Source organism: Triticum urartu, chromosome 4A, assembly GCF_056163025.1.
Source record: "Triticum urartu cultivar PI428250 chromosome 4A, HENAU_Tu73, whole genome shotgun sequence".
Lineage (NCBI taxonomy): Eukaryota > Viridiplantae > Streptophyta > Magnoliopsida > Poales > Poaceae > Triticum > Triticum urartu.
Genome location: NC_141876.1, coordinates 509,904,994 through 509,977,082, shown reverse-complemented (window position 1 = coordinate 509,977,082; position 72,089 = coordinate 509,904,994). Strand labels below are relative to the sequence as shown.

General features: G+C 46.5%; 3 protein-coding genes and 1 long non-coding RNA gene across 4 annotated transcripts; all 4 read left to right on the top strand.

Annotated features, from left to right (window-relative positions):
• Positions 1–32,991: 32,991 nt before the first annotated feature.
• On the top strand, positions 32,992–37,012 carry LOC125552444 (uncharacterized). The gene is made up of 9 exons (XM_048715997.2): positions 32,992–33,147; positions 33,252–33,323; positions 33,424–33,498; positions 34,213–34,305; positions 35,185–35,254; positions 35,349–35,440; positions 36,200–36,241; positions 36,379–36,459; positions 36,565–37,012. The coding sequence occupies exons 1-9, from the start codon at positions 33,124–33,126 to the stop codon at positions 36,643–36,645; spliced, it is 630 nt and encodes a 209-aa protein (XP_048571954.1). The 5' UTR covers positions 32,992–33,123; the 3' UTR covers positions 36,646–37,012.
• Positions 37,013–37,162: 150 nt separating this feature from the next.
• LOC125552443 (uncharacterized) lies at positions 37,163–41,323 on the top strand. Its single transcript, XM_087518715.1, has 4 exons — positions 37,163–37,905; positions 37,994–38,142; positions 40,055–40,398; positions 40,480–41,323. Exons 3-4 carry the CDS (start codon positions 40,057–40,059, stop codon positions 41,113–41,115), a joined length of 978 nt encoding a protein of 325 aa, XP_087374841.1. The 5' UTR covers positions 37,163–37,905; positions 37,994–38,142; positions 40,055–40,056; the 3' UTR covers positions 41,116–41,323.
• A 328-nt stretch (positions 41,324–41,651) lies between these two features.
• Positions 41,652–45,894, top strand: LOC125552442 (uncharacterized). The gene is made up of 2 exons (XR_007303592.2): positions 41,652–42,300; positions 45,442–45,894. It is a non-coding gene; the product is annotated as an uncharacterized LOC125552442 (long non-coding RNA).
• Positions 45,895–54,155: 8,261 nt separating this feature from the next.
• Positions 54,156–57,065, top strand: LOC125552441 (protein DETOXIFICATION 48). The gene is made up of 2 exons (XM_048715995.2): positions 54,156–54,642; positions 54,963–57,065. Exons 1-2 carry the CDS (start codon positions 54,493–54,495, stop codon positions 56,727–56,729), a joined length of 1,917 nt encoding a protein of 638 aa, XP_048571952.2. The 5' UTR covers positions 54,156–54,492; the 3' UTR covers positions 56,730–57,065.
• Positions 57,066–72,089: the final 15,024 nt, after the last annotated feature.

Genomic DNA, 72,089 nt, shown 5'->3' with positions numbered 1-72,089 from the left:
CGGCGAGCCATTGAGATTAAATGGATTTTCAAGAGGAAGATGGACGCTGATAGTAGTGTTACTATCTACTCCCTCCGTAAACTAATATAAGAGCGTTTGGAATACTAAAGTAGTGATCTAAACGCTCTTATATTAGTTTACAGAGGGGGTACAAAGCTAGAATTGTCGCAAAAAGGTTTTCGACAAGTTCAAGGTGTTGACTACGATGAGAGTTTCTCACTCGTATCTATGCTTAAGTCTGTCCGAATCATGTTAGCAATTGCCGCATTTTATGAAATCTGGCAAATGGATAAACAAAACTGCATTCCTTAATGGATTTATTAAAGAAGAGTTGTATATGATGCAACCAGAAGGTTTTGTCAATCCTAAAGGTACTAACAAAATATGCAAGCTCCAGCGATCCATCTATGGACTGGTGCAAGCATCTCGGAGTTGGAATATACGCTTTGATAATTTGATCAAAGCATATAGTTTTATACAGACTTGCGGTCAAGCCTGTATTTACAAGAAAGTGAGTGGGAGCATTACAGCATTTCTGATAAGTATATGTGAATGACATATTGTTGATCAGAGATAATGTAGAATTATTCTACAAAGCATAAAGGAATGTTTGAAAGGAATTTTTCAAAGAAAGACCTCGATGAAGCTGCTTACATATTGAGCATCAAGATCTATAGAGATAGATCAAAGACGCTTGATAAGTTTTTCAATGAGTACATACCTTGACAAGATTTTGAAGTAGTTCAAAATGGAACAGTCAAAAAGGAGTTCTTGCCTGTGTTACAAGGTGTGAAGTTGAGTAAGACTCAAAACCTGACCACGGCAGAAGATAGAGAGAGAATGAAAGTCATTCCCTATGCCTCGGCCATAGGTTCTATAAAGTATGCCATGATGTGTACCAGACCTATTGTATGCACTGCCCTGAGTTTGGCAAAGGGAGTACAATAGTGATCTAAGAGTAGATCACTGGACATTGGTCAAAATTATCCTTAGTGGAATAAGGATATGTTTCTCGATTATGGAGGTGACAAAAGGTTCGTCGTAAAAGGTTACGTCGATGCAAGTTTTGACACTCATCCAGATGACTCAAAGTCTCAATCTGGATACATATTGAAAGTGGGAGCAATTAGCTAGAGTAGCTTAGTGCAGAGCATTGTTGACATAGAAATTTGCAAAATACTTACGGATCTGAATGTGGCAGACCCGTTGACTAAACTTCTCTCACAAGCAAAACATGATCACACCTTAGTATTCTTTGGGCGTTAATCACATAGCGATGTGAACTAGATTATTGAATCTAGTAAACCCTTTGGGTGTTGGTCACATGACGATGTGAACTATGGGTGTTAATCACGTGGTGATGTGAACTATTGATGTTAAATCACATGGCGATGTGAACTAGATTATTGACTCTAGTGCAAGTGGGAGACTGAAGGAAATATGCCCTAGAGGCAATAATAAAGTTATTATTTATTTCCTTATATCATGATAAATGTTTATTATTCATGCTAGAATTGTATTAACCGGAAACATAATACATGTGTGAATACATAGACAAACAGAGTGTCACTAGTATGCCTCTACTTGACTAGCTCGTTGATCAAAGATGGTTATGTTTCCTAACCATAGACATGAGTTGTCATTTGATTAACGAGATCACATCATTAGGAGAATGATGTGATTGACTTGACCCATTCCATTAGCTTATCACTTGATCGTTTAGTTTGTTGTTATTGCTTTCTTCATGACTTATACATGTTCCTATGACTATGAGATTATGCAACTCCCGTTTATCGGAGGAACACTTTGTGTGCTACCAAATGTCACAACGTAACTAGGTGATTATAAAGGTGCTCTATAGGTGTCTCCGAAGGTACTTGTTGAGTTGGCGTATTTCGAGATTAGGATTTGTCACTCCGATTGTCGGAGAGGTATCTCTGGGCCCTCTCGGTAATGCACATCACTTAAGCCTTGCAAGCATTGCAACTAATGAGTTAGTTGCGGGATGATGTATTACGGAATGAGTAAAGAGACTTGCCAGTAACGAGATTTAACTAGGTATTGAGATACCGATGATCGAATCTCGGGCAAGTAACATACCGATGACAAAGGGAACAACGTATGTTGTTATGCGGTCTGACCGATAAAGATCTTCGTAGAATATGTGGGAGCCAATATGAGCATCCAGGTTCCGCTATTGGTTATTGACCGGAGACATGTCTCGGTCATGTCTACATAGTTCTCGAACTCGTAGGGTCCGCATGCTTAAAGTTTCGGTGACGATTGTATTATGAGTTTATGTGATTTGATGTACCGAAGGTAGTTCGGAGTCCCGGATGAGATCGGGGACATGACGAGGAGTCTCGAAATGGTCGAGACGTAAATATCGATATATTGGACGACTATATTCGGACATCGGAAAGGTTCCGAGTGATTCGGGTATTTTCGGGGGTACCGGGGAGTTACGGGAATACAAGGAAGAAGTAATGGGCCTCATGGTCCAAGTGGTGGAAGAGAGGAGGCAGGGTGCACGGCCCACCTAGCCCAAACCGAATTAGACTAGGCGGCCGGCCCCCCTTTCCTCCTTTTCCTCCTTCTCCTTCCTTCTCCTTCTCCTCCTTCCTTAGTCCTACTCCTACTAGGAGGAGGACTCCTCCTCCTGGCACGCCCATAGAGGCTCGGGGGGCACCTCTAGATACACAAGTTGATCAGTTGATCTCTCCCAGCCGTGTGCGGTGCCCCCCTCCACCATATTCCACCTCGGTCATATCGTAGCGGTGCTTAGGCGAAGCCCTGCGTCGGTAGCAACATCATCACCGTCACCACGCCGTCGTGCTGACGAAACTCTCCCATGAAGCTCTGCTGGATCGGAGTTCGCGGGACGTCATCGAGTTGAACGTGTGCTGAACTCGGAGGTGTCGTGCGTTCAGTACTTGGATCGGTCGGATCGTGAAGACGTACGACTACATCAACTGCGTTGTGCTAACGCTTCCGCTTTCGGTCTACGAGGGTACGTGGACAACACTCTCCCCTCTCGTTGCTATGCATCACCATGATCTTGCGTGTGCGTAGGAAATTTTTTGAAATTACTACGTTACCCAACAAAAACATCATAGGATCCAACTATAATAGCAAAGCTCGTGATACATCAAGATCGTATCACCTCAAGAACACGAGAGAGAGAGAGAGAGAGAGAGATAGAGATCAAACACATAGCTACGGGTACATACCCTCAGCCCCGAGGGAGAACTACTCCCTCCTCGTCATGGAGAGCACCGGGATGATGAAGATGACCACCGGAGAAGGATTTCCCCCTCCGGCAGGGTGCCGGAATGGGTCTAGATTGGTTTTCGGTGGCTACGGAGGCTTCTGGCGGCGGAACTCCCGATCTATTGTTCGTTCTGGAAGTTTTAGGATACGTATGTATATATGGGTGAAAGAAGTGCGTCGGTGGACCGAAGGGGGCCATGAGGCAAGGGGCGCGCCCTAGAGGGGTGGGCTCGCCCCCCACCCTCGTGGGCACCTCCCTTCTTTCCCGACGTGCACTCCAAGCTTTTCCAGTAGCTTTCCTTCCAAAAATAACTTCTCCAGTTGATTTCGTTCTGTTTCGACTCCATTTGATATTCCTTTTCTTCGAAACACTGAAATAGGCAAAAAAACAACAAATCTGGGTTGGGCCTCCGGTTAATAGGTTAGTCCCAAAAATAATATAGAAGTGGATAATAAAGCCCAATATTGCCCAAAACAGTAGATAACATAGCATGGAGCAATCAAAAATTATAGATACGTTGGAGACGTATCACTACATCAACCGCGTTGAATAAATGCTCCCGCTTACAGTCTATGAGGGTACATAGACACACTCTCCCCCTCGTTGCTATGCATCTCCATGGATAGATCATTGCTTGTGCGTAGAAATTTTTTGTTTTCCATGCTACGTTTCCCAACAGTGGTATCCGAGCCAGGTCTATGCGTAGATGATATGCACGAGTAGAACACAAAGAGTTGTGGGCAGTGAGAGTCATGCTGCTTACCACCAACGTCTTATTTTGATTCAGCGGTATTGTGGGATGAAGCGGCCTGGACCAACCTTACATGTCCACGCACATGAGACCGGTCCCACCGACTGATATGCAACTAGTTTTGCATAAAGGTGGTTGGCGGGTGTCTGTTTCTCCTACTTTAGTTGAATCAAATTTGACTGTGGCCGGTCCTTGAAGAAGGTTAAAACAACAAACTTGATGAATCACTGTTGTCATTTTATGTGTAGGTAAGAACAGTTCTTGCTAGAAGCCCGTAGCAGCCACGTAAAACTTGCAACAACAAAGTAGAGGATGCCTAACTTGTTTTTGCAGGGCATGTTGTGATGTGATATGGTCAAGATATGATGTGATATATGTTGATGTATGAGATGATCATGTTTTATAATATCGACAAGCAGCAGGAGCCTTAGGGTTGTCTCTTTACTGTATGAAGTGCAAGCGCCATGTAATTGCTTTACTTTATCACTATGTGTTAACGATAGTTGTAGAAGAAATAGTTGGCATGACAACCTCGGCGCAATGATGCTACGATGGAGATCAAGGTGTTGAGCCGGTGACGATGGAGATCATGATGATGCTTTGGAGATGGAGATCAAAAGCACAAGATGATGATGGCCATATCATGTCACATATTTTGATTGCATGTGATGTTTATCCTTTATGCATCTTATTCTGCTTAGAACGGTGGTAGCATTATGAGATGATCCCTTCACTTAATTTCAAGATAAAAGTTTTCTCCCTAAGTATGCACCGTTGCTACAGTTCGTCGTTTCGAGACACCACATGATGATCGGGTGTGATAGACTCTATGTTCACATACAACGGGTGTAAGACAGTTTTACACATGCATAATACTTGGGTTAAACTTGACGAGCGTAGCATGTACAGACACGACTTCAGAACACTGGAGACCGAAAGGTCGAACGTGAATCATATAGTAGATATGATCAACATAGAGATGTTCACCATTGATGGCTACCCCATCTCACGCGATGATCAGACATGGGTTAGTTGATTTCGATCTCGTGTCACTTAGATGACTTGAGGGATGTCTATTTAAGAGGGAGTTCTTAAGTAATTTGATTAATTGAACTTAATTTATCATGAACTTAGTCTTGATAGTTTTGCATATCTATGTTGTAGATCAATAGCTCGCGATTTAGCTCCTATATTTTTTTGATATGTTCCTAGAGAAAACTAAGTTGAAAGATGATAGTAGCAGTGATGCGGACTGGGTCCGTGATCTGAGGATTATCCTCATTGTTGTACATAAGAATTATGTCCTTGATGCACCACTAGGTGACAAACTTGTTGCAAGAGCAGATGCACACATTATGAACATTTTGCAAGCTCGACATGATGACTACTTGATAGTTTAGTGCGCCATGCTTTACGGCTTAGAACCGGGACTTCAAAAATGTTTTGAACGCCACGGAGCATATGAGATTTTCCAAGAGCTGAAAATTGGTATTTCAAATTCATGTCGTGTCGAGAGGTATGAGACCTCTGTCAAGTACTTTGCCTACAAGATGGAGGAGAATAGCTCAGCCAGTGAGCATGAACTCAGAATGTCTGGGCACTACAATCACTTGAATCAAGTGGGAGTTAAACTGCCAGATAAGATAGTGATTGACAGAGTTCTCTAGTCACCATCACCAAGCTACTAGAACTTCGTGATGAACTATAATATGCAAGGGGTGACAAAAACGATTCCCAAGCTCTTCACAATGCTGAAATCAGCGAAGGTAGAAATCAAGATAGAGCATCAAATGTTGATGGTTAACAAGACCACTAGTTTCAAGACAAAGGGCAAGGGAAAGAAAGGGAACTTCAAGAAGAATGGCAAGCAAGTTTCCACTCCCATGAAGAAGTCCAAAGCTAGACCCAAGCCTGAAACTGAGTGCTTCTACTGCAAAGGGAATGGTCACTAGAAGCGGAACTGCCCCAAATACTTGGCGGATAAGAAGGATGGCAAAGTGAACAAAGGTATATTTGATATACATGTTATTGATGTGTACCTTACTAGCATTCATAGTAGCCCCTTGGTATTTGATACTGGTTCAGTTGCTAAGATTAGTAACTCGAAACAGAAGTTGTAGAATCAACAAAGACTAGTTAAGGGCGAGGTGACGATGTGTGTTGGAAATGATTCCAAGATTGAGATGATCACCATCACACACTCCCTCTACCTTCGGGATTAGTGTTGAACCTAAATAAATGTTATTCCAAAGTTGAGCATGAATATGATTTGATCATGTTTATTTCAATACGGTTATTCATTTAAGTCAGAGAATAATTATTGTTCTGTTTACATGAATAAAACCTTCTATGGTCATACACCCAATATAAATGGTTTATTGAATCTCGATCCTAGTGATACACATATTCATAATAGTGATGCCAAAAGATACAAAGTTGATAATGATAATGCAACATACTTGTGGCACTGCCTTTTAGGTCATATTGGTGTAAAGCGCATGAAGAAACTCCATGCAGATGGACTTTTGGAATCACTTGATTATGGATCATTTGATACTTGTGAACCATGCCTTATGAGCAAGATGACTAAAACTCCGTTCTCCAGAACAATGGAGCGAGCTAATGAGTTATTGGAAATAACACATACCGATGTATGCGGTCCGATGAGTGTTGAAGCTCGCAGTGGGTATCGTTATTTTCTCACCTTCACAGACATTTAAGTAGGTATGGGTATATCTACTTGATGAAACAGAAGTCTGAAACATTTTGAAAAGTTTAAAGAATTTAAGTAGGTATGGTGCATCCGAACTTCATAACCATACTTTATTGGATATGGTGCGTTCTATGATGTCTCTTACCGATGTGCTACTATCGTTTTGGGGTTATGCATTAGAGGCAGCCGCATTCACGTTAAATAGGGCACCATCTAAATCCGTTAAGACAACACCGTATGAACTATGGTTTGGCAAGAAACCTAAGCTGTCATTTCTTAAAGTTTGGGGTTGCGACACTTTTGTCAAAAGGCTTCAGCCTGATAAGCTCGAACCCAAATCGAAGAAGTGCATCTTCATTGGATACCCTAAGGAAACAATTGGGTACACCTTCTACCACAGATCCAAAGGCAAGGTCTTTGTTGCCAAGAATGGAACATTTCTAGAGAAGGAGTCTCTCTCGAAAGAAGTGAGTGGGAGGAAAGTAGAACTTGGTGAGGTAATTGTACCTTCTCTCAATTTGGAAAGTAGCACATCAGAGAAATCCATTCCCGTGATGCCTACACCAACTAGAGAGGAAGCTAATGATGATGATCATGAAACTTCAGATCAATTTACTACTGGACCTCGTAGGTCAAACAGAGCATGTTCCACACCAGAGTGGTACGGTAATACTGTCATGGAGGTCATGTTACTAGACCATGGCGAACCTACGAACTATGAAGAAGCTATGATGAGCCAAGATTCTAATAGATGGCTTGAGGCCATGAAATCTGAGATAGGATCCATGTATGAGAACAAAGTGTGGACTTTGGTGGACTTGCCCGATGATCGGCAAGCCATTGAGAATAAATGGATCTTCAAGAAGAAGACAGACGCTGATGGTGATGTCACCATCTACAAAAGCTCGACTTGTCGCGAAAGGTTTTCAACAAGTTCAAGGGGTTGACTACGATGAGACCTTCTCACCCGTAGCGATGCTTAAAGTCAGTTCAAATCATGTTAGCAATTGCCGCATTTTATAATTATGAAATTTGGCAAATGGACGTCAAAACTGCATTCCTTAATGGGTTTCTGAAGGAAGAGTTGTATATGATGCAACCAGAAGGTTTTGCCGATCCTAATGGTGCTAACAAAGTGTGGAAGCTCCAGCGATTCATCTATGGACTGGTGCAAGCATCTCGAAGTTGGAATATACGCTTTGATGAGGTGATCAAAGCATATGGTTTTATGCAGACTTATGATGAAGCTTGTATTTACAAGAAAGTGATGGGAGCTCTGTAGCATTTTTGATATTATATGTGGATGACATATTGTTGATTGGAAATGATATAGAATTTCTGGATAGCATAAAAGAATACTTGAATAAGAATTTTTCAATGAAAGACCTCGGTGAAGCTACTTACATATTGAGCATCAAGATCTATAGGGATAGATCAAGACGCTTAATAGAACTTTCACAAAACACATACCTTGATAAGATTTCAAGAAGTTCAAAATGGTTCAGTCCAAGAAGGGGTTATTGCCTCTATTACAGGGTGTGAAGTTGAGTAAGACTCAAAAGCCGACCACGGCAGAAGATAGAGAAAGAATGAAAATCATTCCCTATGCCTCAGCCATAGGTTCTATAAAGTATGCCATGTTGTGTACCAGACCTATTGTGTACCTTGCCATGAGTTTGGCAAGGGGGTACAATTGTGATCCAGGAGTAGATCACTGGACAACGGTCAAATTATCCTTAGTTACCTAAGAGGACTAAGGAAATATTTCTCGGTTATGGAGGTGATAAAGAGTTCGTCGTAAAGAGTTACATCGATGCAAGCTTTGACACTGATCTACATGACTCTAAGTCTCAATCTGGATACGTATTGAACATGGGAGCAATTAGCTAGAGTAGCTCCATGCAGAGCATTGTAGACATAAAAAATTGCAAAATACATATGGATCTGAATGTAGCAGACCCGTTGACTAAACCTCTCTCACCAGCAAAACATGATCACACCTTAGTGCTCTTTTGAGTGTTAATCACATGTTGATGTGAACTAGATTATTGACTCTACTAAACTCTTCGGGTGTTAGTCACATGTCGATGTGAACTATGGGTGTTAAACACATGATGATGTGAACTAGATTATTGACTCTAGTGCAAGTGGGAGACTGAAGGAAATATGCCCTAGAGGCGATAATAAAGTTGTTGTTTTATATTTCCTTATTCATGATAAAGGTTTATTATTCATGCTAGAATTGTATTGATCGGAAACTTAAAATACATGTGTGAATACATAAACAAATATCGTGTCCCTAGTGAGCCTCTACTAGACTAGCTCGTTGATCAAAGATGGTTAAGGTTTCCTAACCATGGACATGTGTTGTCATTTGATAACAGGATCACATCATTAGGAGAATGATGTGATGGATAAGACCCAGACGTTAGCTTAGCATAATCATCGTTCAGTTTTAATGCTATTGCTTTCTTCATGTCAAATACATATTCCTTCAACTCTGAGATTATGCAACTCCCGGATACCGGGGAATACCTTGTGTGTTATATATCAAATGTCACAACGTAACTGGGTGATCATAAAGATGATCTACATGTATCTTCAAAGGTGTTTGTTGAGTTGGCATGGATCAAGATTAGGATTTGTCACTCCGAGTATCAGAGAGGTATCTTTGGGCCCTCTCGGTAATAGACATCATAAGCTTGCAAGAAAACGACTAAGGAGTTAGTCACGAGGTGATGTATTACGGAACGAGTAAAGAGACTTGCCGGTAACGAGATTGAACTAGGTATGAAGATACCGACGATCGAATCTCGGGCACGTAACATACCTATAGACAAAGGGAATTACGTATGTTGTCATAACGGTTCAGCCGATAAAGATCTTCGTAGAATATGTAGGAGCCAATATGGGTATCCAGGTTCCGCTATTGGTTATTGACCGGAGAGGTGTCTCGGTCATGTCTACATTGTTCTCGAACCCGTAGGGTCCGCATGCTTAACGTTCGATGTCGATTTGGTATTATATGAGCCATGTCGTTTGGTGACTGAATATTGTTCGGAGTCCCGGTGTGGCACCCCGGCTCAGAGAAAACGGAACGCCCCGTATTCCAGCCCAGAGATCGAGGAGAAGTCTCTGGAATACGGCACTGCTTGACATAGAATAAATCAGCTCTTATTACAAGAATAATAATACAAGGGTCTGATGTTACAAAGAAACAGATCAGCATGGCAACACTACGCCTGCGATACTGCACTTGCTCTATGCTAGCAGCGAAACAACTCGTAACAGCGGAATACGTCTAGCAGCGGAACAACGACGAAGGTGGTGAACTCCACTCCGCAGGGACTCTGGATGGGACACGATTTAGCTCGCACGCACGGCAACCATCGAAAAGCAATCATGGCATCATGGCATCACCTGCAATCTGGCATGACACGCCAGGTCAGTACATTGAACGTACTTGCAAGCTTACAACAACCATAAACATCAAGGCAAGACAATAACATAGCATTTAACAGGTTAATTAAATTAACAACTATTATTATGAAGCAACTACTAAGCATGGTATGAAACTAATGCAATACTGATAAATCACCATCTCAGATCTCCGTAACCATATCTCTCTTGGCTAACCGGCCAAGCAGTATACCATCTCGATCACCTCGTGATCAAAACCAAACGGTGATCATTCCGGCAATCACAACCATGACCAACACTTGGTCTCAAACGGTGCCGAACACTACCACGACCAACACTGGGTCTCCAACATCATCATCATCCTGCCAATTTGTACTGCTCAACATATCAACATATAAATCACCTATAAATCATTCCGTCATGTGAGTGTTGATCGAACGGTGTGACCTAGTACGAACCCATGCCCATGACTGAGGATGCGGCTATCGACAGATTTAAATACACACTCTCTACAGAGGTAGCGCACTTTACCGACACCATGGAACCCATGGCCTCGCACTCCCATTCGGGTGGACCAACGGGGTTCCGACAAAATCGATCTAATGCCATGACACTCTCCTGGCCACTCCGACCCACTCCCAACTGGGCTAGTCCTGGGTGCCCCGTGTCTACCAAAAACACAATGACCACCATCGTGGCCAAAACGTCCCTCACGAGGACCGTCCCTCATAGGGACCGTCCCTCACAGGGACCGTGCACATAACAACAACAACAACAACAACAACAACAACAACAACGGGCACACAAGGTTATGTCTGCTTACCGGGCTAGGGTACCGCACGCCCGTAACCTTCCCACGTTGGAGGCACCGGCGAGAGGCACGACAATAGACCGCATTAGGGCCTTCCCATAAAGGCAAATGTGGTTGCACTGGAAAAGCCCGGTTCGGTGGCACCTGACCAACTTAATGGCGGAATTTATCCCCAAAATATAATAGTAATGACTGATACTCCGATATCATCTATCAACCTATAATCCAAGTCATGGCACTATCCAACAATTAATCCAAAGCTTAATATCGTCATATCAACATACTCCGAGGACAGTCTAACATTACTATCATGATGAATCCAAGAATGATAAGACTACTACTCAAATCAAGAACTAACTATCCAACTATGATCCACATGCAAGCATCATCTCCAACATCATACTCCAAAACATAATATCATCTAGCATCATGATGAAAATAACACTAGCCACTAATAATCCAAAGGCAACATGATATCCAAAGTAATGCTCCAAGGTAATAACAGATACCATCATGACAATAATCATACTAGCCACTAGGAATCCAAAGGCAACATGTCATATACAAAATCATCAAAATATAAGTCCTAGAACTCCAAGCAATATCATTGCAACATCAACATCAAAACAATACTCCTAGAAATGCCATGAACAGATCATACATAGCTAATGCACTATTTTAAACAAGTTCAAATAAATAAACCATGTCACTGCATTGCAATCATGCAAATGGAGGGTGTGGCTTGCCTGGGGTGGAAGAAATCATCGAGAAGAAGTGCGGTGAAGCCGCGGAAAGAATCGCCGGAAAACGTTCTCTCTCGGAGGGGCTGAATAAGGGCAGGGGCAAAATGGTCATTTTCAGAATGGAAAAACATGGTGAGAAGGTGACCAACATAACGGGCTCGATGAAACGAAGACGTGGGCTTTGGATTCACCTCAACCGGAGTTGCGAGCGAAAAGTTATAGCCCGACGAAGTTCAGGGACCAATTTATAAAAATAACTCTACAAACAGGCCCCTGAGCTGAAAAATAGAAAACGCATTCTCAGAAAAATACGCTTTCATAGCAGAGAAAACATATTTCTAGCCGTAGTTAAATGAGAATACGCTTTCTCATAAAGAAAACGTATTTGCCACCGAACTAAGACAGAAATACGCTTTCACTAAATGGAAACGTATTTAGACGAACCGCGTTTCCACTTATCTGATGTGGATGGCGGGGCCGGGCTTGAGGCGCTGACAGGTGGGGTCCGCGGGGAGGGTCCCATCGGCCTGACAATCTTCAACCTCCCGCTCGTGGAGCTCCTGGCCGTGGGGAGAGGCACGCCCCGACGGCGATTGTCGGTGCTACAGGGCATCTCCGACGAGGCTCCGGCTATGGATGGATTCAGCGCTCAACGGCACATCCAAAGATCCTATCCACGGCCGGTGGGAGGACCCGAGACGACGATGAGCTTGGCGCCGGCGGACAGGGGCTTCGGCCATTGGAGAACTCCTGGCAAGAGGCCACCAGAGGAGGACTGGGAGTGCTGGGGTGGATCTAGGGTGTGGATGGGGGCCTCTAGAGGTGGAAGAAGGTGGGGAGGAGCCCGGGGCTGCTGGGATTCAAGCGGAGCCCGACAGTGGCTGCGGTGGCCATGGGAGACGAGGAGAGGCTCCGGGAGCGATTGGAGTGGTCAGGGAGGTTGCTGGGAGTGAGGGAGAGGCGATGGAGTGCTCGGGAAGCCGTGGGGTGGTCTATATATAGGCAGGGGAGGGGTGTGCCGCGCTGTCGTCGCCGCGGACGCGTGCCCACGCGCATGAGCTCGGAGGCAGGCGACGAGGGAGGCACAGTGGAGGTTCTCACAGGGCAGAGGCGACCAAGGGAGCACGGGGGAATGACGATGGCGACGAACAGAGCCAAACCACCATTGTGCTCTCATGGGCGTTCGGCGGCGAGAGTCGGTGAGCGTCGGTGAGGGGTTTTATTGAGAGGGAGAGAGGTCCAGGAGGACGGCGACGACACGGTAAATCTATTAGACATGCTCGTGCTCGCTGAGACGCCGAGCAGAGGAGGGGCCCAAGCAAGAATCCACCCTGGGCGCGGCCAACGGCAGCAGAGCGCGCACACATGCTTGCCATTAACATGGTCACCGCGTGCACTGGCTTGTGGTGGGGGAGAGGGGCTTGGACATGTTGTCTAGTGCGTAGTTCATCCATGGTAGGTCTCAACTACGGTGGTAGTTTGGTTGATCCTGGAGGTGTTGGGGCATAATGGAGCTCAAACTAATATAGTTGCTTTGTAACTGCACATTATGGGTCCAGAATCAAGATTTGGATGATGCACTTACATGGAGTAACCACTTGAGGTAAAACTTGGCAGGGCTTAGTGATTTGGCCTGATAAAGGTGCTGTTAAAATTTCATACCAATTGGATTCACCAAAATGGTACTTGCTTCACAAACATCCTTGCTGACCAGAAACTTGCAAGAATTCTAAAGAAATATTGGCTAGGTGAAATGGTGCCAAATTTGGTGGAGAGAAGTTATTTGGGTAGGAGAATGCTTTGGTAAATGTTCAAGCAAAATGAACCAACATAAAATATACTTGCTTCACAACCTGAAAATGTTGACAGAATCAAAGATTTGATGTTGTGCTCACATAGATCAAGGGATGGAGCTGAAATTTTTAGGTGTAGGATAATATGAGCACATGAAGGAGTTTGCAAAATTTCAACTCATTTGGAAAACCCTAGCTAGCACTTCCTTCACAAAGGCTTCCCTCAGACAGGAACTTTTGAAAAAACACTGAGGAAGTTTGGCTAGGCAAATAAAGTTGAATTTTGGCACAGGGCAATTATTTGGATGATATATCATGCCCAAAAAGTTTGGGGGCAAATGGGAAAAGATAAATAGCACTTGCTTCACAATGTGCCATTTAGGACAAAATAAGAAATGAATTTATTGAGCATGATGGAAAATATGGCCAATGAATTATTTTGCCGTATTTGAGGAACATATGACCCAAAAAATTTATAAGAATTATTTGGGGATTTTTGGATGGACATAAATATAGGTTGCTTCACAACCTAGGGCGGATAGGGTTATTCCTTTAATAGAAAAAGGAATTTTCTCTAGAGAAAATTAGGGTTTGTTCAAGCAGTGAAGTGACATGGTCTTGGCAAGGTTTTTAGGATGATGAGCCACTTGGGAGGGGAAATGAAGATGATTTCCAGGTGACAAGGCCACGGAACCACTCCAAAAAGAAAAACAGAGCAAAACCCAATAAATCAAAAAGAAAAAGGAAAGGGCCAAAATTCAGGCTGTTACAACTCTTACCCCCTTAAAGAAATCTCATCCTCGAGATTTAGTTGCTCAGGGGACAAGTATGTCTTGAGGACACCGTTTCCAACTCGGGTATCCTTTTTCCTTTATTTATTGTTTCCCCCAAGAATTTTAGATGATTTCATTATCTTTGATCGGGGTGGTTTGCTTCACCTTTCCCCAAATCCTGACAGGTCTTTGCTCATATACCAAATCCTTTTGCTGACGTTGATTCTTTTATACATGCGGTGATATCCAATGGGCCTGAGCATAAATTTTCCTTCGGTCATGAAAACCTTTTCACTTCTGTCATGGGTTTGCTTCAAGTAAATGCAAGCCTTCTGGTTTCAATAAATGCTGAGAATTGATCATGGCAAACTTCTGTCAGGATCTGACTACTCATAGGTGGTATTGATTTTGATTTATTTCTTTGGCTCGAGCATGAGATATGTACCAAATATCTGACTGCCTGTTGTCAGGAGCAATATACCGGTGTATGGAGTTATAGATATATCATACCTCAAATATTTTCATCTTGAGACCTTGCCCGACAGGGGGCTGACGGCCAAATGATTTTCCTGACTGACTGACCATGTACTTGATTTCATCGGCGAGTATACCGTGTCTGAGATGATTGTTCGGCTTTTGACTTTCTCATTTTGTTGGTATACTCATTTGGATTTTCCACACTAACCATTCCAAGCGGGTCAGCGGGATATGAAATTCTTGTAACACAAAGTAGGCCTCTGAGGGTATATCTTTGTGGATCCATATGGAATTATGGCCTCCAACTGACTTGGGGTATCCGGACCCTGATGGTCGTGCAAAATAATCATACCTTTGTTGTTGGTCTCGCCTTTTAACAGTCATGATTTTCTTTGTCAGGATACCTTACTGAAATATCTTGGCCATACATGTCCTTGATTCTTCGTATGACCATGGACGTGATTAGTGCTATATTGTTGGCATTATTCCTTTTGCTTATTTTCTGACTTGGGTCCACACACATATGACATATGTTCGGAGCTTGTAGCTGTACAGAGCTCATTGTTGAGTCCAATCATACAAGAAGGTGACAAGGTTTCATGATATCACCTTGTTTGGTGCGGGAATAATGACCTTGGTGACCATTGTCAAGACTATGGATTATGTGATGTCATCCCCAGATCTTGTCGATCCTTCTAATTCATGAGATGTATCTCTGCTCATTTTCCTTTGTTACCCGTGAGATTGTGGGATCCTTACTTTCCTTAGGTATATCTGTTGGATTTGTACCTCGTATAAGTGACTGATATGATTGGGGATGCATGCTCACCATATGTGTGAGAATCATATGCAACCGAACACTTGATCCTTGCGGTAGGCATATGTTTTGACTACATTGTACCTCTGACAAAATTATTGCAAATCTGATCCTTGAACTGCACTGTCAAATATTGCCAACTCGTCATATAATCTTTGGGGACGGTGTATTAGTGTGATACTGACACGGACTGAGTGGCTTATGCGGGAAACCATCTGGGCAGATTGCTGAGGAAGGCTCGTTAGCTTCTGCTCGAAGCTTTGGTTTGGGTAGCGTTCAAAAGAAGCCTCGATAGCTTACACACAAAGCTTGACATGAGTATTGTGCAGGAGAAGCCGGGTTTCCGTACTTGAGAAGCTTCTCCTTGGGTTTGCTTGTTGTGAATAATTTATTTCCGTCTGTCCGAAGCTTTTACCAAGGTATCTTGCTGAGAAAGACCGGGTATCTTGGACCAGAAATTCTTCACATATCATGTTGAGGAAAATTGAGGAGCCTTGTATCATAAACTTCTTCTGATAACGTGTGGAAGAAGACTGGGTTTCTTACATCCAAAGCTTCACACTAATATGCAGACTGAAATCTACACACACGCCCACAATATTCTGGGGCTGATTATTTGCATGAGAAAAATTGTTTGACCATCTTCCTTGAACATATCACATGCTGACTTTATTTCGGATGATAACATATTTAAAGCATCATGCATCGCTGAGCCAAAATTTTGTATATGACCCATACCTTTGACTGAAAATATATCGTTGATCTTGTACCTGACTTGTCTTGTTGCTGACTTGATCATTACTGTTGTGAGGATTTTGTACTGATACATGCTTGAGTTATCAGTACTATTGTGAGGAGTGCACACTAATGCAAAATTTGATTATCAGCCTCATGATCAGATATTCCCCATTTTACTGCAGTCGACTAAGAATTCCATTCTGTTTAGCTGAGCTTCCAAATAAACTCCTTGTTGCTTATTCGAGTCCGGTGTCGATTGATGAGCAACTCTTTGTAGGGGGAAAATAATGTAACACCGGGGCCCAAAAGGAAGAAGCAAAAGAAAACGCACACAACAACAATCAATTCACACTCAATCAGTGTCACATATTACTGCTAGTCACACAATAAGCATGCCTACTTAAGCACACAAATCTCTCGGGATGTCCGATTCTACGATCTAGCATGCTGTGACGATGTGCACGAGGACGAATAAATGTGTGGAAGAATTGGTGTAAACAGCGCTACACCAAGTGCTAGCTTAGCCAGGTAGCAACCTGGACTAGCTCGGAGGCGAGGACGTACTTGGTAACCATGTAGCAGGACACGAATGTCGCGACCACATTATTTTCAAGCGGACGGAAAATATCCGTACTCATCTAAGAAATAGGATAATAGGGAAAACTGAGGCTACTGACATTGCCCTTTCTTGATAACTCAGATCATTAAGGGTTGCCAACACGACAAAAAAGAGCAATTCATGGTAGATGCATGTTCATCACCGAAACGATAGACGGGGCTGAAAGGAGGATATCGGCGAGATACCTGAGCACCATTTCTGCAAACCGTGTTAGGATCACTTGGCATCACTCTGCTGGGACAGAAATGACACCAAACACCAAAGAACGAACAAGAAAAGAAAACTGGAGAAATGCAAAGGTTGAGCTGTAGTGGATCCGAGCTGATGCCAGCTACACTCACCAGATAAACCGTCAGCAACAAATACTAAGGATATATGCATGTTGTGCAACAAACAAATGCAGCAACCAAATGCAATAAACAAGCCAAACTTAAACTACCGAGTTCTATCAGTTTCTACCGCTCGCACTGACTAGGGTGTCCTACAACCAGACCTGCTCTGATACCAAGCATGTGGCACCCCGGCTTAGAGAAACCGGAACGCCCCGTATTCTAGCCCAGAGATCGAGGAGAAGTCTCTGGAATATGGCACTGCTTGACATAGAACAAATCAGCTCTTATTACAAGAATAATAATACAAGGGTCTGATGTTACAAAGAAACACATCAGCACGACGACACTATGCCTGCGATACTACACTTGATCTATGCTAGCAGCGAAACGACACGTAACAGCGGAATACGTCTAGCAGCGGAACAACGATGAAGGTGGTGAACGCCACTCCGCAGGGACTCTGGCTGGGACACGATCTAGCTCGCACGCACGGCAACCATCGACAAGCAGTCAAGCAATCATGGCATCACCTGCAATCTGGCATGACATGCCAGGTCAGTACATTGAATGTACTTGCAAGCTTACAACAACCATAAACATCAAGGCAAGACAATAACATAGCATTTAACAGGTTAATTAAATTAACAACTATTATTATGAAGCAACTACTAAGCATGGTATGAAACTAATGCAATATTGATAAATCACCATCTCAGATCTCCATAACCATATCTCTCTTGGCTAACCGGCCAACCAGTATACCATCTCGATCACCTCGTGATCAAAACCAAACGGTGATCATTCCGGCGATCACAACCATGACCAACGCTTGGTCTCAAACGGTGATCTTTCCGGCGATCACTACCACGACCAACACTGGGTCTCCAACATCATCATCAACATCCTGCCAATCTGTACTGCTCAACATATCAACATATAAATCACATATAAGTCATTCCGTCATGTGAGTGTTGATCGAACGGTGTGACCTAGTACGAACCCATGCCCATGACCGAGGACACGGCTATTGGTAGATTTAAATACACACTCTCTGCAGAGGTAGCGCACTTTACCCACACCACGGAACCCATGGCCTCGCACTCCCATTCGGGTGGACCAACAGCGTTCCGACAAAACCGATCTACTGCCATGACACTCTCCTGGCCACTCCGACCCACTCCCAACTGGGCTAGTCCTGGGTGGCCCCGTGTCTACCAAAGACACAACGACCACCGTCGTGGCCAAAACGTCCCTCACGGGGACCGTGCACATAACAACAACAACAACGGGCACACAAGGTTATGTCTGCTTACCAGGCCAGGGTATCGCACGCCCATAACCTTCCCTCGTTGGAGGCACCGGCGAGAGGCACGACAATAGACCGCATTAGGGCCTTCCCATAAAGGCAAATGTGGTTGAAGGAAATATGCCCTAGAGGCAATAATAAAGTTATTATTTAATTCCTTATATCATGATAAATGTTTATTATTCATGCTAGAATTGTATTAACCGGAAACATAATACATGTGTGAATACATAGACAAACAGTATGTCACTAGTATGCCTCTACTTGACTAGCTCGTTGAATCAAAGATGGTTAAGTTTCCTAGCCATAGACATGAGTTGTCATTTGATTAACGGGATCACATAATTAGGAGAATGATGTGATTGACTTGACCCATTCCGTTAGCATAGCACTTGATCGTTTAGTTTGTTGCTATTGCTTTCTTCATGACTTATACATGTTTCTATGACTATGAGATTATGCAACTCCCGTTTACCAGAGGAACACTTCGTGTGCTACCAAACGTCACAACGTAACTGGGTGATTGTAAAGGTGCTCTACAGGTGTCTCCAAAGGTACTTGTTGGGTTGGTGTATTTCGAGATTAGGATTTGTCACTTCGATTGTCAAAGAGGTATCTCTGGGCCCTCTCGGTAATGCACATCACCTAAAGCCTTGCAAGCATTGCAACTAATGAGTAAGTTGCGAGATGATGTATTACGGAATGAGTAAAGAGACTTTCCGGTAACGAGATTGAACTAGGTATTGAGATACCGACGATCGAATCCCGGGCAAGTAACATATCGATGACAAAGGGAACAACGTATGTTGTTATGCGGTTTGACCGATAAAGATCTTCATAGAATATGTGGGAGCCAATATGAGAATCCAGGTTCCGCTATTGGTTATTGACCGGAGACGTGTCTCGGTCATGTCTACATTGTTCTCGAACCCGTAGGGTCCGCACGCTTAAGGTTTCGATGACAGTTATATTATGAGTTTATGAGTTTTGATGTACCGAAGGAGTTCGGAGTCCCGTATGAGATCGGGGACATGACGAGGAGTCTCGAAATGGTCGAGACGTAAAGATCGATATATTGGACGACTATATTCGGACATCGGAAAGGTTCCGAGTGATTCGGGTATTTTTCGGAGTACCGGAGAGTTACGGGAATTCGCCGGGGAGTATATGGGCCTTATTGGGCCATACGGGAATAGAGGAGAAAGGCCAAAAGGAAGGAGGCGCCCCCCCCCCCTCTGGTCCGAATTGGACAAGGGGTGCAGCCCCCTTTTCCTTGCTCCTCTCCCCCTCTTTCCTTCTCTCCTACTCCAACAAGGGAAGGAGGAGTCCTACTCCCGGTGGGAGTAGGACTCCCCCCTTGGCGCGCCCTCCTCCTAGGCCGGCCGCCTCCCCCTTGCTCCTTTATATACGGGGGCACCCCATAGACACAACAATTGATCTCTTGATCTCTTAGCCGTGTGCGGTGCCCCCCTCCACCATAATCCACCTCGATCATATCGTACCGGTGCTTAGGCGAAGCCCTGCGTCGGTAGAACATCATCATCGTCACCACGCCGTCGTGCTGACGAAACTCTCCCTCAACACTCGGCTGGATCGGAGTTCGAGGGACGTCATCGAGTTGAACGTGTGCAGAACTTGGAGGTGTCGTGCGTTCGGTACTTGGTCGGTCGGATCGTGAAGACATACGACTACATCAACCGCATTGTGCTAACACTTCCGCTTTAGGTCTACGAGGGTACATGGACAACACTCTCCCCTCTCATTGCTATGCATCACCATGATCTTGCTTGTGCGTAGGAAAATTTTGAAATTACTACGTTCCCCAACAGTGGCATCAGAGCCTAGGTTTTATGCGTTGATGTAATATGCACGAGTAGAACACAAGTGAGTTGTGGGCGATATAAGTCATACTGCTTACTAAGCATGTCATACTTTGGTTCGGCGGTATTGTTGGATGAAGCGGCCCGGACCGACATTACGCGTACGCTTACGCGAGACTAGTTTTACCGCCGTGCTATGCACACAGGTGACTAGCGGGTGTCAGTTTCTCCAACTTTAGTTGAACCGAGTGTAGCTACGCCCGGTCCTTGAGAAGGTTAAAACAGCACCAACTTAACAAACTATCGTTGTGGTTTTGATGCGTAGGTAAGAACGGTTCTTGCTCAGCCCGTAGCAGCCACGTAAAACTTGCAACAACAAAGTAGAGGACGTCTAACTTGTTTTTGCAGGGCATATTGTGATGTGATATGGTCAAGGCGTGATGAGATATAAGTTGTTGTATGAGATGATCATGTTTTGTTGAAGTTATCGGCAACTGGCAAAAGCCTTATGGTTATCTCTCTATTGCATAAGATGCAAGCGCCAAATAATTGCTTTACTTTATCGCTATGCGATAGCAATAGTTGCAAGAGCAATTGTTGGTGAGACAACCATGTGGCGACACATTGATATAGATCAAGATGATGGAGATCATGGTGTCATGCCGGTGACGATGGAAATCATGACGATACTTTGGAGATGGAGATCAAAGGCACAAGATGATGATGGCCATATCATGTCACATATTTTGATTGCATGTGATGTTTATCTTTTATACATCTTATTTTGCTTAGTTCGACGGTAGCTTCATAAGATGATCTCTCACTAATTATCAAGGTACAAGTGTTCTCCCTGAGTATGCACCGTTGCGAAAGTTCTTTGTGCTGAGACACCACGTGATGATCGGGTGTGATAGGCTCTACGTTCAAATACAACGGGTGCAAAACAGTTGCACACGTGGAATACTTAGGTTAAACTTGACGAGCCTAGCATATAACAGATATGGCCTCGGAACACGGAGACCGAAAGGTCGAGCGTGAATCATATAGTAGATATGATCAACATAGTGATGTTCACCATTGAAACTACTCCATCTCACGTGATGATCGGACATGGTTTAGTTGATATGGATCACGTGATCACTTAGAGGATTAGAGGGATGTCTATCTAAGTGGGAGTTCTTAAGTAATGTGATTAATTGAACTTTAATTTATCATGAACTTAGTCCTGGTAGTATTAGCATATCTATGTTGTAGATCAATAGCTCGCGTTTAGCTCCCCTGTTTTATTTTTGATATGTTCCTAGAGAAAATTAAGTTGAAAGATGTTAGTAGCAATGATGCGTATTGGATCCGTGATCTGAGGATTATCCTCATTGCTGCACAGAAGAATTATGTCCTTGATGCACCGCTAGGTGACTGACCTATTGCAGGAGCAGATGCACACGTTATGAACGTTTGGCTAGCTCAATATGATGACTACTTGATAGTTTAGTGCACCATGCTTAACAGCTTAGAATCGGGGCTTCAAAGACGTTTTGAACGTCATGGATCATATGGATGTTCCAGGAGTTGAAGTTAATATTTCAAGCAAATACCCGAGTTGAGAGATATGAAGTCTCCAACAAGTTCTATAGCTAAAAGATGGAGGAGAATAGCTCAAGCAGTGAGCATGTGTTCAGATTGTCTGGGTACTACAATCGCTTGAATCAAGTGGGAGTTAATCTTCCAGATAAAATAGTGATTGACAGAATTCTCTAGTCACCATCACCAAGTTAGTAGAACTTTGTGATGAACTATAGTATGCAAGGGATGATGAAAACAATTCCCGAGCTTTTCATGATGATGAAATCGATGAAGGTATAAATCAAGAAAGAGCATCAAGTATTGATGGTAGACAAGACCACTAGTTTCAAGAAAAGGGCAAAGGGAAGAAGGGGAACTTCAAGAAGAACGGCAAGCAAGTTGTTGCTCAAGTGAAGAAGCCCAAGTCTGGTCCTAAGCCTGAGACTAAGTGCTTCTACTGCAAAGGGACTGGTCACTTGAAGCGGAACTACCCAAAGTAATTGGCGGATAAGAAGGATGGCAAAGTAAACATAGGTATATTTGATATACATGTTATTGATGTGTACTTTACTAGTGTTCGTAGCAACCCCTCGGTATTTGATACTGGTTCAGTTGCTAAGAGTAGTAACTCGAAACGGGAGTTGCAGAATAAACAGGGACTAGTTAAGGGTGAAGTGACGATGTGTATTGGAAATGGTTCCAAGATTGATATGATCATCATCGCACACTCCCTATACTTTCGGGATTAGTGTTAAACCTAAAATAAATGTTATTTATTGTTTGCGTTAAGCATGAATATGATTGGATCATGTTTATTGCAATACGGTTATTCATGTAAGTTAGAGAATAATTGTTGTTCTATTTACATGAATAAAACTTCTATGGTCATACACCCAATGAAAATGGTTTGTTGGATCTCGATCGTGGTGATACACATTTTTAAAATATTGAAGACAAAAGATGCAAAGTTAATAATGATAGTGCAACTTATTTGTGGCACTGCCGTTTAGGTCATATTGGTGTAAAGCGCATGAAGAAAATCCATGCTGATGGGCTTTTGGAATCACTTGATTATGAATCGGTTGATGCTTGCGAACCATGCCTCATGGGCAAGATGACTAAGACTCCGTTCTCCGAAACAATGTAGCAAGCAACAGATTTGCTGGAAATCATGCATACTGATGTATGTGGTCCGATGAATATTGAAGCTCACGGCAGGTATCATTATTTTCTGATCTTCACAGATGATTTGAGCAGATATGAGTATATCTACTTGATGAAACACAAGTTTGAAACATTTGAAAAGTTCAAAGAATTTCAGAGTGAAGTGGAGAATCATCGTAACAAAATAAAAGTTTCTATGATATGATTGCAGAAGTAAAATATTTGAGTTACGAGTTTGGCCTTCAGTTAAAACAATGTGAAATAGTTTCACTACTCACGCCACCTGGAACACCACAGTGTAATGGTGTGTCCGAACATCGTAATCGTGCTTTATTAGATATGGTGCGATCTATGATGTCTCTTACCGATTACCACTATCGTTTTGGGGTTATGCATTAGAGACAGCTACATTCACGTCAAATAGGGCACCATCTAAATCCGTTGAGATGACACCGTATGAACTGTGGTTTGGCGAGAAACCTAAGCTGTCGTTTCTTAAAGTTTGGGACTGCGATGTTTATGTGAAAAAGTTTCAACATGATAAGCTCGAACCCAAATCGGAGAAGTAAATCGTCATAGGATACCCAAAAGAAAATGTTGAGTACACCTTCTATCACAGATCCGAAGGCAAGATATTCATTGCTGAGAATGGATCCTTTCTAGAGAAGGAGTTTCTCTCGAAAGAAGTGAGTGGGAGGAAAGTAGAACTTGATGAGGTAACTGTACCTGCTCCCTTATTGGAAAGTAGTTCATCACAGAAATCTGTTCCTGTGACTACTACACCAATTAGCGAGGAAGCTAATGATGATGATCATGTAACTTCAGATCAAGTTACTACCGAACCTCGTATGTAAACCAGAGTGAGATCCGCACCAGAGTGGTATGGTAATCCTGTTCTGGAGATCATGTTACTTGACCATGACGAACCTACGAACTATGAGGAAGCGATGATGAGCCCAGATTCCGCGAAATGGCTTGAGGCCATGAAACCTGAGATGAGATCCATGTATGAGAGCAAAGTATGGACTTTGATTGACTTGCCCAATGATCGGCGAGCCATTGAGATTAAATGGATCTTCAAGAGGAAGACAGACGCTGATATAGTGTTACCATCTACAAAGCTAGAATTGTCGCAAAAAGGTTTTCGACAAGTTCAAGGTGTTGACTATGATGAGAGTTTCTCACTCGTATCTATGCTTAAGTCTGTCTGAATCATGTTAGCAATTGCCACATTTTATGAAATCTGGCAAATGGATAAACAAAACTACATTCCTTAATGGATTTATTAAATAAGAGTTGTATATGATGCAACCAGAAGGTTTTGTCAATCCTGAAGGTGCTAACAAAATATGCAAGCTCCAGCGATCCATCTATGGACTGGTGCAAGCATCTCGAAGTTGGAATATACGCTTTGATAAGTTGATCAAAGCATATAGTTTTATACAGACTTGTGGTGAAGCCTGTATTTACAAGAAAGTGAGTGGGAGCACTACAGCATTTCTGATAAGTATATGTGAATGACATATTGTTGATCGGAGATAATGTAGAATTATTCTGCAAAGCATAAAGGAATATTTGAAAGGAGTTTTTCAAAGAAAGACCTCGGTGAAGCTGCTTGCATATTGAGCATCAAGATCTATAGAGATAGATCAAGATGCTTGATAAGTTTTTTAATGAGTACATACCTTGATAAGATTTTGAAGTAGTTCAAAATGGAACAGTCAAAGAAGAAGTTCTTGCCTGTGTTACAAGGTGTGAAGTTGAGTAAGACTCAAAACCCGACCACGGCAGAAGATAGAGAGAGAACGAAAGCCATTCCCTATGCCTTAGCCATAGGTTCTATAAAGTATGCCATGCTGTGTACCAGACCTATTGTATACCCTGCCCTGAGTTTGGCAAGGGAGTACAATAGTGATCTAGGAGTAGATCACTTGACATTGGTCAAAATTATCCTTAGTGTAATAAGGATATGTTTCTCGATTATGGAGGTGACAAAAGGTTCGTCGTAAAGGGTTACGTCAATGCAAGTTTTGACACTGATCCAGATGACTCTAAATCTCAATCTGGATACATATTGAAAGTGGGAGCAGTTAGCTAGAGTAGCTCCGTGCAGAGCATTGTTGACATAGAAATTTGCAAAATACTTACGGATCTGAATGTGGCAGACCCGTTGACTAAACTTCTCTCACAAGCAAAACATGATCACACCTTAGTACTCTTTGGGTGTTAATCACATAGCGATGTGAACTAGATTATTGACTCTAGTAAACCCTTTGGGTGTTGGTCACATGACGATGTGAACTATGAGTGTTAATCACATGGTGATGTGAACTATTGGTGTTAAATCACATGGCGATGTGAACTAGATTATTGACTCTAGTGCAAGTGGGAGACTGAAGGAAATATGCCCTAGAGGCAATAATAAAGTTATTATTTATTTCCTTATATCATGATAAATGTTTATTATTCATGCTAGAATTGTATTAACCGGAAACATAATACATGTGTGAATACATAGACAAACAGTATGTCACTAGTATGCCTCTACTTGACTAGCTCGTTGAATCAAAGATGGTTAAGTTTCCTAGCCATAGACATGAGTTGTCATTTGATTAACGGGATCACATAATTAGGAGAATGATGTGATTGACTTGACCCATTCCGTTAGCATAGCACTTGATCGTTTAGTTTGTTGCTATTGCTTTCTTCATGACTTATACATGTTTCTATGACTATGAGATTATGCAACTCCCATTTACCAGAGGAACACTTCGTGTGCTACCAAACGTCACAACGTAACTGGGTGATTGTAAAGGTGCTCTACAAGTGTCTCCGAAGGTACTTGTTGGGTTGGCGTATTTCGAGATTAGGATTTGTCACTCCGATTGTCGGAGAGGTATCTCTGGGCCCTCTCGGTAATGCACATCACCTAAAGCCTTGCAAGCATTGCAACTAATGAGTTAGTTGCGAGATGATGTATTACAGAATGAGTAAAGAGACTTGACGGTAACGATATTGAACTAGGTATTGAGATACCGACGATCGAATCTCGGGCAAGTAACATACCGATGACAAAGGGAACAACGTATGTTGTTATGCGGTTTGACCGATAATGATCTTCGTAGAATATGTGGGAGCCAATATGAGCATCCAGGTTCTACTATTGGTTATTGATCGGAGACGTGTCTCGGTCATGTCTACATTGTTCTCGAACCCGTAGGGTCCGCACGCTTAAGGTTTCGATGATAGTTATATTATAAGTTTATGAGTTTTGATGTACCGAAGGAGTTCGGAGTCCCGGATGAGATCGGGGACATGACGAGGAGTCTCGAAATGGTCGAGACGTAAAGATCGATATATTGGACGACTATATTAGGACATCGGAAAGGTTCCGAGTGATTCGGGTATTTTTCGGAGTACCGGAGAGTTACGGGAATTCGTCGGGGAGTATATGGGCCTTATTGGGCCATACGGGAATAGAGGAGAAAGGCCAAAAGGAAGGAGGCCCCCCCCCTCTGGTCCGAATTGGACAAGGGGTGCAGCCCCCTTTTCCTGGTTCCTCTCCCCCTCTTTCCTTCTCTCCTACTCCAACAAGGGAAGGAGGAGTCCTACTCCCGGGGAGTAGGACTCCCCCCTTGGCGCGCCCTCCTCCTAGGCCAGCCGCCTCCCCCTTGCTCCTTTATATACGGGGGCACCCCATAGACACAACAATTGATCTCTTGATCTCTTAGCCGTGTGCGGTGCCCCCCTTCACCATAATCCACCTCGATCATATCGTAGCGGTGCTTAGGCGAAGCCCTGTGTCGGTAGAACATCATCATTGTCACCATGCCATCGTGCTGACGAAACTCTCCCTCAACACTCGGCTGGATCGGAGTTAGAGGGACGTCATCGAGTTGAACGTGTGCAGAACTCGGAGGTGCCGTGCGTTCGGTACTTGATCGGTCGGATCATGAAGACGTACGACTACATCAACTGCGTTGTGCTAACGCTTCCACTTTCGGTCTACGAGGGTACGTGGACAACACTCTCCCCTCTCGTTGCTATGCATCACCATGATCTTGCGTGTGCGTAGGAAATTTTTGAAATTACTACGTTCCCCAACAGTGGTTGCACTGGAAAAGCCCGGTTCGGTGGCACCTGACCAACTTAATGACGGAATTTATCCCCAAAATGTAATAGTAATGTCTGATACTCCGATATCATCTATCAACCTATAATCCAAGTCATGGCACTATCCAACAATTAATCCAAAGCTTAATATCATCATATCAACATACTCCGAGGACAGTCTAACATTATTATCATGATGAATCCAAGAATGATAGGACTACTACTAAAATATCAAGAACTAACTATCCAACTATGATCCACATGCAAGCATCATCTCCAACATCATACTCCAAAACATAATATCATCTAGCATCATGATGAAAATAACACTAGCCACTAATAATTCAAAGGCAACATGATATCCAAAGTAATGCTCCAAGGTAATAACAGATACCATCATGACAATAATCATACTAGCCACTAGGAATCCAAAGGCAACATGTCATATACAAAATCATCAAAATATAAGTCCTAGAACTCCAAGCAATATCATGGCAACATCAACATCAAAACAACACTCCTAGAAATGCCATGAACAGATCATATATAGCTAATGCACTATTTTAAACAAGTTCAAATAAATAAACCATGTCACTACATTGCAATCATGCAAATGGAGGGTGTGGCTTGCCTGGGGTGGAAGAAATCACCGAGAAGAAGTGCGGTGAAGCCACGGAAAGAATCGCCGGAAAACGTTCTCTCTTGGAGGGGCTGAATAAGGGCAGGGGCAAAATGGTCATTTTCAGAATGGAAAAACATGGTGAAAAGGTGACCAACATAACGGGCTCGACAAAACGAAGACGTGGGCTTTGGATTCACCTCAAACGGAGTTGCGAGCGAAAAGTTATAGCCCGACGAAGTTCAGGGACCAATCTGTAAAAATAACTCTACAAACAGGCCCCTGAGCTGAAAAATAGAAAACACATTCTCAGAAAAATACGCTTTCACAGCAGAGAAAACGTATTTCTAGCCGTAGTTAAATGAGAATACGCTCTCATAAAGAAAACGTATTTGCCACCAAACTAAGACAGAAATACGCTGTCGCTAAATGGAAACGTATTTCGGCGAACTGCGTTTCCACTTATCTGACGTGGATGGCGGGGTCGGGCTTGAGGCGCTGACAGGTGGGGTCCGCGGGGAGGGGCCCGTCGGCCTGACTGTTTTCAACCTCCCACTCGGGGAGCTCTTGTCCGAGGGGAGAGGCACGCCCCGACGGCGATTGCCGGCGCTACGGGGCATCTACGGCGAGGCTCCGGCTATGGATGGATTCAGCGCTCAATGGCGCATCCAAAGATCCTATCCACGGCTGGTGGGAGGACCCGAGACGACGACGAGCTTCGCGCCGGCGGACAGGGGCTTCGGCCATCGAAGAACTCCTGGCAAGAGGCTACCAGAGGAGGACTGGGAGTGTTGGGGTGGATCTAGGGTGTGGATGGGGGCCTCTATAGGTGGAAGGAGGAGGGGAGGAGCCCGGGGCTGCTCGGATTCGAGCGGAGCTCGACGGCGGCTGCGGTGGCCATGGGAGACGAGGAGAGGATCCGGGAGCGATTGGAGTGGTTAGGGAGGTTGCTGGGAGTGAGGGAGAGGCGATGGAGTGCTCGGGAAGCCGTGGGGTGGTCTATATATAGGCAGGGGAGGGGTGTGCCGCGCTGTCGTCGCCGCGGACGCGTGCCCACGCGCATGAGCTCGGAGGCAGGCGACGAGGGAGGCACAGTGGAGGTTCTCACAGGGCAGAGGCGGCCAAGGGAGCACGGGGGAATGACGATGGCGACGAACAGAGCCAAGCCACCACTGTGCTCTCGTGGGCGTTCGGCGGCGAGCGTCGGTGAGCGTCGGTGAGGGGTTTTACTAAGAGGGAGAGAGGTCCAGGAGGACGATGACGACACGGTAAATCTATTAGACATGCTCGTGCTCGCTGAGACACCGAGCAGAGGAGGGGCCCGAGCAAGAATCCACCCTGGGCGCGGCCAATGGTAGCAGAGCGCGCGCACAGGCGTGCCATTAACGCGGTCACCGTGTGCACTGGCTTGTAGTGGGGGATAGGGGCTTGGACATGTTGTCTAGTGCGTAGTTCATCCAGGGTAGGTCTCAACTACGGTGGTAGTTTGGTTAAAACTGCTATGATTAAAAGGTAACCACCCTCTGAAGTTTACTGCGGTAAACTTGGGTGAGAACTGCTGAGCAACACGGATTTTACTTGCGCCAAAGAGTTTGTCTGGGGTGATTATCTATGGAAGGACTATGATCCTGGAGGTTTTGGGGCATAATGGATCTCAAACTAATATAGTTGCTTTGTAACTCACATTATGGGTCCAGAATCAAGATTTGGATGATGCACTCACATGGAGTAACCACTTGAGGTAAAACTTGGCAGGGCTTAGTGATTTGGTCAGATAAAGGTGCTGTAAAAATTTCATACCAATTTGATTCACCAAAATGGTACTTGCTTCACAAATATCCTTGCTGACCAGAAACTTGCAAGAATTCTAGAGAAATATTGGCTATGTGAAATGGTGCCAAATTTGTTGGAGATAAGCTAGTTGGGCAGGAGAATGCTCTGGTAAATTTTCAGGCAAAATGAAGCAAGATAAAATATAATTGCTTCACAACCTGAAAATGTTGACAGAATCAAAGATTTGATGTTTTGCTCACATAGATCAAGGGATGGAGCTGATATTTGTAAGAGTAGGACAATATGAGCACATGAAGGAGTGTGCAAAATTTCAACTCATTTGGATAACCCTAGCTAGCACTTCCTTCACAAAGGCTTCTCTCAGACAGGAACTTTTGAAAACTCACTGAGGAAGTTTGGCTAGGCAAATAAAGTTTAATTTTGGCACATGGCAATTATTTGGATGATATATCATTCCGAAAAAGTTTGGGGGCAAATGGGAAAAGATAAATAGCACTTGCTTCACAATGTGCCATTTAGGACAGAATAGGAAATGAATTTATTGAGCATGATGGAAAATATGGTCAATGAATTATTTTGCCATATTTGAGGAAGATATGACCCAAAAATTTTATAAGAATTATTTGGGGATTTTTGGATGGACAGAAATATAGGTTGCTTCACAACCTAGGGCAGATAGGGTTATTCCTTTAATAGAAAAAGGAATTTTCTCTAGAAAAGAAATTAGGGTTTGGCCAAGCAGTGGAGTGACATGGTCTTGGCAAGGTTTTTAGGATGATGAGCCACTTGGGAGGGGAAATGAAGATGATTTCCCATGTGACAATGCCACAGAACCACTCCAAAAAGAAAAACAGAGCAAAAACCAATAAATCAAAAAGAAAAAGAAAAGGGCCAAAATCCAGGCTGTTACACCCGGATGAGATCACAGACATGACGAGGAGCTCGGAAATGGTCCGAATGTAAAGATTGATATATAGGATGGTGCTATTTGGTCTCCGGAATGGTTTCGAAATGCACCGAAAAGTTATCGAAATACTTGAAGGGGTTTCGGAGGTACCGGGAGTGTATTGGGCCTTTTTGGGACATGTAGAGGGGAACACACTAGCCCACATGGGCTAGTGCACCCCCTCGAGGCTGCCGCACCTAATACATGGTAAAGGAGGGGCGCCACCCCCTCTTACCATATCCCGGAGAAGGGAAGAAGGAAAGAAGGGGGGATCTCCCCCCTTTCCTTCCCCCTTTGTGCCATTATTTGGCAGGGGGGCGCACCAAAGGGAGGAACCCTAGGGCAGCCACCACACCTATTGGGGCACCCTGGTTGCCTCCTCCCCTCCCACACCTATATATATGTGGGGAGGGGTGCCACACAAGGCAACTTATTCCACGTCGTGTGTCGGCACCCCTCCACCTCTAGTTTACTCCTCCGTTCTAGATCGTTAAGTGCTTAGATGAAGCCCTGCACGTTTGCTTCGCCACCACCGTCACCACACCGTTATGCTAACGAAACTCATCTACTACCTCGCCCCACTTGCTGAATCACGATGGCGAGGACGACACCGAGCTGAACGTGTGCAGAACGCGGAGGTGTCGTGCGTTCGGTACTTGATCGGGTGGATCAGGAAGGTGTACGACTACATCAACCGCGTTGAATAAACGCTTCCGCTTACGGTCTATGAGGGTACGTAGACACACTCTCCCCCTCGTTGCTATGCATCTCCATAGATAGATCATTGCGTGTGCGTAGAAGTTTTTTGTTTTCCATGCTACGTTTCCCAACAATATCCTCCCGGACTTTAGTCATCTACTCGCGAAGCTTTGCCACCTCAATGTTGCATTCGGCCAAAATTTCTGTGGTTACTAGAGCCGCCAAGAGAGTGCCCAAAGTGGTATCAGTCCTGCCAAGGATTGAGCCGGTGTTCGACTAGAGCCGGACGCATCGAGAGCCGGTGCCGAGGTACCAGTCCCTGTTACAGCACCAACCGCCGTGGTCCCTACGGTGTTTTCATTGCCTGACATATAGACAGCCGCGCGGCGAGGCGGCTCGGGAAACTCTGGATCAATCTCATTGTCGGAGTATCTCTGAGCCTGTCATCGAAGAGCAGAAGGATTGACTCGATGTCCCCAATCGAGGATTCTATGTCCAAATTGACAGCGTGTCGCCGCAGGGCACGGAACCGCCCGAAAGGTCGACCCCATGGATGAAGCCGACAAAGGTGCTAGTCCGGTCGGCTTGCGCCTGGCCGGGTCTAGCGCGACGAGCCAGCTCGACGATGTCGGAGCGGATATCCGGCTCAGGCCCAGAGTCGCCGATTACGCCGATGAAGACATATATCTTGTCGAAGGGTACCTAGTACACGTACTTGATTGAGTCGGCCTCGGGGCCCCAGCCCGAGTCGTCGATGTAGAGCTTGCCTCGGTGACTCTTCGTCATCCGACCGATCACATATCCCTCAATCCCTGGGAGAGTGCCCTCCAAGATCTCAACACCACCACGCGCAGGCCCCATGGTGGGTGCCAACTGTCGTGGTTTTGTCACGGCAAATGTCCTCGTGAAAGGACTAAGTCTGGAGGCCATCACAACTAGGTGGTTGCTTGAACGGGGTTGGTCGGGAACGAGGGGCACAAGTTTACCCAGGTTCGGCCCCTCATTGTGGAGGTAAAGATCTACTTCATGCTTGATTGATATTGCTGGAGATCTCGATTACAAGGATGCGAATTCGCTAACCTAGCTCTCGAGAGATTGCAACTTAGTCTTTTCGTTCCTAGGAACTCCCCTTTATATAATAGGCCGAGTCCCTAGGTTTACATGAGATTTCAGATCGTACTCTCAACAATGATCCTAGTCTAACTCTATATTCATCTTTCCTCCCAAGTTAAGGAATCTTTCATCTGAGTCTTCTTCGTAAGCCGGCCCACCAGGCCTCTTCACGAGCCGGCCTCCTGGCGAATATCTTGTCAGGCCTTGGGCCTTCTTGTTTCCTCCATGACCCGGCAAAGGCTCTGGCCCATGGAGCCTCTTGGCTCTCTGGCCGGGTTAAGACATTAGCCGGGTCTTGGTGCTAGGGAACATCCCCAACAACAACCTACATGAATTTCTCTATAAATGATGGCTTCTTTGATTGGATGATTCTTAAAATGCACGTAAAATACAAGATTGAATTGCCATGTCTATTTGAGCCCTATGAGTTTCAATTTGCACGGTTGAATCACAAAGAAATATTATTTTCAAGAGATTTGGGTGGATGCTATTTTTTTAATGAAATACAGTACAGTGCCCGCTGCTACATGGGCTGGGCCAGCACGAAGCGCCCTGTGCCCGCTCTCCTATTGGACGCAGCGAGCGTCCCCTTTCCCCACGATAATAAACTGAGCTGCACGAATCATAAAGCGCACACAAATCGCGCACGCTGCTGATGATTAAAGGCAAGAAAGACGGAAGGTCTGCTCCTCTTTCCTCGGTATCGGAGAGAGAGGGAGGAAAACACAATGGCCGCCTCTTCTGCTCTCAGAGTAAGCAAAGCACCCAGTGATTTTTTCCAGGCCCCCCAAAGACCCCCAATCTCGTTTTTCTAACCTGGATTGTGCTTGTGCGTTTGCTTTGGTTGGCGATGCAGCTGATTCTCGGCTCCTCGTCGGCGTCGCGCCGCCAGATTCTGGCCGAGATGGGGTACCAGTTCAAATTACTTGTAGGTGATTTCCCCCCTCGTCTTCTGGGGATGGTTAACTCTAGCAGCTTGCTGTGATTTTTCTTCTTTCTTTTCTTATTTTTCTCCGCTTGGGTTTTAGAGCGCGGACATTGACGAGAAGGAGATCAGGAAGGAGAAGCCAGAGGAGCTGGTGGTCGCCTTGGCTCACGCGAAAGTAATTTCCTTTCCCTTTTCTTTTATTCAAGAACTAGGTTCTGCTGTCCTTGTAGATTTGTTCTAGCTGTTTTGTTTAGGAATTAGGGCAAGGGCCACATAAGTATTTTCTTAAGAGAGCAAAATCATATTATTTCTCCGCTAGGAGTGGAGTTTGCTTTGCGGGGGTGAGTGAGTTTATTATTTATGGTTATAGAACGAATATTTAGCAAGCTGGCACATTATAGGTTCAGTTTTGTCTTCTTTGTGTGTGTGTGTGTCAAGACAATGGTCTTTAGTAGTACTATATATGTTACTACCTCTGTCCCCAAATAGATGGCATATAATTCAGTCAAAATGTCAATTATCTCTAAGTTTGACCAAACGTATATACAAATATATTAAGATAAACAATATCGAATCATCATCAATATATCCAGCATTAGATATATTTTCATAATCTATTCATTCAATATTGCAGTTGTTGATATTTTCTTCTATATATCTGGTCAAACTCGGAAATAATTTACTTTTTCACTGGATTTATATGCCATGTATTTGGGGACAGAGGTAGTACTACCCGTTTACAGGGATTAATGCTATTTTCTTGGAATAAAGGACCTCATTTGTATATTTCTTTTCATCAGAAAAATAAGAGTTTGTCAAACTGTGCCAGTTGTAGTTCTGATTTTGCTTTGGTTTTAAAGTGTGCTACTATGCTATGTCAATGGTGTAGGCAGATGCAATATTGGATAAGATGCGGAATAATGGGATGATGAAAGAGATTGTTGACTCTCAAGAGACTACCTTATTGATCACTGCTGACCAAGTATGCATCTTACAACATCCCCTCTAACAATCCTTTTTGTGGAGTGATTTTTGCTTATAATTACGATTTTAGTTTCATGTGGTGATGTGGATATAGCAGAATATTAGTCACTTTACACTGTGATTTTCTAGAATCTGGATGGAGTGATCCTGGAAACTGTTATTATTATTTGACTGTAGTTACATGATTATGTCACCACTGTATTTCAAGATTTATTGCCTTACCAGTTTTGGTTCTAGTGTTTCCTGGAAATATGGCCCAATCTGTTTAAAAGTAGATATTTTCTTGATCACTGTTTGGTTTAGGAGTTAGGCATATATGCAACATGTCTGTTGTATCTCAACATTGCATCTTGAATGTTGAGAGGGTGCTCAGACAATAATCCATATCAATAAGCATAAATTGGTGTCTGCATAAGTTACTCCCTAGATAATCCATATATCATACACACTAGGATAGCAGTTAGGCCAAAGGAGTTGCATAATATCTGGGTCCAAGCCAAGAGGCACAAATTGGGTATTTGCTTAGTCATTTTTATATGTGTTTTAATCATGTTTCGGTCTTTGGGTCTGAAAGATAGATAATTATAATCAGGAGTATGTTTGGATCTTTGATTTAGAAGCTGTTTTTTTTTGCTCATTACTACTGTAGTTACTTTTGTTAAAATTGCTGAGACGAAAAAGTGTTTGTGGGGCACATTATGACATCCAAAAAATGGAGTCTCGATAACATTCATAGTGGAATGTTTACTTAGTTTTTCGAAAAATAGTGAATGTTTATACTCTGTGTCGCATGCTTGTGCATGTACCATGTGTGTGCACACATTTTAGTGCTTATTTGACTCTCCCCCTTGTTCTGGTATTTTGTTTTCTTTTGGAGGTTGTGATTCATGATGGAGTTATTCGAGAAAAACCTACCACTCCAGAGGAGGCACGTAAATTCATCCAAGGTTTGTCTTACCGACTGTTGTGTATCGGCGCATGAGCTCAAATTATTTTAGATCATTTATTTGACTTGTCCGTTTAACCACATACTGGTCACAGGATATTCCCAAAGCCATGCCGCGACAATTGGATCTGTGCTTGTTACAAATGTGAAGACCGGAACTAGAAGGGAAGGATGGGATAAATCTGAAGTAATTACCAATTTTTTTCTGATGTTCCATTGAGAAATGAGTACCAAAGTCGTTTGTTCACATAGACATCAGTATTGATTTAAAATTATTGACATTTTTTGAAGGACCGACCTAATCAGTGAATTTTGGTCTTTGATTCAGATTAGTTATGCAGTAACATGATCTGGTGTAATGCTAGCTTCATGTTAAAAATCTGGTTCAGCTTTCAGTCCCAGTAAACTGACAAATAACAGTGGCCTAACTTGAGCATGGCCTTCTGAAAAATGGAACCTCTGCGCACATGACACTTTTTTGTCCGCTTCCTGTACGACAACCGATCCAGTGGTTTGCCATGATTTTTTTCAGAGTGTGGATGGTTTGATGTGCACCATCGTACAGGGATCGGACGAAGAAGATTGTATGCATATCAGCGTTCTCTGAAAAATTGATGGGCTAACATCAATTCAGCCTTAGTGTTCAGATGCTCTTGTGCTCTTTCATAAAGCAGAAACCCATCTTATAGTTTTGAGACTAATTTGACATTTGGCACTTTAATTTATCATATCATGGTTTAGTTCAGAATCCTTATGAGATTTTAGGTGCATGTATCAGATAATTAACTCTTGGTGAGTCTAATGTTTAACGTTTCATTGGCACAAAATATCAAATGAATCCTAATGAATATGCATAATCCAGTTATGATCCCATGTTTCCATCAGTTTGAGTTCCGCGTTGCAGAGTTTTGGCCTCACACTTTCCACTATAATTGTCCCTGTGCAGGTTTATTTCCACAAGATACCCAATGAAGTTGTTGAGAGCTTGGTAAGTCCGAAAAACAAGCATTAATTTTGTCATGTCCTGCGGTGCTCCTGCCTGGTTTATGAAGATGTTAATTTCGAACCATATCCTCTCATTATCGAGTTACACCCACTGAAACTTTTCGCTTGTGTGTATTTCAGATTGAGGAGGGCAATGTCTTCTACGTTGCTGGAGGCCTTCTAGTAGAGCATCCACTGACTTCACCTCTCGTGGAAGCCATTGTGAGTCACATCCTGACATGTTCTCATTCTAGGCTGGACTATATATTTCCATGTTTGAGACAAATGAAACAGTCAAACAGCATCTCAACATGGCAATCTGTGCAGGTCGGTACAATTGATAGCGTAATGGGGCTTCCTAAAGCTCTCACGGAGCAGCTCATCAAGGATTCCCTCCAAGAGCCGTAGCTGCAAATTTCTGAACTAAGCTGGCTGGCGACGGGAGATCTCTTGTTGGAAAATCACTATTCTTGTGCTGAACAAAACTAAACACTCATCCTTTCTGGCAAATGGAGATTGGAGTGGACCCTAATCAGCTTGGTCAGCCTCGCTATACCAACTTTAATAGGCTGAATTTTAGCATTCACTGAATTCCTCTTGGTGGCTAAGTGAACTGGGTAGTAGCCAGTAACATTTTTGGAGACCTTTCTGTGACCAACACGGCATCAATGGGCTTCATTCTTCCATGTGATGTTATGGGTCTGACGGACCAAACATATGTACGTCATCTGTTCTACCGCATGCTATCAGGAGATCAGCGGGTTGTGAATTGTTTTGGGCTATGACTTTATATTCTGAAAAGGAGGATAGGCCCAACTTTTCTGGGGGAGAATTTTATTTCTCCTGGCCTTCGCACCAAGCAACTAGGTTTAAATCTTGGTTGATGGAGCAGCGCACACCTTCTTTCACTGCGTTCCAAGCTTGGGCTCCATGAAATAAATGTGGAAAAAACCCTGTGTAGCAGCGGTCAATCCTGGCTTATGGGGTTCTATCTGCTTGATCTATGAATAGTCCATGCTAATCTTCGAACCTGCGTGTGTTTGGTCTGGTCTTGTTCCTTTCATCTTAACATGCTACAGCGTGTGCATCTGGTAGAGGTTGCCGAGTCTGTTTGACTGACAGTTTTTTTTTTGGGAGTAAGACAGGTTGTTGAGTCTGACGACATTACTGATGATAAGTGGCACGAAAATGCAAAGTTGAGACACTTATTTTGTGATGGAGGGAATATCTAGTATCGTAGTAATACCCCGGATATTTTTTTTTCACTTCTAGTGTTCTTTGTACTACCTTGACAGTTGATGAGTAGACTGAGGGGCTGTTTGGATCCCAGCCTAAGCGTGCCACGCCTAAGGTGAGGCGTGCCATAGCCCCTTAGGCGTGCATTTGGTTCTGAATAAAAGTTAGGCTCGCCACAACGTCAAGAGTCGTCCGCCGCTGAAATTTCGCCAAAAGTGTGGCGCTCGTTTCGCCCGCCACACTCGTCGCGGCGCGCCAACTGAGCCACAAAAATCCCCGCGAACTGATAAAAGTCACCGCTTCCCTGTTCGTCCTCAGTCCAAAAATCCCCCACCCCTTCAGTCTTGACCCCATGGTTGAGAGCCCTTCTCTCTCCCCTTCCAGATCCAGCTGAGGACGACCTTGCCGCTGCACTCGATCTGCTCCTCCCTGGTACGAATCCTCATCACCGCAGCATCTATCTCCTCCACCTCCTCCATCTCCTCCATCTCATCACGTCAGATTTATCTCATACATGCAGATCTGGGCGTCCTTGATTTTCTCAAGAGAAAAATACCAGCTTTCTTCCGTGATTTGTGGGATTTCCCGTTGCTTGTTCCTGCCCTTGTTGCATCCAGACTAGGAACTTCCATCTCATAGTGAAAGGTCAACTATTTGTTAAGAGGAAAGGTAACACCCTAATCCCCCTTTGCAATTGTTGCATGCTTGTACGAGTGAGATTATAAGTTAGTAATTTCTTGTAAGTATGTGGTGTTGATGTAAGATTTGACATCTCTCTGTGTTCTTTTCTTAGATATGTATTGTACAATTTATTGTCTGAGTAATATACTGTCCTCTGTATAATTTGCGTTGGATAAAAAATTTATATATAGTTCCACTCACTGATGTCATCTGATTTTTTAATGCTATTATTGTTTCATAGATGGACCAAAGAACATTATGCTTACAGTATTACATGCATTATTATCACTACTACATGTGGAGGAGAAGATTGCTTGCTGCCATTATTGTGTGTTTAGGGATGTAGTGGTACAAGATTAATGTCCGAAAAAGGAAGAGAAAATCTATAACTTATGCTCCCATGTTCGAACGAGATGTTGAAAGGATGTCACGCCTGAACCGTATGTATTATGGAACCGAGGCTAATTGCATAAGTGAGCTGCGCATGCGGAAATTTGTTTTTCACAAATTGTGTGCCAACCTGAGACGTCGTGGTCTACTGGTAGACACATTCCATGTAACTGTGGAGGAGCAAGTTGCCATGTTCATCCATGTCGTGGGTCATAACTGGAAAAATAGATCGATTGGTTTCGAGTTTTATCGATCGGGCGAGACTGTTAGTAGGTACTTCAATGCTGTTTTAGATGCCCTGTGTCTCCTTGCTCGTGATGTCATATGCATCAGAACCATCGAAACACATTCGAAGATAACAAGTACCTCCAGATTTCACCCTTACTTTGAGGTACATCCAAAATTATTCACAAGTATCTGCAATGTATTTATAGGTTCCATTCAGTCTGTTTGAAACTGGTTCTCTCTTTTCGTAGGGATGCATAGGAGCTCTGGATGGTACTCATATACCGGCATGTGTGCCAATCCACATGCAAGATAGGTTTAGGGGTAGAAAGTCCTTTCCCACACAAAATGTGCTAGCAGCCGTTGATTTTGACCTAAGATTTACATATGTTCTTGCTGGATGGGAGGGATCGGCTCATGATTCTTATGTGCTCCAAGATGCCCTATCACGTCCCAATGGCCTTAAAATACCAGAAGGTGGGATTCTAACCCATGGCTTCAAACTGAAACTTTCTTTAGTTCTTAGCTAATGTGTTAGCATCATCATGATGTAGGTAAATATTTCCTAGCGGATGCGGGATATGCTGCAAGACCCGGTATACTACCCCCATATCGTGGTGTCTGATATCACCTAAAGGAATATAGGGGAAGTAGAGAGCCTGAGAACCCAAGGGAGTTATTCAACCATCGCCATTCCTCACTTAGAACAACCGTCAAAAGAGCATTTGGTACCTTGAAGAATCGATTTAAAATATTTGCAAGTCAGCCATTCTTCCCTCTAAAAACACAAGTAAAAATTGTGTTTGCTTGTTGTGCGCTCCATAACTGGATCCTAGATGATGGTCCTGATGAGTATGTCTATGATGATGCTACTTGGTACTCGGCCCTTCCACGGAGTAGACGACACCGCTGTGACGTTTACCAGGAGAGCCAGGCATGGGCACACAAAAGGGATGTACTAGCTCAAAAAATGTGGGAGGATAATTTAGCAGCTCAAGATCAAGATGATTAAGAAGTTAGTATGTAAGGCTGATGTTGATGGGTTTTATTTTAGGTTCCATTCAGTCTGTTTGAAACTAGAGTTCTGCCTTATTTCTATGTATCAAACATGAGTGCTATTTTGTTACATTTGGTCATTATGTATGTGATTCATGTGAAACTATGTTGGTTGTACCTCTGTAAACTTATATCACTTATTTTATCTTTAGTAAATTGTTGGTTGTTTCATGCTTATTTGCCTCACCTATTATCTTTTAATTAAAATGGCTCACTGTATGAGAAACAGCGATGGCCAAGGGAAAGGGGAAGTCTGATGGTGATGGGTGCTCTCGTGAGAGGACTATTTCCTGGGCTGATGATCAGACCAAGTTTATGTTGGATTGGTGCATTGAATACATGAAGGAACAATATGCGGGATTTAGGTTCAGGAAGCATCATCTTTTGAAATGTGCTGATGCTTTAAATAGAAAATTTGCTATGGGGGTGACACTTGCTCAAGTTGATCGTCACTTCAGGCACTACAAAGAAAATTGGAAGTACATTGCCGCCGCAATTAGCAAGAGTGGCAATGTTTTCGATGATATTAGATGTGTGGTAACTATCTCCGAGTCTGAAAAGTCTTGCCTCAATGTACGTATAATTTAGTTTCTTTTTAAAACTTAATATGGCTAATTTAATTAGGATCTTAATGTGTGTGTGCTTGTAATGCAGGATAGAGCAAGGCGCTTGCTTTCTAAGCCCATCAAGTTCTACTATGAGATGCAGGAGCTATTCACAGGCACTAGTGCTGATGGTTCTTTGGCCATGGACCAGCATACATGCACAATTGATTCCAATGACTCGGACAATGATGAAGGGTTGTATGATCTCAACTGCTATCCACAGTATGAGGGCCCTCTTGAGGAGGATTCTGACACTTTGCCAACAACACATTGTCCTAAAAGACCTCCAGTACCTGTAGGTGGTGATAATTCAACATCTAGCACTAGCCGAGTTGGTAAGAAGCGCCCAAGAGGTAGCAAGTCACCTACTAAGAAGCCACCAAGAACCAAGAGTCGTTTCGTGGAGTCCGCTGAAGAAATCAACTCTACATTGAGGTCACTCCAGCAATCCCTTGCTGCCGCTCCTCCTCCAATGCCCCAAGTTGTTGATCCTTATGCTAGTTTATGGAAGAGGTTGGAGGAACTCCCAATTACCACAGATCAAAGAATTACTGTTGGTGTGCACTTATCTTGCAAGGACAATGAAGGTTTGCGTGGTTGGTTATGCAGTGCAAGTGAAAAAACTTTTGAAACTTGGGTTTGCAAGTTCTTTGCTGACAAAGATCATGTTTATAGCAACATGTGAAGTTATCTAGTTGCTAACTTGTCATGTCTAGAAGTTGGCAACATGTGAAGTTTAGAAGATGGCAACTTTTGGTATTTAGGAGATGAACTTGTGCTACGGCTACTGCTTTTGGGAAGTAGATTTTTTGATGTGTGGTGAAACACTTTAATGTAACTTGGCCAGAACTTGTGTTATTGCTATGAATGACTATCACTTGACTTTATAATGATGGACGAAACTTGCACGTATCTATCTTATTTTCTATCTTGATTATGAGTTTGCATTTTGAATTATTTTGTACAGATGGGATTAATTGAAAATGCTCCATGTTACTTTTTATGGTTATTATTATTGCGACAAAATCTTCTTACATTTACTGGAGCATGTTGTAGTATTATTGCTTTGCGAGACAAATGGCAAGTAATCTCATCACCGTGGAGTCTAGCAGTAGGGTGATTCTAACCACCTGTGGCAGGAAACCGTGGCAGAAAACCAAACGCAAACCATAACTTTTTGCCAAACATTTGTGGAAGCCATCCAAACACACGCCACACAAAATCTGCCACACCTAACCTAAGGCATGGCTACCAACCAAACAGTTTGATTTTGCCACATATTATGGCAAGCCGGGTGTGGCTAGTACCTCACCTTAGGCGTGGCAATTTGAGTCTCCAACCAAACAGCCCCTGAAAGTTTTCCCGCAGAAATAGTAATACTACTCCCTCCGATCCAAAATAAGTGTCTGCATTTCTATTATAGTGTATATTTTGATACAGAGGGAGTACTATAAATCACTCACAAACTCAAAACGGAGCTCTTTCTTTTTTAGGTAAAACTCAAAACAGAGCTGGGGAAGTAAGAAAAGGCAGTTCTCTGTGTAAACAGCTGACTGGGCTGCGAATCCGGCCCTGGAGCAACCAGCGCCACTCCGTCCGCCGTCGACGGCTACGGGTTGAATTACCCTTTTACCACGAGCCTGCACCGCGCCGTCCCGTTGGTGGTTCGGTTCAACGCAGTACAAGAGTTTAGAGCAGAGCGACACGAGCGCGCAGATGGGCGAGCGGAGTCTGGCCCTGAGCGGAGCGGAGATTGCGGTCGCCGGCGAAGCCGAGAAGCTCCAGTCGCGGCGTCCTTATCCGCAGCGCGGGTGGCCGCTGGCCGGCGGAGGTCCAGTAGTCCAGTATCCCAAGTTGCTGCACTCGCTAGGTATGATATAGCTCCTCCAGGTATGGGAACAAAACTGCAATCAACGAGGGCTGGAAACTGAAATTCTGGTCAATTAGCGGTGGGATTGGGTGGTCTAGGTTAATACTCCGTATGTGGCTCGGCAGCGATATCCTTAGGTTGGATTTCTCCGCAGTCGGTCATCCATCACTCGTTATTGTGGAAGATCACAAACGGTTACTGAATCTTCTGTATGCCCGCGGTCAGACTACGAGCAAATGTAAGAGTTTGGGTTTGATGATAACACTTATCTGCATTTTGAATGATTGGTTTTTACACAATCTGATTAGTGAACTTCAAGCCCTTTTAGCAGGTTACTTACAGTTGTGAGACCACTGGCTATGGGTCTGTACCAATGTACGTCCGTGTGCACTACTATGCTGTTTGTGTATTCTGACCAAATGAACACCAGACATGTCTGTGCATCATAACCATAAGCACTACACAAATGTCAATACTGTACGCATTACACTCATGGTCTCTTCCCTGTGGCAACTATGGCAGCCACCACCTTCCAATGGCCAACTGACCACACGAGGAATTAATGTGTTAGGCTTTTAGCAGTGCTTGTCCCATGGGAAAATCGGAAGCTGATGCATCAGGAAAATGGATAATGTCTAGGGTGGAACCATAAAAGCGTGCTGGGGTTACTTGTGTAATGACCTTGGACTAGATGGTGTCAACATACTTCATACTCCAGCCACATGATAATAAACTATGCTGGCAGGGTCCAGATTTGCACTTTTGGGTATAAGTATATTTGATCCAGAGTTTACAATCTATTCACATTAGTATCATCTAGTTCCTTCGTGTTGCCTTGTTGGACTAATGTTGTTTCATTTCTAGGCATAGATTTCAAATTACAGTATAAGCATACTTTTGCCTCAATTTCAGTTTATATTGGCCTGTCAAAACCAAACTTCAGTTGCTTCTTTATTCCCCTCTAATCTCAGTCCGTTCTTTGTACCAAATTTTGTTTCATAATTATATATGAAAAGTATGCTGCAGAAAATACTTATTAATCTTGATGCTTATACCTATCTACCCCACTCGTAGTAAATCTTCTTGAGAAGTTGAGGTCGCATTTTTTTATGAAGTTTTGGTGGCAGGTGGATATCCACAATTATCCCTGTTTGGTTCTCTTGTTGTGATGCCTTCTTGTTCTTACAAATTTCCGCTGTCTAATTTTGGTCTTAGGAGTCACTGAAAGATGAAATGGAATCCGTTTCACGAGCTCCAGCCTTGATACAATAATCAATACTCATTGATGTTATCTACTTTGTCTTGTCGTCTATGTATCTAAAAATTAACGGGACGTGGTTATGAGGTGCAAAGTGTGAACTAACTGTGTATTCGATGCAATAGGGGTCTTTGAGTCAGATTAGGATGGGAAACTTGAAGTTGAATCAGTAAAGAACAATGTTACAATTTTGTTATTTCTCTTTATCTTGGTCCATTGTACATGCCTATAAAAGCTTAAAATACCTGGGGATAACAAGCTTGGTTCCATGGATCTTGTACCATGTTAACTAAGCGATTTTCCTCGCAAAGAAAAAAACTACTCCCTCCGATCCATAGTACTTATTGCAGCTTTAGTACAACTTTATACTAAAATTGTACTAAAGCTGCGACTAATACTATGGATCGGAGGGAGTAATTGATTCCAAAAATGAAATGTTGTTGAAATGTTCATTACATTGTTTTGACGGAAATAAAGTGTTACATCTTCTGCAGCGAAGAATCTATTACCTATTTCAGTGGTATGATTCGAGGCAACATAATGTAATATTAAATGTGCTCACTAGTGCACAAAGTACATGGGTTGAAGAATTAACGCATTAGATTCATTTGTTGAAAGGATCTCACCTTTGTTGTTTATCATATTTTTGTAGTGTGGCTAACTGGCTGTTATTCTACCACCAAAGTCCACTGTCTGCTTGGCCTAACTTTGAGCTTTGTCCTTGATGAGCTTAAGCTGAAGTCAGATCGCATGTTTTCTGTTAGGGGTTTAGCCGCTTACATGGATAACCTGCAGCTATCCAGATTCTACTCTTTCTAGTGTATAGGACATTTTTCGTGATGTTAAGACTTTTTGACTTTATGACTCTTTTAGGCCTGAGCTATGTGGAGTGCAATTTAGAATTAACCTAAACTGATAAATGTTCCAGCTAGCAATCATGCCATTTGTGCTCTCTTTTGGTGCAAGTGAACTCTACTATTTACAATAGCTGTGACTGAGACAACCATTGACGCACCGGTAAAACTTAGCCGAGCTAAGGTGTTACGCTTTAGTTGGGCATTAGATATCAGCAAGGAACTCACTATGTATCAGTTTCTGCTGGTTGCCTGGTTGTAAGCACTCTGAAGCTGATTCAAAATGCTGTAAACATTTCTTTTCTTTTTTGTGATTGCCTTTTAGCCTGTGCATTTCTAGACCAGAAACATGTTTCACCCTTTCATGTCAAGAGAGGTCAGGGTAGCCCGAACTTGACATGGGAGGGAGTCCGTAAAGAGAGATCTGAAGGACTGGAGTATCACCAAAGAACTAGCCATGGACAGGCGTGCGTGGAAGCTAGCTATCCATGTGCCAGAACCATGAGTAGGTTGCGAGATCTTATGGGTTTCAGCTCTAGCGTACCCCAACTTGTTTGGGACTAAAGGCTTTGTTGTTGACATGTTTGACCCTTTCACTAATTTGCTTAGGTTTTTCTCAGCAGAATGGTTTTAGTTGTTTCAAATCAAATCAACCTGGATTCCAAATCAAGAATGATCTGTACTTTGTTCCATATGGTTTGTATGGAAACGTTGGTGGCACCAAATTTACTCAAGTGCTAATGTATTCTTGTGATAGTTTACTGGCCATCATTTTCTTTCTTATCTTAGGAGAAAGGAGACTGAGCTCGAACTACTTTTATATCATTTTGAAAGCACTTGTTCCTTGTCTTTGATGAATACACTTTCAATATTTTAGAATAAATAGGTAGAACTCTATTCAGACAGTTTATTGGGGGATGTGGGGTAGATGTGAACGTAAGACAATCCAAGCAAGTTTGTCGTATCATAATTAATTAACTTCTTACTGCATTGTTACTGCGGTCTGACGTATGTCTCGTACTTGACCAGGTGTTCTGCTTCCAAGTGAGGTACTGCGATCAATTATATGAATGTGCCAATATTGCCAGCCTTTTTTGCAGCAGCAGCAGATTTGCAGCTTTTTTGGTGTGTTTGGTGGCAATTATCAGGGTCACTAACTCCTATGGTGCTAGGATGGGGCCAAAGGACATATTGCTAAGCTGCTAGTTCGTGGAAGCTTTTGAAATATCCAGTAAGTAGGTGGCTGCTGATTTCCCTGTGGTCGTCCATATCTGGCTCTATGCTGCATCTCCTTAGCTATATTCTAGTTGGCTAGAGGTTTTCCTGTATCCTTTGTAGATGCATCGCAAAAAGAGTTCCATGTTATTGATTTCTGTGCTATCATGGAGGAAATGTTTGTAGGTCTTCTTTGTAACTGTTTGCTGAAACCCTGTAACTGATTATTTATTTTCCAACTTTTTATACTGTGAATCTTTTCATGCATGTGCCTCCAATGTTGCCATGAATAACTTTAGAAGAAACCATTCTAGGAAGTAGACAGGGGGGCTGTTTCTGGGAAGCATCTCTCTCATAAGTTTGTTCTTCAACTTACGCACTTGAGCACAAACTGTGTGTGTCTGGACTTGTTAATGGCTTAATGTTGAGTTGTGTGTGATATACTATACCGCAAGATGAGCACCTAAGACTACAATGGATGCTATATTAAAAATCACCACCATCTCAACTGTTCTTCAGCATTCTGTTCGATGTGATATGCTAATTCTTGGTGATTGTGCCTGCTATTGATGTGCAAACCAATTACCCAAGTGGCTGAGAACCGAGATGAGGATGTGGTGATATGCTGGCTGTCATCGCTGACGAAGACAGGTGGTGCTTCTGTTTCTGTGGACTTTAAATTTTGGCCTTTTCCTTTTAAATGTTGGTCCATCATTATCCAGAATAAATTCCTGCATTACAGCATTAGGAGTCAGAATAAGGTTCTGAAGGCACCTGATTGCCTTCAATTCCATACCACAGTGAATTAAATGTTCTGAATATGGTTGCAAGCCAACACCCTTGTGCTGTTGCTATTAGAGTAGATTTTCATTCCATGTGCAATAACTTCTGCTATTATGCCAACTAGTAGAATCACAATATATTTCTGGACAACTACTTGTACCGAAAATGTACTTATTGTTACCATAGTGCAATCTTTTACTTATTTTTTCTTCCCCTGTTGATAAATTAGGCTGAGATAGGTTTCTGAAACATTTTAGAGAGAGTGAAGAGGAAAAATAGGAAATACTCCCTCCGTTCCGAATTACTTGTCGTAGGTATGGATGTATTTAAATGTATTTTAGTTTTAGATGCGACGAGTAATTTGGAACAGAGGGAGTACACAGCAACTTGAAGTGATGGTGCTCATCCAACAGTTTCTCGATCACGGATTCTCTACAAATAATTCATCAAAATTATGCAGCCTGGACTGAAACTGAAAGAGTGGAAATGAGGCGACCCCTGTGTGCCCATGGCACAAAGTGCCAGCTATAGGATCAAATGATAGAGGCAATTGTGGTCACGCATAGCAGGTTTTCGGAGTACCGAGTCCAGCTGGCGGTGGGGGGAGATGGCGGGACAAGCATTGCACACATATAGGCACACCAGGCAGAATTGCCATATAAGTCCCAGCAGATGCATTCACCATTGGAACATATTCTGTTCACGCCTTGTCTTGTTTCAAAAGTTCTTATTGATTCTGCCAGATATTTCCGACTTGATTTGATTTTGGTGCGCACACACCAACCCGTTTCTGATATTCAGGTACACTGTACATTTCCCCCATGACCATGAACTGATCATGTGTTATTTTTCTTGTGTAAAAATACGCACCTACTAAATGTGAGATGTGATCCAATAGGTACTGTTGCATCAGGAATAGCCAGATGGACCAGTGATCAGGTTTCAGATCACCGATTACAATGTTAAATCTTTTTTTCTCTCTCTTCAGATGACTGATTACAACGGTGCGTCACTAGTGCGTTTTAGCAGGAAAGGGGGGGGGGGGGGGGGGGGGGGAATTCTTCACTGGAAATGGGGTTAAAGCAGGCTTATCCTAAGGTGCATCCGATACCTTTCTCATTCTGCAATGTTCCCATTCTGTCACTTTATGTGCCCAATAAGAATAACCAAGCTTGGCTGTAGAAAATTCTGCAGCATGGAGGGGCTCCCTGGGGGTCCGGTAAATAATTTGGCCCGGCTTCAGCCTGTTTGGGGCTAGACATACCTATGTCACAGTCGATATGTCACATGAAGACTGCAGCTGTTCTGATCTGAATCAATCAAGTTGCTAGTTCAGATCGTGGCCCTGGGAAACGCTTGATGTCTTCTTCTTCTTCTTTTAATCTGACACGCGCATGAATTTTGTCGGCAAAAAAAATCCTTGTCGTTACTTGTTTGTTTCGCCATGTTTGATGCAAGAAAAAAAGATGGAAAGAAAGATGATTACTGATTACACATACGCAGCACATGATTGTCCGGAGGATGGAGACCATGTTTGTGTTTGCAGAAATGGGCCAATGCACGCTGACGCTGTTGGTGGACCATGCGCGCGCGCGGAGATGGTCCTGAGATTTGGTTTAGGCCGTGTGTTAATTGCTATGGCCCAGTTGCACGCCCGTGATCAATTGCAACCTAACAAATTTGTGGAGTTTGCAGCAGCGGCACGGGGCTAGCTAGCTAGCCGCTGCGCAGTGCGCAGGACCGATCGACACCTCACCCATCGATCAGGATTACCCGCTAGCTAAGGCTACGTACTAGCTTGATAATTGGCAGGCGACGTACAAGTGGTACTCCTATGTGAAATTGCATGAGGAAGATGTACTGCGAGCCAAGTACATCTCACTGTCACTGCGCCACCAATGCATGGCGAGCACTGTTTACGTGCCGCACCGTGCATGCACGTACCACACGATCGAGGAGCAGTGGAGGCCGGCCGGAGAGTCGACTCCCATCAGATTACTGTCGCGCGTGCCCGTCGCGTCCCGTCTCGTCTCCGTGTCGCCCGACGAGCCATGTTTTTTCTAGTAGAATATACGTTTTTTCTCGCGTGTCGGCATGGAGCCAACACGGCTACCCCCCCTCCCGTCGCCGTCGTGTCAGGGTGAGTCAGACAGGGTCGTCCGCCGATAAGCCAATATGCGTGGCGACACATGCATGTCGCTTCCACCACAGTATCATCATCTCCCCACATCACGTCTCCTCCTAGCCGGAGTAATAATCGGAGCTGGAGAGTGGAGGGGTAACATGCAATGCATCCATCTAAGATCTAACTCGCATCACCTGATCAGCAATCAAGGCAGGCCAGCCGGCGGCACCATGCATCGAGCTAGCATATGCATGGCATTCCGTGCAGCGCCAACCAGCCGGCCGCTTCCGGCGAGGCGACGGATCGATCGATCGGGCGGCCGGTGGACGGCGACGTGACACGGGGCGGGCGTGGCTGCCTGCCGCGCGAGAGACAGGGCGCGATAATGCCCGGGGTGGCGGTGGTACGCGACGCGCTGCTACTGGCCTGGGTAACGAGCGACATGATCCCCCGATACCTGCCGGCCCGCGCAGGCAGCAGGCACCACATGGGCGCGATCGCCCCAACCCCTTTCGCGGTGCCAGCCACTGTGCCGGCGTATATCCGTCCATGCCGGCCACTGTGCGCGTACCAGCAGATACTCCTACCGCGGCCGATTCGCCCCCCGTTCCCGTGCACGCCGAGGCCGAGGCCGAGGGACCACCCCGGCCGGCAGCGGCGTGGCCGTGGCTGGCTGGCTGGCTCGTGTCGTGCGCTAAGAGGCAAGGCCGGCCTTTGAGTACCGGGCCATTGTACCGGTAGCTAGCTAGCTAGCTAGGTCGATCGCGGCCGGCCTGGATCGCATCGCATCGGAGCCACTGTAGCGGGGCACGATCCGATTCAACTCGAGTCATGTCGAGCGGTTCAATCAGCACGGACGGACGGTGCGCGCGTATATGTATCGACATCTTACTGGACTGGAGGCCACATGCGTGTCCGTATATGTGCCTGCTGCACGCAAAAGGAGGGGTTGAAAAGGCCAGTGGTACGACTTCTGATGCAGCCGCGCGCGTAGTACGTAAGATACGTGCGTATACGCGCCCCACGCCGAACGCGCCTGTCTCCTGAGTATATTGTGAACGCGCGTGCAGGCCCTGCTACCACGCACGCCCCGCGTAACCACCACCAGACGGATGACATGCAAATGTACGTACGTACTCGCTCCGTTCCAAATTACTTGTCACAGAAAACGGATGTATCTAAAACTAAAATACATCTAGATACATCTATACCCGCGACAAATAATTCGAAACGAAGAAAGTACGTGTCAACCTGTGGTGTGTGACGTTATGATGGATTTATATCGATTTAGCTGCTTTGTGTCTTGATGATGGTCGTTCGGCATCATAGCTGAGGCAAAGGGGACGTTGTTCCATCGTGAAGCAGAGCGTCACCTTTTTAGAACGAAGGCCTCAGGAAAGCCTGACTTTGAATTAACAAAGTCATCAACCGGTAAAGTGCCACCTTCACGGTGTGTCGTGTGTACATACTGTTTGGTGCGGAATGGGCCGTGCTTTGTTAGCGTGCATGGAAGAGGTGTTCCCCTACAGCCATCTGCTCCCTCACTGCTAACCAGCGACCAGCGACCATTTAATCACCAACGTACCTACGTCTCTCTCTACGTCTCTGTATGTTCGTCTCTCTACGGCTAGCCGGTAGTAGGCTGGTACTAATCTCGTAGTGGCCCAAGATCGTAATGTGGTACCGCCAAGGTCGGGCAGTTTAAATGAGCAAGTACTCGATCGGTCCCGCGCTCCAGTCATTGCACATGCACTTTGTGTCCACTCGATCCAACTCTTCTCGTCACTTCCATGCATCCCTCGTGTCCTTGACATGCGTGCCAACAACAGTACACATCAACGTTTCTCTAATCTGATTCGCCCATATTATAGTTCCATATATCATTGTGTGTGTACAACGACGGAGTGTCAAGGAAATCGAGTAACGGGCCAACCTCTTGCTCAGTGGGCCTGGGCCATCCATTTTCTTTTGAGGTAAGCCTAGGCCATCTATCGTTTTGGTTATTGTCTCAAAAAAATCTATTGTTTTGGTTTGTTGCAAAAAAAAAATTCTATTGTTTTGGTCAAATTTGTATCCACGAAGAGGAAATCGGGAGACACGAACAAGCCGATTTGGTCTCCACTATGCTTTGCCGCTGTGTATACAAGGAATTAACGGGGTGGTAAAATGAGTTTTATGGTTTGTTATATGAGTCAAAAGGGTTGACTGGTCTGGATATCCTATTGGGTTCGGTCCATCGCAAGGTGACCAAGGATATGCATGATCACCTGCTTTCTTTCTTTTTCGATCAAAGGAGAGCTCCTAATTTCATTTTCATGAAACTAATAAAATAACCACCAATTCAACAAGTTCCACTAGAAACGCTCACCACGACCGTAGCTACAACTCAAGTGAAGGTGGCTCCAAGGGCACGATGGGTCCGTCCATTGCAACCATAGCCACTGGGCACGTAGAGCCACCCCGGCGAGCTGTAGGTTGCGAACCCTGAGGTCGCCTAGGGAGAGAGAGCGGCAAACACGCAGCCAGTTGATGCGGTATTGCCCTCCACGTGCATCCTTGTGGCGCGCCTATAAGAAGCCGTGGATGATCCGGTTAATCTTTTGTGAGGATGGATTTGTTTAGGACAATCGCCATGAGAAAGTGTTGGTGCATGGTGTAGAGAACATGCCCGACTAGCTCCAGCCAATCCGCGAGGGATGGCATGCACCCGAGCCAGGTAGAGAGCTTCTTCTCGAACTTCTCGACGAGCGATGGGAGGTCCAACGTGGTCGCCTTCCTGATGGAGAGGGGATAACAAGGTATTTTAATTGCCGGGAAGTGGGTGATCGTGCAAGTTAGTTCGGTGTTGATGATGGCGAGGTGCTCATCGAGCAGCAGATAGGCACCGCTGAGCACTTGGACAGGTTGGTGTGAAGCCCAGTCGCTGTACCAAAGACGTGGAGAATCCCTCGGGCCATAGAAATGTCGTGGGCGTCCGGGTGGCAGAAGATGACGACGTCATCGGCATACAGGGAAATGTTAGATGCCGCGTGGTGGCGGGTAAGGCAGTGGAGGAGGCCTCGCTCAGAAAATACCTAATTTCTCCAACAGAAGATGCTTCCACCTATCAATACGAGCTATGTTTCCAAAATAAATTTGTGTCTTCTTAACTACCTCGCCATTAATTAATCATAAAACCCAGTATCGACCTAAGACTGACTGTACCCCTCGCATGACGAGGAACGGTCGGAGCTAATTTGGCCTCGATTTTACGGTCACAGATAGTTCCAATCCACAATTGTCTTTTTTTTCACCACAGTCGTCTCTAAAATAGTAAGAGTCATCTATGATGGTTTGGCTGATGGTTTTGCTTGGAAACGTCGGCAATGAGTGGGCAGTCCCATATGGTTGCGAACGAGTTATTACATAATGATTTAATGAACCGTTCGGGATAACCAGTCTTGGACGAGGATGCCCGTAGTGGCGTCTTTTGACGTTGTATTGAATTTTTTGTATATATCATCATGCATCCATATTATATAGTAATCTAAAGTTCAGAAAGTTTGGTTGGAGATATGGAATGCTAGGGAACGACACCTACTTAGCAACTGAAACAAAGTTGATATGGTTTTAAGAGATGAAAAGGGAACTGTCATTTTCTCTTCATGTAGGCAACTTTTTTCATGTCGAGAAGCATTGGAAGCTGAATTGTGTGCATGTACGGAGGGTATGTCTTTTACCATCCAAAGAAGCGAATTACCCATCGAGATCGAGATGGATTCTCCTGTTGCATTTAAGTTGATCCAAGCAAAATATGGTTAGTGATAGCATAGTGAAGTTTGCTCGTTCTGAGGGCAGGACTATGATCTAGGTTGGGCCAGGCCAATCGGTTGCTATGGAGTTAGCTACGATCGACTGTACGAACCTTTGAGATGAGTAATACATGTTTTCACCCGCAAAAAATAAAAAGCAAACAAAGCGGCTAAAAGCAGCCGTACACAGATAAGCTGCTGGGGCTAAAGTGTAGACAGGCACTGGAACGAACGTTACACGCTAGCCATCAAAATGGAGCGTCAATTAGAGGATGCTTCTTGATCGTCCGCAATGGAGGCCACCTGGCTGACAGGGATGGTGCGTCAAGTTGCGGAAGGCACAAATTCAGTAGCATTGCCATCATCGTGCAGCAGCGAAGGAAGCGAATGCAGAGTCCACGCACAGAGCGTCGAGGATGCTCTGGGGCTGGGCTGCGGTGGAATGAAAGGAACGTATTGCAAGACACAGGCCATACAGCTTTTGGTAGGAATGTACTAGAATGAAAGGTCACTGCTTCGTACTATTGCCATGTTCAGACTCAAATGGCAGCGATTTTATCAGTAACCAACGGAGGACGGCGGAGGAGCCAAAGTGGGTACAGAGGAAGAGAGCGGCGAATAACCGGGCCACATGCATGGGCTTCGCCGCACAGACACCGACCGGCTTAATTCCGACGAATCGTCTCGCTAGATTGTAAAATCCTGCGCTGCATCTGCATGCCCCAGGCCAGGAGCGAGGATCAAATGCTAGCTGCCACTCTGAAAAGGGAACAATTATTCTTTTTCATTTCGTTCACTCGCAGGGACCACCGGCATGCCACCAGCGCCAGTGGCCGATCGATCGGTCGATCGCTGTGCGCAAGTAGCGGTGAATAATGCAGAGAGACAGGCAGACAGGGCAAGTGCAGGGCAGATATATGCATGGCATTGGCATGAGAGAGCCTCTGCGCTTCTGCTTCTGGCTGGCCTCAACGTGTAGCGCCATTAAGCGCGCACGGACAGGCGCGCATGCACAGCGACCCGATTGATCGGTTCTTATCGCCCTAGCTAGCCCCCTCAGCTAATGGTGTCATTCTCACAACTCACATTCTGGTGCGGTGAAGAACTCGATGCAGTAAACTTGGTTGGTTCAGACTTCGTGGGTGAAAATGGTGCCTAGCTAGCTAGCTAGCTCATGGACGCGATCCAAAATTCGGCAGCATGCATGGCTGATGGCTCTGTATATACATACGACGTCATGGGTAGCTAGCGAAAGTGAAAAAGTTGAAGTGGGTACGGAAAAGAAGTAACCCGTCGAGAATAACCGCGCGGCGCAAGCTAACCGTGTAGGTCAAGCGGAGACGCCTGGGATCGACCCATCCCAAACCCTACTCTACGTATACTACAGTTCGGCAGCGAGCCACCGATTATTCACCCGTCACCGGGCCGCTTGCGTGACACAGTAGTAGATAATTACCGGGGGAGGGCAAAAGCAACGGGGTAAGTAATCTGCGTCGACGACTTCGCTGTCAGGGGCGGGGCGGGGCGGGGAGGGAGGCGAGGTTGTTGGGTCCGATTTTCCGACAGATGAGGCGTGCGAGATTATGCCATTCGGCGGGCGAAGGGATAGGGGAATTCCGAGACAGGCGCATATATGCCGAGCCAACTTCACTCCATTCCTCCGGCCCGGAAGAAAATAATAATACATATTCCATTCGTGTTCATTCATTCGTTCGTTCCATGATGGAAATCGGTCCGGCCCGGCCCGGCCCCGCGCGCGAATTGGGACACGTACGTGCGCGCCTTCCCCCGCCACCGCGCGCGCGCGCGTGTATATATACGGGCCAGCCCAGCCCCCCCTCCCACATTGCGACCCGAAGCAGGCAGCAAAGAGAGCGCCTCCTCCTCATCACTCGCCACTCACCAGCCAGCCTCACCTCTGCCCAGGAGACCAAAAGGCCGGACCAGCAAGCACCAATCCCACGGGGAGAGAGAGAGAAGCAGAGAAAGCTGGGTGGTAAGCTAACGAGTCAAATGTACTTGTAGCTTGTACCGCCCACCAATCAGCGCTGGACAGCAGCCAGCGGCTAACATCTCCTCCAACAGTGGAAAGATCGCGCCAGCCAGACGCGCGCGCGGCGCACCGCCGGCCGGGAAGAAGCACTTTCCAGCCGGCCTTGAGCCATCATGTGCAACACCGGCGCCAGCCCGCCCCCCTCGCCGCCGCCCCTCACTTGCTTCAAGAATTCCTCCCACCTGCTCCACCCCGTGGGTGACCACCACGAGGAGGACGACGACGACAGCCACCACCGCGCCCGCGCACTGGCGCTCTCCAAGGTATACGCGCGCGCGCGCGTGCGTGCTCTAAGTGTAGACGCGCACATTCTATAATCTCCAGCTTCCTCCACCTGCATCTGCATGTGCCCCGGCCGGTAAATTTCATACTGGCATGGCATGCACACGTACAAGCAGGGTAGACATTCAGCTGCTAGCTAGCTACAGTACGTGAAAGGTCGCTGCCTAGCTAGCTGCTTAATGTTTATTTACTGCCTGGCCGGTAACAGCAACCGGCCGGGAGGAAAAGGAAAGCTCCTCGAGCTAGTTTGCTTTTCTGAGCTGATCGACTTACGTGTGCTCGTGTGTACGGATGGCACCAGGTGGCCGGCGAGGCGCGGGCGATCGGGCGGCTGTCGGTGCCCATGGCGGTGACGGGGCTCGTCATGTACTCGCGCAGCTTCATCTCCATGCTCTTCCTCGGCCAGCTGGGGGAGCTGGCGCTCGCCGGCGGCTCGCTCGCGCTGGGCTTCGCTAACATCACGGGCTACTCCGTGCTCTCCGGGCTGGCGCTCGGCATGGAGCCCCTCTGCGGCCAGGCCTTCGGCGCGCGCCGTGGCAAGCTTCTGGCGCTCGCGCTCCACCGAACCGTGCTGCTGCTCCTCGCGGTGGCGCTGCCCATCTCCCTCCTGTGGATCACCTCCACGGGCCACATACTCAAGCTGCTCGGCCAGGACGAGGGCGTGGCCAGCGCCGCGCAGACGTTCGCGGCGTATGCGTCCGCCGACCTGGCGGTGCTGGCCGTCCTGCACCCGCTGCGGGTGTACCTCCGGTCGCAGAACCTCACGCTGCCGATCACCGCGTGCTCTCTCTTCTCTGTGCTGCTCCACGGGCCAATCAACTACCTCCTCGTGGTGCGCCTACGCATGGGCGTCGCCGGCGTCGCGCTCGCCGTCGCGCTCACCGACCTCAACCTGCTCCTGGCGCTCCTGTGCTTCCTCGCCATCTCGGGGGCCCACAGGGACTCGTGGGTGGGTCCGACCTCCGACTGCCTCCGCGGCTGGGGGGCGATGCTCCGTCTCGCCGTTCCCACTGCCACGGCGGTCTGCCTCGAGTGGTGGTGGTACGAGCTCATGATCGTGCTGTCTGGGCTTCTGCCCAACCCGCGCGCCACCGTGGCCTCCATGGGAATCCTCATCCAGGCCACGTCGCTCGTCTACGTGTTCCCGTCTTCGCTCGGCCAGGGCGCGTCCACGCGCGTCAGCCACCAGCTCGGCGCGGGTCGCCCGGGAGGCGCCCGCCGCGCCGCTGGCGCCGCGCTCTTCATCGGCCTCGTCATTGGCGCCGTCGCTTCCACCTTCATGATATCCGTCCGCAACCACTGGGGCCGCATGTTCACGTCGGACTCGGAAATCCTGCGGCTCACCGCGGTGGCGCTCCCAATCGCGGGGCTGTGCGAGCTTGGCAACTTCCCGCAGACCGCCGGGTGCGGGGTGCTCCGCGGGAGCGCGCGGCCCGCCAGCGGCGCTCGCATCAACCTGGCCTCCTTCTACCTCGTCGGCATGCCGGTGGGGCTGGCGCTGGCCTTCGGCGCGCGCCTTGGCTTCGCCGGGCTGTGGCTCGGCCTCCTGGCGGCGCAGGCCGCCTGCGCGGTGTGGATGGCGCGCGCCGTGGCCGCCACTGACTGGGACGTCGAGGTGGCGCGCGCCAAGGAGCTGACGAAACCCACTACCAGCTCCAACAGCTCCGAATGCAACGCCAACACATCAAGCGGCAGTGCTGCTGCTAGCACCAAAACAGCGGCAACTGCTACCGGCAGCAATGCCGGTGGAAGCAAGAACAAGAACGGCTACGTGCCGATCAGCGAGAGCGGCAACGACGACGCGCTACAGAAGCTGGAGGAAGGGCTCATGCCCATGGCCAGCTCCAGCAGCATCGGCGGCAGCAATGGCGACACGAATGCGGTGGATAGGGACAGGGAGAGCAGCAGCTTCAGCGGCAGCGGCGCTGTTTGTACGGCGGAGGAAGGAAAGGAGCAGTGCGTCTCGGAGCGGGCCCCGCTCATCAGAGTGGGGGACGTGGAGGAGGAGGGGGAGGAGGCGCACGAGCACGATGGCGACGGCGATGGCCGTGGGGGCGGCCAGGTCTAGGGTGGTCGCCCCATGGATTGGTTCTGGGTTTTGATAACTCTAGGCTGTTGCTATTGACTTGCTTGATCCATCTCCGCGCCATCCTCTTTTTCGGTGGCGAGGTTTTGATAAAGAGCGAGAGCGAGAGCGAGAGAGAGAGAGAGAGAGAGAGAGAGAGAGAGAGAGAGAGAGAGAGAGAGAGAGAGAGAGTATTGAGGAGGAAATGATTATGTATATTGGCCTTCTTATTTTCACTTTTCTTGCTTATCATTGCCCCAGATTGGTACTCCTGGAAGCCTTCTGTAAATACTAGCCACACCATAAGAGGTCCAATATATATATTTTTATATTTATATATTCACGAGAGTGCACATTATCAATGGATGATGAGAGTTGAAAAGTGCCTCCCACGTGTGTGCGCACGCAGCCATCCACCACGGGCGTGGAGGTACTGGTACGTATGCCACTGTTGGTGGCCTGATGATTTGAGACGAGTTGATGCTGTAGCGCTGTTCCCCGAGTGGATGCAAGCGTGCGGGGCCAATGGTGGCGCCCCGCTGCTGCCATTTCCACGCACACCGCCCGCTCCCACCTCCAACTCATTTGCCGCTCCTTTTTGTGCGTTTCCTTCCTTTTGATAAAGATCGTAGTACGATCCCCCGATATCTACAAAGCACTCGCCGAGAAAGCTGCCCCTGGTGTCTTGCGATTTTGCGAAGAATAAACTTTGTGGCGCAGCGCAAAGGAAAGGAACGATGCCTGCTGCTGCTGCTGCTGCATGCATGCCTCTGTTTCCCCTCCCAGATCACCCTTTTTTTTTCCTAAAAGGATCTTACGGCAAATATTTGGCCCTGTCACCGTACAAACGTCGAATAAAGCGTGGGGGTTTATGGCAGCACCCGGTGTGATACTACTCGGATATGGAAAAGGCCCTTTTGCGCATCAGTGGATTGCTCACGACCACTTCCTCTTTCTTGTTTCGGGTTTGCATTTTGTAATCGTGTGGTTTTTGTGAACTCTTTATACGTTCAGTTTGTGAGCTTTAATTAATACTACTAGAATCGAAAAGATTTTTCTGTGGTACCAATAAAGAATCGGCAGAAAATGCATGCCTTGTGAAGGCCAATCCTCATCACCGAGCTCCCCACATTCCATTCCCATTTGTACAATTGCGCTTTTTCTTAAGCAGCTAAGCCAGTCACCATGACCCCGGACCAGAAAATCTTTCCCAAAAGGAGAAAAGCGGGAAAAATACAACGGGTCACGGCCAGTGCCACCACTCATCAAGTGCATGGTGTACCATGGATTTCAGCGCCCGCTGTCCTGGCCACGGACACGGCAAAGGCAGGGAGGCAGGGAGGCAGGCACAGCAGAAGCAGCAGAAGATAAAGATAGATTCCTTGACGGTTGACGGGGCTCAATCAGCATCGCCAATTACCGGGGTCCGGCTGCTATTCGCCGTGCCCGATCGACGAGACGTTTTCCATGAGCGCGCGCATGGCGTAAGTCAAGTCTATCCATGATGTCTCTCGCGTGTATCCCTGTCGCTGCCGCATGCCTGCTTCTCGGCCGGTCTCCGTAGGCGAGAACTCGCCCGTGCACACTTTCTACTCGGCCGTAAAATCCGTGGGGGAGCTACAATCTCAACATTGGGGTGCCACGGTTTAAAATTTACGCTAAATATCATCATAATCTCAACAAATAGTTTTAAAATAGCATCAACTTCATAGATATTTAGTGGTTCATATATAGTAAAAGGGTGCTGTTAGGTCTTAGTCGACTAAGATTTAATCAAGTCTCAATCAAGTGGCATAACATGCAAAAAAGAAAAAAGAAAATTAAAAGAATTTTTTTGCATGAATCTCAATGTAAAATCTCACGGATATAGCATTGACTGAGACTTCGTTAAGTTTCAGTCTACTGAGACTTAGCAAGACTGATAGTAAAATTTATTTTACAATTTTGGAGGCCATGCCACCCCCACTAGATCCGTCCCTGCGTAAAATGGACATTGTACCTATCCACGAACTGGTGATACATAGCTAGGGGACACACCACTGGCCATTCAGTATCATACTCTTTACAATATTGTACAACAGAAAGAGGTTTTCGTCAGTACAATTCTAGGATCGGTTCCCTTGAACATTCAGTTCAGAAGATCACTAGTGGGTGAAGGATGGAATAGATGGCTACATCTCGTGCGTAGGTTAATGGAGATTAATTTATTGGATGAGCCAGATACACTATACTAAGACTTTCGGTGTCAGGGGTGTTCTCAGTGAAGTCAATGTATATTGATTTTGATAAACACTCGTCCAATCCCTAACTCGCTACACATTTGAAAAATTAAAGTGCCTCTAAGGATAAAAGTTTTTATGTGGTTTCTTCACATGAAAATGATCTTGACTAAAGATAACCTGAGAAAACGTCGTTGGGAGGATAGCAAAAGGTGTTGTTCTTGTGATCATGATGAATCGATTCAACATTTCTTTACTGATTGCCCACTAGCCAGACTACTTTGGCACATAGTGCATGTGGCCTTTAATGTTAGTCCACCTAGTAGTATGTATACTTTATTTGGAACTTGGTTAAATGGGGTGGATCCTAAACTAGCGGCGCATATTCGAGTCGAAGTGTGTGCATTAATTTAGGCCACATGGAACTGCTGGAACGACGTCATTTTTAACACATGTCATCTACAGAGCAACTTCCTGGATCCGTATGTGGTCGTTACTCAGCCGTGCAGAAGCCAAGGAGCATATGACTTATGGGTGCAAGCATTGGAAGACGGTAGCACGGGATACCTACACTCAGTTTGAATGGCGGTCCAACAATAGGATAGGTGCATATGCATCTAGTATTATTTTTGTGGGTTGTGGCTTTGCTCATTTTTTTCAACTCTTTCTAAGATTTTGTACCACACTACATACTTGCTGAAGATTTCGTTTAATAGTATGGATGCATGCATCATTGCGATGCAGAGGCCCGCGACAATCCTCCTTTTAAAAAAAAACCCTGTGGATGGGTCCAGATGTGGCCATCTAACCCTGTCCTCTAAATGTTCATTTTTGGGTTTTTTCTTCTGAAGTCCGCAACACTCAAAATAATTATGAAATATAGCACAATCCATTCATAAAAAACATGTAAATATCCCTAGTAGAACAATAGTTTAAATATAAATATTACATCAATGATAATTGGATGTTCAACAAAAAATTCAAACTAACTGATTCCAAATTTAATGATACTCGAGCCAGAATCTGCACATGTCATCCCATGCATTGTGCCCCTTGAGCTTCCAATAATGTATGAACATAAGTGGCATGCTCTCGGTCCTGTAGTACAACACGGCAGCGTGTCCAGGCTAAACAACATGATGATTATCAAGTTGCAATATTTAGTGAATCATTGAATTGACCAACATGCAGAGCAACGAAAGCAAAACTTACAATCTCAATGGTTTGCGAGCTCGGTGGCCATCTTCTCACCATTTGTGCAATCACACCACAAAATTGATAGAGTTGAAGATGGTGTACCACCAATTGGCTAGCAACTTCACATGCAATCATGGATCATGTGCAAGTCATAGCGCACGTCGTGCTTTTGCTCATGAAACAAAGCACGCACGTTTTGCCAAAAAGGTTGAGTACACTTGCCTCATGTCTAAAAAGTCCGCACTTACGACCTTCCACATATCTCACAACAACTCATCCTCCATCGCCGATTATATCATCACTGTGCTTATTATAGAAAACAGCAAGAAGTTCAACAAAAATTTCAATGGCATTTGATAGAACACCTATTGGGTTTGGTGTCTACCATGGATGGCTTTGGCGGGGCGGAGGGTAGCTCGCTGCAGATGGATCCTGGGTGGGCGGCGGCATAGTACAAGGCAGGCAGGCGCGTGCGTGTGGGTTGCGGACGTCCGGCAATGCTTGGACGGTGGTCTGAGAGCTACAATGACCGCATCGAACGAGGTGGGTGCGGATGCAGAGCATGGGGGGGAGCGGCGGAAGATTGGAAGAAAAGTGATCCGAGTGGGTGTCGATGCTAAATCCGTCATATTCGAGATAGGGGTCCTAAGCTATGTGTCTTGGAGCGATGGTAACATGGACACATGGATATACCCAGGTCCAGGCTCTGTCAAAGAGGTAATACCCTATGTCTTGCTTTTAATTGTATTCATATGGGGATAGTACAGAGTACAGGTATCTACCACAAGATTGTTGTGTATGATTCTAATAATCTGAAATATATATCGACTAGCTTGGCCTCGGCTTATATAATGCAGCTGAGGCCTAGGATAACAAGAGTCCTAGTTGAATACATCGGTGGAGAGTCTTCGGCTTGTGTGTCAAGTCTTGTGGAATCTCCCTTGTATAAGTCATGGGTTGCCCGAAGAAGCCCACTACTGAACTGTCATGGGGGTCCTCGGCTTGACCCACCTAGTCGGGAGACGACGTGGTGAGTATCCCTAGCCTATGACTCCATCAGTAGCCCCTTGAACCGGTCTTCAAGTTGGGGACACTCCTCAGTTCTTCCGAATTGTTCTTCATATTTAGTCATCGGTCTTGAAAGTTGGTTCAACAAATCTTTCCATCTCCGATCTTGAAGATCGCCGAGGTGTATCTGAAGAGTTCATATGTCGGGTATCCGAGGAGCCCCTTAAAGTTCTTGGTCTTTATCAATGCCTTGTTATTTTTACATCACACCTCAGGTTTGAAGTATTTCCTGTGTGTCGGTGTGTTTTTGCAGCCAAAAAGCTCCAACACCAAACTTTATCCGAGGAGTCATACACCACCTCGGCCTTGAAAATATTTGAAGGAGGTTAGCCGAGCTTAATGCTGGAAAAGTCCATTGGGGAGCCAGCCAATCAAATTCGAGCTTTATGTCATACTACTTCCGAGGTGGTGCACCACTTCAACCTTGGGCTGATTTTTTTTCAATTGGTGTAATTTATTCTCTGCCGAAATGTATAGCCAGTAGCCCTCAAGGTGTTTGTGGCCTAAAACCTAAGATGCACCTGAATGATAACACAAAACCGCTAATCCCAGTAGCCCTTGTGTCAGTGTACAAAAGTAGGGGCCTTTCTGTACCCTTTACTTGTGCACGGGCAGTCGTAGCCATACTTGCGGCCATGCTTGGCGGAGCAGAGGAAGCAAAGATACAAGGCTGCCGAGGCAGCACTCAAGCCAGAAGCATGAAGAGCGAAGAGACAAGATGGGCTTCCCCCAGCAAGAGCCTTGCCGGGACGGCCAACATGGCCCCGACAAGAGCCTTGCCGGGGCAACTTTCCCAACACCAGCAAGACCACCACCCTTGAGCCTGAGAGTTATTACACCATCGACAACATCAAGACCAAGGATCGGGAGTGCCTTGCGTGGTGGCAAGCAGATCTTTGTGGAAACCAAAGGCCTGCAAGCCTAGATGAGAACCCCCCGGCAAGATCTTGCCGGGGACGACCGAAGACCCCCGGCAAGACCCTTGCCGGGGACGCTCGCAAGCCCCCCCGGCAAGACCCTTGCCGAGGACGCCCATGAGATCCCGGCAAGGCCCTTGCCGGGAGCGTCTGCAGGGCCGAGGCCAGGCCCGCACTTGCCAGAGTTTCACTGCCCCGCGTCTGTTCCGACATGGTAATCGGCATGCCAACTAGGCACGCACCTGCGTAGCAACATGCAGCTTCGGGGCCAATTAGCCAAGCACCTGCGTGGTGGCATGCAGATCTTCGAGAAGACCCTGCCACCGCACCAGCTCAGCAGCCAGCCAGCGTGGTGCTGCATGCCTCGTCAGCTTGGACGCGCGTCAGAGCGAGGCGACGCGGCGACGGACGGGACGAGCTTCTTTGCCGTCCCCGATAAAGGAAGAGGGCACGTCAGCAGCACATTAAATGCATTTGTCCTACGATGCCAGGCGATAGACTTGTACACTGTACATACTTTCCACCTCCCGTGTGCCACTGTGGAAACCCCTCTGACATATAAAAGGAGGACCGAGGCGTACTGAGAAAGGATTAAGACTTTTTGGGCTAGGCATGCACCACAGCTAGTTTAAGACATCAAGAACAATAAATACACACAAAGCAGGACTAGGGTTTTACGCATCGTTTGTGGCCCGAACCTGGGTAAAAATCCCCCCGTGTTGATCTTCTAGACCCGCTCTTTGCGCAGCCCCATGCCCTGCCAACCATAGAAAGGACTCCCCGAGGGATCCCATAGGTGTCGTTCCTGAGCCCCGACATCTTTGGCGCGCCAGGTAGGGGCGCTGAGGCTGTGAAAATCCGGTTTTGAAGTCAACTCATCGACTCCTTCGTCGCGATGGCTCGAGAGAAGAAGGCGACGTCGATCAGCCATGCTCTGGTGCCATCAGCTAGGCGAGGCGACGCTGTCCGCAGCCGCAATAACCATCCGCGTGGCGACGAAAAGCTAAGTCACATAAAACCTCGAGCAATTTCTTTCTTTTTTTACATAAGGTTATCTTTCTCGAAAGATCTTGCTCCTTGTATGGAAAACCTGCACGCAAGGGAACCCTTCCCCTTCCTCTATTGGCAACGCCCTTGTTCTGTTTGGAGTCCGCTCAACAGATCAGGCGGCTGCGCCGAGAACGGCAAGGTGATTTTCCCGGCAGCAAGCGCCCCCGGTAGGCTGCTAAGGATCCGTTCCTCAAAGTGCCACAGCATGGGTTTACGCGCCGGTAAACCTATCCAACTAGGCATAGGGTGTGTACATACAAGGAAATATCGAACAGGAAGATAGCATGCTTCATTTCAAAGTACTGCAGAGTTATATTACATCAATGATTGCCGCGGTTCTAACTTAAGATAAATTGTCTTGGGCATGAACTCACGGCGACAAGGAGAAATGGGGTGGCTAGTCCCGGCGTTGGCCCTCTACCCTCTTGACCCTGTCGACGCAGCTGATGATGGGCTCGATACGCTCTTCGAGTGCCGCGAGGTATGTGCCCTCCAACAAGCTCTCAAGCACATCAGCGAAGTCGATGTTGGGGTTCCAGAACGCCACCTTGGTGAGCACCTTGGTCAGGGAACCCTGGCAAAGCCTCCGGGACTCATTGTCCAGATAGGTCGCTTGATTAGAGCGGAGCTGCTCCAGGGCGTCGAGGACGCGCTCGAAAAACAAGGTCAGCCTGGCATTGGGGCTTGTGTTCACCTCCTGGGAGAACCTGATGTCCGGCATGCCCATGACGGCTAGCTGCGGTGAGCTTCTCTGCAACGCCGATGAGACGGCTGGTCCAAAGATTCACGTCATCCTCATAGTCCTTGTGGGCAGCGGCGTCATTACTCCGCATCCACTTTTTGGTCTCAAGGGCCTTGTTCAGGGTCTCCTCCCGGGTCGTGGCCTCTGAAAGCTTCCCCTCCAAAGAGCCCAGTTGCAGCTTCAGACCATCAATGGAGTTGTTGGCCTCGGAGAGCAGCTTGATCTGGTCGGAGGCGGTGACCTGCGAATCTGCCAGAGAGCGGTTGGCCGCGTCCCTCTCCTTTTTTAGCTTTGAGACCTTCTTCTTCAGCTCCTCCCACTCCAGCTCCAGCTTCTCCACCTTGCCGGCATGGTCCAGGGCCAGAGCATCGAGCGCCTCCTTGTGCCTCTGCTCCAGCTCCTGGATCCGCTACGTGACGATTTTCTCATCCTTGCCGTGGAGCGTGGCGGCATGTGCCTGCTCGCGGGCAACGAGGTCTTCCTCCTGGGTGTCCAGCAGGGCTTGCTGCTGCACTCGGGTGGCTTCGTCCTTGGCGTCCTGTTCCTTCGCCGCCTCTTGCGCCTTCTCGATCTCGGCCTGCTTCAGGATGAGCTCTTGCTTGCGCTCATCCAACTCACCCAGGGCAGTCCTCAGTTCTTCCCGGGCCTCGCCAAACCAGACATGCGTCTGAGTGACGTGCTCCTCAAAATCCGCCTCTGCCTTGTCCACCGCCACCATCCTGGATTTCACTTTGTCTTGGCGGGCACGATGGAGTGCCTGGAGCTTCTAGAAGTTGGTGTTCATGGCTCGGAGAAGCTGCTCCTCTTGGGAACCGCCACCGCTAGCGCTCGATTCTTCAACGACCTGGAGCCCGACGGTGGCGAGCACCTCATCATTAAACACCTCCCCTTCGGCTGGCGCTTTGGTGCTTGCCGTCCCCGGGAGGCGAATGAATAGGTCATCGCCCACCTTCAAGTACTTGCCCGAGGTGGGGGCTGCAGGCAAGGAAGGTTGGTCGTCGGCCATCCCCTCCTCGGCAGGCTCCTTGGCGGCCTCCTCGGCAGCAGACCTGGTGGCTTTGTCAGCCGCGATCTTAGCAGCCTCGGCTTCGGCATCCCTGGTGACCTCCTCGATGACGGTGTCGATGTCCTCTTGGTCCATTGAGGGAGGGTCTGGAACCCAGAAAAGAGAATAAGACGAGGCCAAAATCAAAGTTTAGAATAAAGAAAAGAGAGCACATTGCATGGCAGAGATAGCAAGGGATGGGAGGCAGGCTGCTTACCTGTGCCAGGCTGGGCAGAAGTGGTTCCCTCCCCGCCGACGTTCGTTGCCGGGACGGATCCACCGGTGCCTATGCTTGCCTCCTCCTCCTCATCCACACGCGTGGGCTCGGCGGAAGGTTCCCTAGCCGGTGACGCCCCTCTGGGTGGCGTGGTTGACGGGGGCGGCGTGTCGGGGGTGGCCCTCAGTGGCTCCTCCTGTTGCCGCTCTCCTCCTGCAAACCCGACAAGGTCAGCACCAAGGGTTCATGCCCCAACGCCCGCCAGTGGGAAGCGAATGATGAACTCACGCTGGGGGCTGAAGCGGAGGCTGCGTCGAGGGCTCCTGTTCGGGCTGATCACCACCAACACCGGCGTGCGTGGAGCGCTCGGTGAGGGCTGGAAACCCGTCGAAGCTTTCACTCTCTTCACCGCCCTCTGAGCCAGCGTCTCCGTGTCGCTGCAAAGATAAGATCAAGTCAGGGAAGATGGCATAGGCTAAGGGTCAGAAATGTTGAAGGGCGAAATGCTTACTCATCCTCCTCTGCTGGCCTCCTCTTCCTCTTCGGGCTGAAGGACCCAAGGTCGAAGTCGGCCTCCGGGGCGGCGTCCGCAGGGGGAGGGGAAGGCGAAGGCATCCTAGGCCACTTGGATGAGGAAGAAGCGGCGGCCACGGCCTTCTTCATTGCCGCAACCCTCGTCTCGCACGCGAGCTATGCCTGGTCCCGTTGCCACTGCGTGGTCCTGCCGGGCCGGACCGGCTCGCCGGAGCTAGCCCGCCGCAGGGCACGCTTTCTCTCCCGGGCCGGGGGGTCATCCGCCTCGGTCTTCTCTTCGACCGGCTCCTCGACCACGTCTTCAACGAGGGGAACCCCAGCGCTGGCGCCGCTGGACCCCCCGGCAGCTCCCGTCCACTCAGCAAACTTACTCTCCTCTGCGGCCATGTCGGCCTCATCTTCCACGGTGCCGAGGCTGCCGGCCTCCTAGGCAAGCACTGCCTCCTCCGCCCGGGCAGCGATGTATGCTAGCTCCTCCGCGGTGGTGTCACGGATGAGCTGCGGCTCGCCGCGAACGTACCTCTCCGACAAGTTGTCAAAGAATTCCTACACCAACTCTGCTTCTGGCTCGGCCCAAGTTGGGTCGAGGCCATGCGTGTTGAAGACCGGCATCATGGCGATGATGGTGGTCTGGCAAGAGTTGTTGCTCAGCGGGACCACCTCCGCCGGCAACCCGAACAGAGACCTGCCGACCTTGCTAGCCTTGCTGGTTTTCTCGGCCTTGCCGGTCCTCTCGGCCCTGCCGCCCTCATCGACCTTGAGCTAAAAAAGCCTCTAGAAGAGGTGGGCATGCTGCAGCACCGTGAAGTTGTGATTCAAACCGGGGCGGAGCCTCATGATGTCGGCTGCATTCCTGAAGTCCAGGCCGACCTCCCCTTATTGCGCAATGGGGCAATCCGGCGACGGATGAAATTGGCCCCGATCATCTCGAGAGTGAGCCTGGCCGAGCTGAGGCGATGGATCCTGGTGGTGGCGATCATGAGCTTCTATCGTTGGCGTCGACATCGCCCCAGGCCTTCCTGCGGACCGGTGGCTTTCGACGAACCCAACAGAACTCCTGCGGATCGTCCTCCACAATCCAGCACCACCGGCCCCGCCATTCTTCCCACCTCTCCTTCTGGGTGCCCTCCGGGTATGTGCCCCTGCTTTGGGTCCTCGGGATCCAGGCAATGCAGCCAGAGATGGCACTGTTGGAAATATGCCCTAGAGGCAATAATAAAATGGTTATTATTATATTTCCTTGTTCATGATAATTGTCTATTGTTCATGCTATAATTGTGTTATCCAGAAATCGTAATACATGTGTGAATACATAGACCACAACATGTCCCTAGTGAGCCTCTAGTTGACTAGCTCGTTGATCAATAGATGGTTATGGTTTCCTGATCATGGACATTGGATGTCATTGATAACGGGATCACATCATTAGGAGAATGATGTGATGGACAAGACCCAATCCTAAGCATAGCGCAAGATCATGTAGTTCGTCTGCTAAAGCTTTTCTAATGTCAAGTATCTTTTCCTTAGACCATGAGATTGTGCAACTCCCGGATACTGTAGGAATACTTTGGGTGTGCCAAACCTCACAACGTAACTGGGTGACTATAAAGGTGCACTACGGGTATCTCCGAAAGTGTCTGTTGGGTTGGCACGAATCGAGACTGGGATTTGTCACTCCATATGACGGAGAGGTATCTCTGGGCCCACTCGATAAGACATCATCGTAAAGAGCTCAATGTGACTAAGGGTTGGTCACGGGATGATGTGTTACGGAACGAGTAAAGTGACTTGCCGGTAACGAGATTGAACGAGGTATTGGGATACCAACGATCGAATCTCGGGCAAGTAACGTACCGATTGACAAAGGGAATTGTATACGAGATTGCTTGAATCCTCGACATCGTGGTTCATCCGATGAGATCATCGTGGAACATGTGGGAGCCAACATGGGTATCCAGATCCTGCTGTTGGTTATTGGCCGGAGAGTTGTCTCGGTCATGTCTGCATGGTTCCCGAACCCGTAGGGTCTACACACTTAAGGTTCGATGACGCTAGGGTTATTAGGAAGATTTATATGTGATTACCGAATGTTGTTTGGAGTCCTGGATGAGATCCCGGACGTCACGAGGAGTTCCTGAATGGTCCGGAGGTGAAGATTTATATGTGGGAAGTTGTCATACGGTCACCGGAAAAGTTCGGGGGCATATCGGTATTATACCGGGGCCACCGGAGGGGTTTCGGGGGTCCACCGGGAGGGGCCACCTCTCTCGGAGGGCCTCATGGGCCGTAGAGGAAAGGGAACCAGCCCTTGGAGGGCTGGGCGCACCCCCCCTTGGGCCCATGCGCCTAGGGTTGGGGGGAAACCCTAGAGGGGGCGCCCCCCTTTGCTTGGGAGGCAAGCCCCTCCCCTTGGTCGCCGCCCCCCTCTAGATCTCATCTAGAGGGGGCCGGCCCCTTCCCCCTTCCCCTATAAATAGAGGGGCAAGGGGAGGGCTGCACACCACATCAAAGGCGCAGCCCCTCCCCTCCCCAACACCTCTCCTCCTCCGTTAAGAGCTTGGCGAAGCCCTGCTGGAGTACTGCCGCTCCACCACCACGCCGTTGTGCTGCTGTTGGAGCTCTCTTCCTCAACCTCTCCCTCCTCCTTGCTGGATCAAGGCGCGGGAGACGTCTCCGCTCCGTATGTGTGTTGAACGTGGAGGTGCCGTCCGTTCGGCGCTAGGATCATCGGTGATTTGGATCACGACGAGTACGACTCCATCAACCCCGTTCTCTTGAACGCTTCCGCTCGCGATCTACAAGGGTATGTAGATGCACTCCTCTCCCTCTCGTTGCTAGATGACTCCATAGATTGATCTTGGTGATGCGTAGAAAATTTTAAATTTCTACTACGATCCCCAACAATGGCATCATGAGCTAGGTCTATGCATAGTTTCTATGCACGAGTAGAACACAAGTTGTTGTGGGCGTCGATTTTGTCAATTTAATTGCCGTTACTAGTCTTATCTTGATTCGGCGGCATCGTGGGATGAAGCGGCCCGTACCGACCTTACACATACGCTTATGTGAGACTGGTTCCACCGACTGACATGCACTAGTTGCATAAGGTGGCTAGTGGGTGTCTGTCTCTGCCACTTTAGTCGGATCGGATTCGATGAAAAGGGTCCTTATGAAGGGTAAATATAAATTGGCATATCACGTTGTGGTTTTGGCGTAGGTAAGAAACATTCTTGCTAGAAACCTATAGCAGCCACGTAAAAACTTGCAACAACAATTAAAGGACGTCTAACTTGTTTTTGCAGCATATGCCGTGTGATGTGATATGGCCAAAAGGATGTGATGAATGATATATGTGATGTATGAGATTGATCATGTTCTTGTAATAGGAATCACGACTTGCATGTCGATGAGTATGACAACCGGCAGGAGCCATAGGAGTTGTCTTAATTTATTTATGACCTGCGTGTCAACATAAACGTCATGTAATTACTTTACTTTATTGCTAACCGGTAGCCATAGTAGTAGAAGTAATAGTTGGCGAGACAACTTCATGAAGACACGATGATGGAGATCATGATGATGGAGGTCATGGTGTCATGCCGGTGACAATGATGATTATGGCGCCCCGAAGATGGAGATCAAAAGGAGCAAAATGATATTGGCCATATCATGTCACTATTTGATTGCATGTGATGTTTATCATGTTTTACATCTTATTTGCTTAGAACGACGGTAGCATAAATAAGATGATCCCTCGCAATAATTTCAAGAAAGTGTTCCCCCTAACTGTGCACCGTTGCTAAGGTCCGTTGTTCCGAAGCACCACGTGATGACCGGGTGTGATAGGTTCTAACGTCCACAACGGGTGTAAGCCAAATTTACACACGCAATACACTTAGGTTGACTTGACGAGCCTAGCATGTACAAACATGGCCTCGGAACACGGAAGACCGAAAGGTCGAACGTGGGTCGTATAGAAGATACGATCAACATGAAAATGTTCACCGATGATGACTAGTCCGTCTCACATGATGATCGGACACGGCCTAGTTGACTCGGATCATGTATCACTTAGATGACTAGATGGATGTCTATCTGAGTGGGAGTTCATTAAATAATTTGATTAGATGAACTTAATTATCATGAACATAGTCTAAAATCTTTGCAATATGTCTTGTAGATCAAATGGCCCGCGCTAATGTTGCCCTCAACTTCAACATGTTCCTAGAGGAAACCAAGCTGAAAGACGATGGCAGCAACTACACGGACTGGGTCCGTAACCTGAGGATTATCCTCATAGCTGCCAGGAAAGCATATGTCCTTGATGCACCGCTAGGTGAAGCACCTGTTTTCCCAGCAGAACAAGACGTTATGAACGCTTGGCCGACGCGTAGTGATGATTACTCCTTGGTTCAGTGCGGCATGCTTTACAGCTTAGAACCGGGGCTCCAAAAGCGTTTTGAGCAACACAGAGCATATGAGATGTTCCAAGAGCTGAAAATGGTTTTCCAAGCTCATGCCCGGGTCGAGAGATATGAAGTCTCTGACAAGTTCTACAGTTGTAAGATGGAGGAGAATAGTTCCGTCAGCGAGCACATACTCAAAATGTCTGGGTTGCACAACCGCTTGTCTCAGCTGGGAGTTAATCTCCCAGATGATGCGGTCGTTGACAGAATCCTTCAATCGCTCCAACCTAGCTACAAGAGCTTTGTGATGAACTTCAATATGCAGGGGATGGAAAGACCATTCCTGAGGTATATTCAATGCTGTAATCAGCGGAGGTGGAAATCAAAAAGGAACATCAAGTGTTGATGGTGAATAAAACCACTAAGTTCAAGAAGGGCAAGGGTAAAAAGAAGTTCAAGAAGGACGGCAAGGGAGTTGCTGCGCCCGGTAAGCAAGCTGCCGGGAAGAAGCCAAAGAATGGACCCAAGCCTGAGACTGAGTGCTTTTATTGCAAGGGAAACGGTCACTGGAAGCGGAACTGCCCCAAGTACTTAGTGGACAAGAAGGCCGGCAATGCCAAAGGTATATGTGATATACATGTTATTGATGTGTACCTAACCAGCGCTCGTAGTAGCTCCTGGGTATTTGATAACGTTGCAGTTGCTCATATTTGTAACTCAAAACAGGAACTGCGGAATAAACAGAGATTGGCGAAGGACGAGGTGACGATGCGCGTTGGGAATGGTTCCAAGGTCGATGTGATCGCCGTCGGCACGCTACCTCTACATTTACCTACGTGATTAGTTTTAAACCTCAATAATTGTTATTTAGTACCAGCTTTGAGCATGAACATTGTATCTGGATCTCGTTTAATGTGAGATGGCTACTCATTTAAATCTGAGAATAATGGTTGTTCTATTTATATGAGAGACATGTTTTATGGTCATGCCCCGCTGGTCAATGGTTTATTCTTATTCAAGCTCGAACGTGATGTTACAAATATTCATAGTGTGAATGCCAAAAGATGTAAGGTTGATAATGATAGTCCCACATACTTGTGGCACTGCCGCCTTGGTCACATTGGTGTCAAACGCATGAAGAAACTCCATGCAGATGGACTTTTGGAGTCTCTTGATTATGAATCATTTGACACGTGCGAACCATGCCTCATGGGAAAAATGACCAAGACTCCGTTCTCCGGAACAATGGAGCGAGCAACCAACTTATTGGAAATCATACATACTGATGTGTGCAGTCCAATGAGTGTTGAGGCTCGCGGTGGCTATCGTTATGTTCTCACCCTCACCGATTACTTGAGTAGATATGGGTATGTCTACTTAACGAAACACAAGTCTGAGACCTTTGAAAAGTTCAAGGAATTTCAGAGTGAGGTTGAGAATCAACTGTTGGGGAACGTAGCAATTTCAAAAATTTCCTACGCACACGCAAGATCATGGTGATGCACATCAACGAGAGGGGAGAGTGTTATCCACGTACCATCGTAGACCAAAAGCGGAAGCGTTATAACAACGCGGTTGATGTAGTCGTACGTCTTCACGATCTAACTGATCAAGTACCGAACGTACGGGACCTCCAAGTTCAGCACACGTTCAAACCGATGACGTCCCTCGAACTCCAATCCAGCCAAGTGTTGAGGGAGAGTTTCGTCAGCATGACGGCGTGGTGACGATGTTGATGTTCTACCGACGCAGGGCTTCGCCTAAGCACCGCTACAGTATTATCGAGTTGGACTATGGTGGAGGGGGGCACCACACACGGCTAAGAGACGATCAACTTGATCAACTTGTGTGTCTAGAGGTGCCCCCTGCCCCCGTATATAAAGGAGCAAGGGGGAAGGCGGCCGGCCTAGGAGGAGGGCGCGCCAAGGGCTCCCACCGGGAGTAGGACTCCTCCTTCCCTTGTTGGAG

Bases quoted from the DNA above. Each gene is read 5' to 3' on its own strand.
- LOC125552444 (XM_048715997.2), top strand. From the start codon at position 33,124: ATGGCCGCCTCTTCTGCTCTCAGA. The intron at 33,499-34,212 runs GTAATTTCCTTT...TCAATGGTGTAG, and splicing joins TCGCCTTGGCTCACGCGAAA to GCAGATGCAATATTGGATAA. The intron at 36,242-36,378 runs GTAAGTCCGAAA...TGTGTATTTCAG, and splicing joins ATGAAGTTGTTGAGAGCTTG to ATTGAGGAGGGCAATGTCTT.
- LOC125552441 (XM_048715995.2), top strand. From the start codon at position 54,493: ATGTGCAACACCGGCGCCAGCCCGCCCCCCTCGCCGCCGCCCCTCACT. The intron at 54,643-54,962 runs GTATACGCGCGC...GGATGGCACCAG, and splicing joins GCGCACTGGCGCTCTCCAAG to GTGGCCGGCGAGGCGCGGGC.
- LOC125552443 (XM_087518715.1), top strand. From the start codon at position 40,057: ATGGCCAAGGGAAAGGGGAAGTCTGATGGTGATGGGTGCTCTCGTGAG. The intron at 40,399-40,479 runs GTACGTATAATT...CTTGTAATGCAG, and splicing joins CTGAAAAGTCTTGCCTCAAT to GATAGAGCAAGGCGCTTGCT.